Here is a 72,089-nt window from a genome sequence, read left to right as displayed (position 1 = left end):
CACAAAGTCATCAAATCTGATTTTAAACATAAACTAAACCCTAACCTTAACCACACTGCTACCCTTATGCCTAACCATAACCTTAACCACACTGCTAACCTTATGCCTAACCTTAACTTAAGAATAAAAACGAATGTTTGTTGTGTTTTCATGAAATGTTGGAATATATAGTAAAGTCACTTTTGACTTTGCAGCTGTCCCATCTAGTGGAAATCACTCAGCTCTGCTTCCAGGACAAGATTCATCCCAATAAACGTCAACCTGCATAAGACTGTTAACAGCTTGGGATGGCTTTGCCCCATCCAGGTAACATGTCCACTTAAACTTCTATTGATTCCTTAGAATGGTTTTTGCTACTTGTGTGGTCTGTAAACAAGGATAAATGGGTTGATTGACTTTCTTACCAATTGTAGCCAATGTATGTCCAATAAATCTCACAGAAATCTGGGTCATATGTCTTCCTATGTAGGGCGAACTAAGGAAATTACACTGACAGATTTTGAACGCAAGAAGATGAGACCTTTCCTTCCCTTTATAAATCAAATGTTTTCACTTGCCAAGATGCTCCACCGGCTATTAACTGTCAAATAATCCAAATCTAATTGGACTAGTTCTGCTGTACTTTCATAAGGAAACAGAGACCTGCATGAGAAGACTACACTATTTAAGGTACTGTATTTCCACCTGGAATTCATTGGAGGCTGTTTTCTCTTGAAGGCACAGTTCTCTCCCCTGTGAGCTGCTCTGAGCCAAATGTGTTCATCCTGCGTTGGCAGTGCTGGGTGCTGAGAAATGGTGGACAGTCGCCTGGCTAAATCAGGCCTTTCAACGAATCAGGCCTTTCTGCCAGTCTGGGTCAGGGGAGGGTTATAGCCAAAAGCTAAGGTTGACCAAGACACGATCTGATGCAGGGGGTGGTGTTTACATCTGACATGGTTATGGTATGGTAGGTCAAAGGAGGTTACAGATTCATGTTATTTATGCTACTCTTAAAAATACCTGAATATAGTAGAGCTGAAACAGGATCATTTGTCATATCTGTTTTCTTGTATGAAAGTTGTTGTTTTGTAATGCTCATACATATACATGAATGCAAATCACAGCTTAAAGTTTGCTACAAAAAAAGACATAAAGACCTAAATGAAAAAACATTAGTATTCCCCTTCTCCACCTTTCCAGGGACTAATGTGACCCTCCACTTCACTCCCAGTGAGACTCCACGTCTGGTATCCAGCTGTACTGCTAAAGAGCCCAAACCACACTGTTTTAATACTCTGCCATATTTCACAGTAAAGAAACTCTGGGGGCGCTGACCAAAACGGAATGCCTGTTTAGCTTGACGTAAACATACATGTTAATTGATTTTGGGAAAGATGAGTGTACATCGGAATACTTTATTCTACGTACTAAAGGGCACTTCTGCTCTATATCCCATACAGAAAAGGCCATGTTTCCTTTCATCTGAGTTCTCCAGAGCTATACTGTATAGTACAGTACCTGCCATAGAGCGCTTTCCATGAGTGGAAAAACCCTGTGCAGTGTGTGGACGGAGGCCTGCTGTGAGGAGTAGAGCTCAGCCTGTGTGGGTTTGTCCCTGTGGACTGTCTATGTGATCAGGTGCACAGAGGGCTCCCCCCCTACAACACACCACACTGTCTCTCCTGCCAAGTGGCTGTCGCCGCGCAACTAGACTCCCCTTTTTATACTGCATTTCCACAGGTCTCTCTCTCTCTGTGTTGGTGTGTGTGTTTGTGTGGTAGTTTGTACGTGCAGAGGCAGGGAGTGTTTGTGTGAGGCAGGGAGTGTTTGTGTGAGGCAGGGAGTGTTTGTGTGAGGCAGGGAGTGTTTGTGTGAGGCAGGGAGTTTGGACGCCAAAGAGAGTTGACCCACTTCAGACCTTTATTCTATTCACACACAGTAGTTACAGGGTCATCAACGTGCATCTGTAGACCTGCTGTATGAGCACTGTAAGGCAGAAGAACATGAAGACTATGTAAGTTAACCCAGTACTGTTGATAAGAGATGGACTCAAGATTCAACTGGTTTACCTTAATCTGATCATGAAACTAAATTTGCAGTGTGACCTAAGAATAGTGGCATGACATCAGTGAATAAAGGTAATAGTAGGATACCTCCTCCACCACCACCATCTCCACCTCCACCACCATCTCCACCACCACCATCTCCACCTCCACCACCATCTCCACCACCATCATCTCCACCACCACCACCACCACCCCCTTCATCTCCACTACCACCATCTCCACCTCCACCATCTCCACCACCACCACCACCCCTTCACCTCCACCCACATCTTCACCACCACCCCGTTCACCTCCACCACCACCCCTTCACCTCCACCCCCATCTTCACCACCACCCCGTTCACCTCCACCACCATCTCCACTACCACCCCCTTCACCTCCACCCCATCTTCACCACCACCCCCTTCACCTCCATTACCGCCATCTCCACCTCCACCATCCCCACCACCACCACCCCCACCACCCCTTCACCTCCACCCCCATCTTCACCACCACCCCTTCAACTCCACCACCATCTCCACCACCACCCTTTCACCTCCACCCCATCTTCACCACCACCCCCTTCACCTCCACTACCACCATCTCCACCTCCACCATCTCCACCACCACCCCCTTCACCTCCACCCCCATCTTCACCACCACCCCTTCACCTCCACCACCACCCCTTCACCTCCACCCCCATCTTCACCACCACCCCCTTCACCCCCACCACCATCTCCACTACCACCCCTTCACCTCCACCCCATCTTCACCACCACCCCCTTCACCTCCACTACCGCCATCTCCACCTCCACCATCTCCACCTCCACCACCACCCCTTCACCTCCACCCCCATCTTCACCACCACCCCCTTCACCCCCACCACCATCTCCACTACCACCCCTTCACCTCCACCCCATCTTCACCACCACCCCCTTCACCTCCACCACCATCTCCACTACCACCCCTTCACCTCCACCCCATCTTCACCACCACCCCCTTCATCTCCACCCCCATCTTCACCACCACCCCCTTCACCTCCACCACCGTCTCCACCATCACCTCCTTCACCTCCACCCCATCTTCTTCACCACCCCCTTCACCTCCACCACCATCTCCACCACCACCTCCTTCACCTCCACCACCATCTCCACTACCACCCCTTCATCTCCACCCCATCTTCACCACCACCCCCTTCACCTCCACTACCACCATCTCCACCTCCACCATCTCCACCACCACCACCACCACTACCCCCTTCACCACCACCCCCATCTTCACCACCACCCCTTCACCTCCACCACCATCTCCACCACCACCTCCTTCACCTCCACCCCATCTTCTTCACCATCCCCTTCACCTCCACCATCATCTCCACCACCACCTCCTTCACCTCCACCACCATCTCCACTACCACCCCCTTCACCTCCACCCCATCTCCACTACCACCCCTTCACCTCCACCCCATCTTCACCACCACCCCTTCACCTCCACTACCACCATCTCCACCACCACCACCACCACCACCACCACCACCACCACCACCAACACCCCCATCTTCACCACCACCCCCTTCACCTCCACCATCATCTCCACCACCACAACCTACACCACCACCATCGACAACACCTCCACCACCACCAACACCACCTCCACCATCACCATATCCACCACCTCCACCACCATCACCTCCACCACCATCTCCACTACCACCACCACCCCCTTCACCACCATCACCTCCACCACCACCACCACCACCACCTCCATCACAACAGACTATCTATTGATAGAGTATTCAAGGACTGCCTTGTGGATGATATGATGATGCACTCTTAAAAAAAGATGCTATCTAGAAACCTAAAAGGGTTCTTTGTCTGTCCCTATAGGAGAACCCTTCTTGGTTCCAGGCAGAACCCTTTTGGGCTCCACATAGTACCCTTTCCACAGATGGTTCTCCTATGGGGGCAGCCAAAGAACCCTTTTGGAACCCTTTTTTGAAGAGTATACAGTGCATTCATTGGTGAGATAAATAGCCTGTCTAAACTCTTGCATTTGTATTCACATTTCGTTTTAACCAAAGCAGCAGCTACTTTTCCTGAGGTCCAGCGAAATTAAGGCAGTTTATACAATTTAAAAAACATTACAATCACAACACATTGTGTGCCCTACAGTACTAAATCCATGTGTATGTATGTTAATGTGTATATATGTTATTGTGTGTGTGTGTGTGTGTGTGTGTGTGTGTGTGTGTGTGTGTGTGTGTGTGTGTGTGTGTGTGTGTGTGTGTGTGTGTGTGTGTGTGTGTGTGTGTGTGTGTGTGTGTGTGTCTGTGTCAATGTTTGTGTTGCTTCACAGTCTCTGCTGTTCCATAAGGTGTTTTTTAATTTGTTTTTTAATCTAATTTTACTGCTTGCGTCAGTTACTTGATGTGGAATAGAGTTCCATGTAGTCTTGTCTCTATGTAGTACTGTGTGCCTCCCATAGTCTGTTCTGGACATGGGGACTGTGAAGAGACCTCTTGTGGCATGTCTTGTGGGGTATGCATGGGTGTCTGAGCTGTGTGCCAGTAGTTTAGACAGACAGCTCGGTGCATTCAACATGTCACTACCTCTCATAAATAAAAGTAGTGATGAAGTCAATCTCTCCTCCACTTTCAGCCAGGAGAGATTGACATGCATATTATTAATATTAGCTCTCTGTGTACATCCAAGGGCCAGCCGTACTGCCCTGTTCTGAGCCAATTGCAATTTTCCTAAGTCCTTTTTTGTGGCACCTGACCACACGACTGAACAGTAGTCAAGGTGCGACAAAACTAGGGCCTGTAGGACCTGCCTTGTTGATAGTTTTGTTAAGAAGGCAGAGCATCGCTTTATTGTAGACAGACTTGTCCCCATTTTAGCTGCTACTGCATCAACATGTTTTGACCATGACAGTTTACAATCTAGTGTTACTCCAAGCAGTTTAGTCATCTCAACTTGCTCAATTTCCACGTTATTTATTACACAATTTAGTTAAGGTTTAGGGTTTAGTGAGTGTTTTGTTCCAAATACAATGCTTTTAGTTTTAGAAATATTTGTTGAAGAGTAGAAGAGTAAATAAGGAAGAGGTCTGAACACACATCCCTGCCCTGTCTGATTTGTCCTAGTCCCTGCCCTGTCCTAGTTTGGCTCTATTATGTTAACCCGGACAAACAAAAACTGGGACCGAGCCGAAATGCAGATTCCAGCAGCAGTCTTCATCTGATGCTAAACTGTGATGGACAGGTCAGTAATGCTCGTAAACAAAACAAAGATGCACTCAGTGCCCTTAGTGGCATCTCGCCCCCAGAGTGAGAGGTACAGTGCCTTGCGAAAGTATTCGGCCCCCTTGAACTTTGCAACCTTTTGCCACATTTCAGGCTTCAAACATAAAGATATAAAACTGTATTTTTTTGTGAAGAATCAACAACAAGTGGGACACAATCATGAAGTGGAACGACATTTATTGGATATTTCAAACTTTTTTAACAAATGAAAAACTGAAAAATTGGGCGTGCAAAATTATTCAGCCCCCTTAAGTTAATACTTTGTAGCGCCACTTTTTGCTGCGATTACAGCTGTAAGTCGCTTGGGGTATGTCTCTATCAGTTTTGCACATCGAGAGACTGACATTTTTTCCCATTCCTCCTTGCAAAACAGCTCGAGCTCAGTGAGGTTGGATGGAGAGCATTTGTGAACAGCAGTTTTCAGTTCTTTCCACAGATTCTCGATTGGATTCAGGTCTGGACTTTGACTTGGCCATTCTAACACCTGGATATGTTTATTTTTGAACCATTCCATTGTAGATTTTGCTTTATGTTTTGGATCATTGTCTTGTTGGAAGACAAATCTCCGTCCCAGTCTCAGGTCTTTTGCAGACTCCATCAAGTTTTCTTCCAGAATGGTCCTGTATTTGGCTCCATCCATCTTCCCATCAATTTTAAACATCTTCCCTGTCCCTGCTGAATAAAAGCAGGCCCAAACCATGATGCTGCCACCACCATGTTTGACAGTGGGGATGGTGTATTCAGGGTGATGAGCTGTGTTGCTTTTACGCCAAACATAACGTTTTGCATTGTTGCCAAAAAGTTCAATTTTGTTTTCATCTGACCAGAGCACCTTCTTCCACATGTTTGGTGTGTCTCCCAGGTGGCTTGTGGCAAACTTTAAACAACACTTTTTATGGATATCTTTAAGAAATGGCTTTCTTCTTGCCACTCTTCCATAAAGGCCAGATTTGTGCAATATACGACTGATTGTTGTCCTATGGACAGAGTCTCCCACCTCAGCTGTAGATCTCTGCAGTTCATCCAGAGTGATCATGGGCCTCTTGGCTGCATCTCTGATCAGTCTTCTCCTTGTATGAGCTGAAAGTTTAGAGGGACGGCCAGGTCTTGGTAGATTTGCAGTGGTCTGATACTCCTTCCATTTCAATATTATCGCTTGCACAGTGCTCCTTGGGATGTTTAAAGCTTGGGAAATCTTTTTGTATCCAAATCCGGCTTTAAACTTCTTCACAACAGTATCTCGGACCTGCCTGGTGTGTTCCTTGTTCTTCATGATGCTCTCTGCGCTTTTAACGGACCTCTGAGACTATCACAGTGCAGGTGCATTTATACGGAGACTTGATTACACACAGGTGGATTGTATTTATCATCATTAGTCATTTAGGTCAACATTGGATCATTCAGAGATCCTCACTGAACTTCTGGAGAGAGTTTGCTGCACTGTCTTTACAATGGGTAACCACTGACTCAGGGCTCAGTGATGGTGCTGTTGCTGTCGCTTCACCCTCTGCTGTTACTCAGAAATGAAACCATGACCCAAGAAACCACAACAAATCCCAATAGCAAGGTGTCGTCTCCTTCAGTATTGCCTTTGGTTAAATCAGGGAAAGGAAAAACATGAATACACGTGACAGAGTATATTATTATTTATTGTCAGTATTATCTATTATTATCATGCATCATTTGCCCACAATCCTCTAGTCTGTGCTCCATAATAGTGACATTTAGTCCCCCAATGGAATTACCAGCAATATTAAAGGAGCTCATTGTAGTTATAGTGTTTCTCAGTCAAGCTCGAGAACATTATAAAAGTCACCTTCTCAGTACGTTAACTGAGGTGAGAGAAGATGACTGACATCTAACAGTACACACTCGTCCTCTTACTCATGTAATGTTAATTACCGTGGAAACAGAGTCACACCTTTTTTATATATTTTTCGAACTAGACCAATTTGCCGATGGCAGAAGCCTGTTCACTCTGAGCGCTACCTGTGGTCATCTCTCATTAAAAAGTTCCCTGATTGAAATTCAGGCCACGGAAAAAGAGAGGCCCTCTCCCTGGCTATATTTAGGCAGGCTGGTTTCCTGTCATAAATCCATAACACAGAGGAGACTGCTGTCGGTTAGCTAGCCTAGCACTACCTGAGAGAGCAGTAAAAACATCTGGATGGCTGACTGCTCTGCTCTGGCCTGACCAGAGAGAGAGAGGGAAAGAGGTGTTCTCTCTCTTTCTCTCTCGGGCTAAAGACTGGTGTTCTCTCTCTCGCTCTCTCTCTCTCTCTCTCTCTCTCTGGCTAAAGCCTGGTGTTTACTGGCAGGAATATGGATGATTAATATCCTGTTATAACCTAAAAGCTTATTTGTTGGATTCATTCTGAATATCCCCTCAATATGGCATCATGTGAACGGATGATGACTTGGTAAAAAGTCCCACAAAAGAATACATGCCAGAGCAGCACCACTGTTGATTTTGACCTAAATGTGCCATTCACAACCAGATGTTGTGTTGCCATGTTATCAGACTCTGGGAGCTAATTTTCGTCCTGCTTTGATATAGTTGGGCCTTCTCAGAGGGGGGTTGGGTTAGGGAGGGTGAGATGAAATGCCAGTGTGGAAAAAGCCTGATTCTGAAAGAGAGGGAGAGGGGAAGCTGTTTATGCCATGGCTCAGCAGTGCTTAATTGAAGTCACGCAGCAGTAGGTCCTGCCCCACTGGCTTAGTGTTTGAAGTCCTGTGTCTGTGATGCTGTGCTCCCTGCCCTCCCAGGCGCCAGAGAAGCGCTGTCACACCGGCCAACTTTCTTTGATTCCATCTTGGTTTCTGGGGTTTTCAGTCGCCTGGCTGCCAATAGTTGACCCACCCTTATTCTCCACCCTTCTCATACTCTTCCCTCATTCTCTCTCTCTCTTGTTTTCTTTATCCATCCCTCTCTCTCTCTCGCTCTCTCTTTCTCCTCGTCTGTTTCTGTTTGTCTGTTTCATCCCTCTCTCTCTCTCTCTCGCTCTCTCTTTCTCCTCGTCTGTTTCTGTTTGTCTGTTTCATCCCTCTCTCTCTCTCTCGCTCTCTCTGTCTCCTCGTCTGTTTCTGTTTGTCTGTTTCATCCCTCTCTCTCTCTCTCGCTCTCTCTTTCTCCTCGTCTGTTTCTGTTTGTCTGTTTCATCCCTCTCTCTCTCTCTCGCTCTCTCTTTCTCCTCGTCTGTTTCTGTTTGTCTGTTTCATCCCTCTCTCTCTCTCGCTCTCTCTTTCTCCTCGTCTGTTTCTGTTTGTCTGTTTCATCCCTCTCTCTCTCTCTCGCTCTCTCTTTCTCCTCGTCTGTTTCTGTTTGTCTGTTTCATCCCTCTCTCTCTCTCGCTCTCTCTTTCTCCTCGTCTGTTTCTGTTTGTCTGTTTCATCCCTCTCTCTCTCTCTCGCTCTCTCTTTCTCCTCGTCGGTTTCTGTTTACCTGTTTCATCCCTCTCTCTCTCTCTCGCTCTCTCTTTCTCCTCGTCTGTTTCTGTTTGTCTGTTTCATCCCTCTCTCTCTCGCTCTCTCTTTCTCCTCGTCTGTTTCTGTTTGTCTGTTTCATCACTCTCTCTCTCTCTCGCTCTCTCTTTCTCCTCGTCTGTTTCTGTTTGTCTGTTTCATCCCTCTCTCTCCCTCTCTCTCTTTCTCCTCGTCTGTTTCTGTTTGTCTGTTTCATCCCTCTCTCTCTCTCGCTCTCTCTTTCTCCTCGTCTGTTTCTGTTTGTCTGTTTCATCCCTCTCTCTTTCTCGCTCTCTCTTTCTCCTCGTCTGTTTCTGTTTGTCTGTTTCATCCCTCTCTCCTAGTTTTGCCAGTCTTACGTTCTCTTTTTCCCCGTTCCCGTTCCTGCTTGGCTGTGGTAGGATTACAGGCTCCTCTCCCGTTGGCTAACTCTGCTGTCTCTGTGTTTACTACTGTTACTGTGGGATACAGGGGATTTGCCCACTCTTTCCCATGATTAGAAAATGAGACCCATCTTAATGATGATCTTTCATTTTTTAGAAAGGAGTCTTATGGCATTACAAGTCATTTGTATGGTATTTACATGGGGTTTAAATGTGTTCTGTTTGGTGCATATAAGGGTGTAATGACTTGCTCTATTTAGGGTTGTCTTTATGCTACAAATGTAAAGCATCTGGAGAGGTTTCATAACTTGAGAGGGGGGTCATTTGAGATTAATCGTTCCTGACTTGTTCGGGACAATGTTGATGTCCGGGATCATCCTGTCTAGTGACGCTCTTTGTTTTTCCACTTCTTCTGCACACTCCCTGTCACTTGGCATCCAAGCTCAGTCAGAGTGCACTATAATAGTAAGGCCTTGGATGTTTGTGATTCATGAATCAGCTGAAGGAGCTGCTAACCTATTGCACAACAAGTGGGCCTGGTCCAAAATGTCTGGCTGGTCGTGGTTCCAAACGGCATAGTACTAGACAGCTGGTCTGAGTTCTTGCAGGAGTGATTGACATAAAGAGTGTGTCTAGTTTTGAAGAACTGCTCCACATCCTGGCTTCTTGGAACAGGTTCTTGACTTTGCCTGAATCCACATAACCCAGAACCCTGTCTTAAGTAGAACCAGAACAGTGGGAGAGGACAGCCCAAGTGTCTGCTCTGGGTTTGATCTCCACTGTGATGCATTGTGATGGGCTGAGGTGCTTTGCCACGTGCTGTTAGTTTATGCATCCCTCCCGTCAGAACCTTCTGGCTCTGGTCTTTTCACACTGAGGAGCAGGGCTACTGACTGCTGAGTGTGATGGTTCACTCTAACACAGATCACTGTGCTGGCTGGCTGGCTGACTGGACAGATCAATGGACTCACTGCAGTCAGAGTGGGCCCCTGGGAGAAGAGGATATAGCAGTATAGTAGTAATGTCACTTTGCTGAACAGGAGGATCTGTCCTCTCCTCCTGCTGCTGAACAGTAACAATGAAACTTGAGGAGAAGAGGGGACCTAATGAGACCTGTCTCCTGGGCCCTGTTTAAATGAATAGTCTTGTTTAATAGGCTGAGTGAGTGGATGTACTGCTCTCTCTCTGGTCTGAGGGCTTTATCAGTGTAAGACACTCGTCATGTCTTCTCAAAGATGACCTTAGTTCAATGGAGCTTTCTGGAAACTCATCCCAGAACTAGTGTTTCAGTGGAAGTAACACAGTGGATCATGGGATTATCGTCCCCAAATGAGTATTTATTAGTTCACAAGATTGGGGTTTCCGTGTGTGTGTGTGTCTGAGAAAGTGCCTCTGTGAACTGCAAGTTTGTTTACATAAGGGATGCTCGTTATGAAATATTTTCAGTCATTGGTCATTGCTATTTCCCTGAATCCCATCACTGCGGAAATAGTTGAGTTAACTCCTCAACTCTTCTCTCTCCCACTGGAGATAAATCTAGGTCCTCCCAAATAACTTCACCTGGGGGTGAGATGCAGAGCCAAGTCTGGAGCAGCAGGAGGGTACAGGGGGGCCTGACTATCTGTACAGAGCCTGGAAAGGAAAGGAGAGGCAGGCTTTGTGGCTTTGGGTCAGCAAGCTGAAAGACCTAGTTTGTTCTGTGTGGGCTGCCTGATGGTTTGATGTCTCCCTCTCTTTTTCCCAATAGGACGGGTTTGAGGACAGGACTGAAGTGGTGTGGAAAAGCCCAGCTGTAACACATTGGGCAGGCAGACAGTCAGGCTGCAGGGTCGGGGCTGAGGAGCCAGCTGGAAGAGAGAGAGCTGCTCTAAAACGTCTCCCAGCACGCTGAAAAATGGCTTTTCTTCACCAGTCAACAGTCCAGTCATGAAGGAGAAAATCGACATCCATCTAGCAATTCACACCAACACTGACATATGCTGTGACTTGTTTTGAGAATTCTGTTTATACAGTTATGATGACCTACCTTGGTCTCAGTCTCAGTCGTAGTCCCAGCAGCAGTTAGGCTAGTCCAATGCCCCCCTAGCTATACTGTCCTCAGCAGCAGATAGGCTAGTCCAATGCCCCCCCTAGCTATATTGTCCTCAGCAGCAGTTAGGCTAGTCCAATGTCCCCCTAGCTATACTGTCCTCAGCAGCAGTTAGGCTAGTCCAATGCCCCCCTAGCTATACTGTCCTCAGCAGCAGTTAGGCTAGTCCAATGTCCCCCTAGCTATACTGTCCTCAGCAGCAGTTAGGCTAGTCCAGTGCCCCCTAGCTATACTGTCCTCAGCAGCAGTTAGGCTAGTCCAATGCCCCCCTAGCTATACTGTCCTCAGCAGCAGTTAGGCTAGTCCAATGACCCCCTAGCTATACTGTCCTCAGCAGCAGTTAGGCCTAGTCCAATGCCCCCCTAGCTATACTGTCCTCAGCAGCAGTTAGGCTAGTCCAATGCCCCCCTAGCTATATTGTCCTCAGCAGCAGTTAGGCTAGTCCAATGCCCCCCTAGCTATACTGTCCTCAGCAGCAGTTAGGCTAGTCCAATGCCCCCCTAGCTATACTGTCCTCAGCAGCAGTTAGGCTAGTCCAATGACCCCCTAGCTATACTGTCCTCAGCAGCAGTTAGGCCTAGTCCAATGCCCCCCTAGCTATACTGTCCTCAGCAGCAGTTAGGCTAGTCCAATGCCCCTCTAGCTATACTGTCCTCAGCAGCAGATAGGCTAGTCCAATGACCCCCTAGCTATGCTGTCCTCAGCAGCAGTTAGGCTAGTCCAATGCCCCCCTAGCTATACTGTCCTCAGCAGCAGTTAGGCTAGTCCAATGACCCCCTAGCTATGCTGTCCTCAGCAGCAGTTAGGCTAGTCCAATGCCCCCCTAGCTATACTGTCCTCAGCAGCAGATAGGCTAGTCCAATGCCCCCCTAGCTATACTGTCCTCAGCAGCAGATAGGCTAGTCCAATGCCCCCCCTAGCTATACTGTCCTCAGCAGCAGATAGGCTAGTCCAATGCCCCCTTAGCTATACTGTCCTCAGCAGCAGTTAGGCTAGTCCAATGCCCCCCTAGCTATACTGTCCTCAGCAGCAGATAGGCTAGTCCAATGCCCCCCTAGCTATACTGTCCTCAGCAGCAGTTAGGCTAGTCCAATGCCCCCTAGCTATATTGTCCTCAGCAGCAGTTAGGCTAGTCCAATGCCCCCCCTAGCTATGCTGTCCTCAGCAGCAGTTAGGCTAGTCCAATGCCCCCTAGCTATACTGTCCTCAGCAGCAGTTAGGCTAGTCCAATGTCCCCCTAGCTATACTGTCCTCAGCAGCAGTTAGGCTAGTCCAATGCCCCCTAGCTATACTGTCCTCAGCAGCAGTTAGGCTAGTCCAATGTCCCCTAGCTATACTGTCCTCAGCAGCAGTTAGGCTAGTCCAATGCCCCCTAGCTATACTGTCCTCAGCAGCAGTTAGGCTAGTCCAATGTCCCCCTAGCTATACTGTCCTCAGCAGCAGTTAGGCTAGTCCAATGCCCCCCCTAGCTATATTGTCCTCAGCAGCAGTTAGGCTAGTCCAATGCCCCCCCTAGCTATACTGTCCTCAGCAGCAGTTAGGCTAGTCCAATGCCCCCCCTAGCTATATTGTCCTCAGCAGCAGTTAGGCTAGTCCAATGCCCCCCTAGCTATACTGTCCTCAGCAGCAGTTAGGCTAGTCCAATGCCCCCTAGCTATACTGTCCTCAGCAGCAGTTAGGCTAGTCCAATGACCCCCTAGCTATACTGTCCTCAGCAGCAGTTAGGCCTAGTCCAATGCCCCCCTAGCTATACTGTCCTCAGCAGCAGTTAGGCTAGTCCAATGCCCCCCTAGCTATACTGTCCTCAGCAGCAGATAGGCTAGTCCAATGCCCCCCTAGCTATACTGTCCTCAGCAGCAGATAGGCTAGTCCAATGCCCCCCTAGCTATACTGTCCTCAGCAGCAGATAGGCTAGTCCAATGACCCCCTAGCTATGCTGTCCTCAGCAGCAGATAGGCTAGTCCAATGACCCCCTAGCTATGCTGTCCTCAGCAGCAGTTAGGCTAGTCCAATGCCCCCCTAGCTATACTGTCCTCAGCAGCAGTTAGGCTAGTCCAATGACCCCCTAGCTATGCTGTCCTCAGCAGCAGTTAGGCCTAGTCCAATGTCCTCCGTGGCTGCTAGCAACATCAACAAACTAATGGTTTATTATTGAAATGAATCATACAGAGTTATAGTGGCCGACTAGAGCACAGGCGTAACACATACATATTCTCTCGCTGAAATGTAAACTCCATGGAAACCTCCACCCTCTGTGAGAAAATGGCTGTTTCATGTTTCCTATTACAGCATATTGCGTAACAAGCACTGATAGACATCAAATGGAACAAATATTATATAATCTTGTATAAGTGTGAAATACACAGTCTTACAGGGTTTAATGTCATCCCCAGGTAGGCATACAGGGTGGCATTGTGTGAGCGGCTGACTTTGGCCCTGCCGCACATGGAGAGAGATTACCCATCAGCCATTAAGCGCCTCAATAATAACTTTTGTGTGTGTGTGTGTGTGTGTGTGTGTGTGTGTGTGTGTGTGTGTGTGTGTGTGTGTGTGTGTGTAAAACAGGTAAATGGGTATTTTGAATGAGGGGTTAACTACCAATAAAGATCTGCTTAGATTATAACCCCTGTAGTAATGGGTGCTGTTGTCCCCAGAGAGAAGTAAACGATACTCAGTGCTCTATTTCTGTATTGATTTTGTATTTTGGGTTAGAAAATAAACAGGCGGGCTGGGGACGGTTAGGGAGCGGGCCTTTCATTCTACTATTCCCCTCCCTCGACTCTTCATCATCACCCATCTGACCAGGCCACTGATCCCATTAACTTTAACTGACATCCAGGGCCGGTTGTAGCCAAGACTTATGCCATGTTAATGATATCTGAGTGAGAGTGACAAACAAAATCAGTGGAGGCCCCATGGAGGTCAGGGCTCCTGGGCACATGCCCGGTTGGTATTTGGCCATGATTACTACAAGTTTAGATAGCTAGCTAGACTATTTTACCAATCTAAAAATTGTTAGCTGACATGGTTATGAGTGACTCTCAGTGACTGATGAACAAGAGAAAAACTGCTGATGCACAGCCAAATTTCAAAATGGGACCTTGTGTATCTACTATTCTAACTCTCAACAGAAAAAATACAGTGGGTATAGAGTCACCACCACCTTTCAAAACATTAATCTTTTTTTGCCTTTTTCCAGCTCTATTTACACACAGTAACCCACAATATCCAAGTGAACCTCTGAAAATGAATTAAAAGTAAAACAGTAAAATACCGTATTTGGATAAGTGAACACTCCCCCCTAGAATTTCAATTGCAAACTTGCTGAGGTATAACCAGCCCCCTTCCAGATCACAAATCAAGCTAATTGGCTTCCATCTGTGATCAATTGTAGTGACTTTAACTGGATCAGAATAAAAGCAGTTATTCATAGAGGACTCCACTGCTTAGCAGTGCAATTCAAAGTAAAGAATCCACTATGGGCGGAAAGGTACTTTCAAAAGATCTACAAGATAAAGATTTCAAAGGCTTTGTCCCTCGGAGTTAAGACCATTATTAAGAATTGGAAGGCGTATGGCACCACCCAGACCCTGCAGAGATCAGGCCGTCCCTCCAAACTGGATGACCGGGCAAGGAGGAGACTGATCGGAGAGGATACCAAGAAGCCAATGGCGACTTTGAAGGAGATTCAGGCCTTCATGGCAAAGACTGGTCAATGTGTGCATGTGATCACAAGTGCTCCACAAATCTGGCCTCTATGGGAGTGTGGCAAGAAAATAACTACTCCTCAAAAAAAGCCATATCAAGTCTCGTTTGAGCTTTGCCAAAAAGCACATTGTAGATTCCGAGGCCAAGTGGCAAAAGGTGCTGTGGTCAGATGAGACCAAAATGTAACTTTTTAGCCAGAACGACAAATGATATGTCTGGTGAAAACCCAATACATCTTTCCACCCAAAGAACACCATGTCTACAGTAAAGCACGGTGGTGGCAGCATCCTGTTGTGGGGATGTTTCTCTTCAGCAGGGACTGGAGCACAGCGGACAGTGCAAAATACCGACAGATTATTGAGGAGAACCTGCAGCCCTCTGCCAGGAAGTTGAAAATAGGAAGATGGTTCGCGTTTCAACATGACAATGACCCAAAGCATACGGCCAAAGCAACGGTACAGTGGCTGAAGCACAAGAAGATGAATGTCCTTGAGTGGCCTAGTCAGAGCCCCGACTTAAATCCCATCAATAATCTGTGGAATGACTTGAAGAGTGTAGTCCATGAGTGGCCACCATGCAATTTGACTGAGCTTGAACAATTCTGCAAGGAAGAATGGGCAAATATTGAACAGTCGAGGTGTGTAAAGTTAGTAGAGACATATTCAAAGAGACTCATGGTTGTAATTCAAGCAAAAGGTGGTTCCACCATGTTCACTTATCCAGACAGGGTATTTGACTGTTTTACTTGTAATACATTTTCAGTATTTTTATTTTTCATTTTTTTTTCTCACTTGGATATTGTGGGTTACTGTGTGTACATTTCAGGCTCTAAGGCAACAAAAGGTGAACATTTTGAAAGGTGGTGGTGACTTTCTAAACCCAATGGGCGGCAGGGTAGCCTAGTGGTTAGAGCGTTAGACTAGTAACCGGAAGGTTGCAAGTTCAATCCCCCGAGCTGACAAGGTACAAATCTGTCGTTCTGCCCCTGAACAGGTAGTTAACCCACTGTTCCTAGGCAGTCATTGAAAATAAGAATTTGTTCTTAAATGACTTGACTAGTTAAATAAAGGTGTAATGTATATAATGTTTTGGTTGGGGTGCACCTAGTGGCCAGGGGCCCTTAGCAAACATTTAAGATGCTTATGTTTAAGATCCTAAGCGACTGATTAAGATGCAGATGCTGGAATCTGACCTGAAGCCCCACTCCAGCTAGAGAGAGGTCAGCCTTTATAATATAGACATGCAATACACATAGCACTCAGACATACATTACATACCAACCTGGAAAGCATAGTTTATGGATTACTTAACCATGTACCTTGGGGTCAATAGGTGTCCCTACTTCACACAGACATGCATACTTTCTCATGTACAGAGAGATATGAGAGATATGAAAATAACTCCAAAAACACCACTTCAAGTCTGGGCGAGGGAAGAGAAAGTCTAATACCCCATGAAATATCTGACCCTGGACAGTCAGTGAGTTACCTTGGATAACCTGCCAAGAGTTGGTAATCTCAGAAGGTTTGCCTCAAGTGCTCAAAGGGGAAGTGGAACAGTCAGATTTTCTGAACAGGCTAAGTGCTCCCTCTGCAGTTACATTACATATCCTACACTCACAGTCATCACTGAATTATCAGTATGTAGCCTGTTACAAAGTATCACTTCACACATTAGGCCTACACCCTTACAGAATGAAACCTAACATATATCCAAAGCAAGAGACACTACACATTTAGCAGGCTCTACAAATTTATTTTTCATTTATTTCCTTAAAAAAAAAATATGAGTAATAACTTTAAAATGTTTAACAGTACCAACATCTGCATGGACAATGATCCTGAATATAAAAAACATGAAATTGTTCTTACTTCACCACTGCGACATCACTGTCTTTAATTAACATGCCAACACAACATAACTCACTCACCCAACCATGATCTAATAAAGATAACATACTATTGAGCTGTGGTCTTTATTGATTTTATGATTTTAATTGTCAGTGAATGGTTAACTTAAAGAACAATTCCTGATCAATTATTAATTGTGTGCATCATATTCCCTGTGTGTAATGTGCATTGTGCAAAGGTGGATAAGGGAGAGGACTGGCTGGTTGAGTCAAAGTCCATTTTTGGGTTAGTAGTATCCATGTAACAGCCTCTACTTCATGTTGTGTTCATATAGTAGTACGGCCTGGATGCACCAACACCAGGTCAGGTGTGTGCAACTCATTTTGCCCCAGGAGCCGCATTCGGTCTTCAATGAGGCTCGGAGGGCTGCACTGAAAATGTGTTGTATTTCCTCGAAGTGGTTATTTAAAAAAAACATTTTACTCAAACCAAACGCGGATTAGATGTGTGTGTGTGTGTGTGTGTGTGTGTGTGTGTGTGTGCGCGTGCATGTTTAGACCACACAGCTTTTTTCTCCTCTGTATAGTAGCTGCTGCTGCTTGGTCTGCTTCTCAGAGGCAGGTGTGGACAGGAGCCATGGGCATGCTGTGGGCAGACTCTATGGGCATGTCTGCCCCCTCTCCATGTCTGTACACCTCAGTGCCAGTCTGTGTGGGCACCAGAGGCACCACTGGCAGAGCTGTTGGAGAGAGACAGGCATCAGACTGGCATTACACACACTGGCTTTTACTACAGGTCCGTAACAGTACTCTTTCAGGACGTTAAGTTACCATTGGTGAGCTAATCCCCTAAAAAGACACTAAGGTAGTAATTATAGGAATATTAATGATGGGAGACAGACATCAACATCCCTCAGGTGAGGTCAGAGCTGTAGGGACTGAGCCTGAAGACCAGGGCTGGTGAGAGGGCCCAGGTTCCTGTAAAGCGAGGCTGGGTTAGAGGGCCTGAAACAAGGGGAGCAGTCTGGGCCATGTGCCCCCTGTGGGGCCAGGCTGGCTCTGTGAGGGTGATAAAACACTGGGGACAGTGAGATCATTGTGTGTTATTCCTCTGTTTGACAGCGTGGGAGCATTACTCAGGTAGTCCTTTCCCACAGCTACTGTGGAGCACCATGAGGCTGGCGAGACAGACTTTTACTTAGGAGCACCATGCTGCTTGGTGTTGTGAGGAGATCTCAGTGAAGCAAACCTGTTGACTCAGTCTGGACACAGGTAGGAAACCAGCGTCTGAGGTTTCACGCACCTGCTGCACAGCTAAGTACAGGTGTGTGTGTGTGTGTGTATATAAAGGTGTCATGCAAGGTGACTATGATGTATTTGTTTGCTCTAGCTAGCTAATACATACTAGTACACAACATATATTTGCTTGTCCATAGACGCATTTTGGGGTACTCACAGCTAGGAACAGGTAGGATGACTGATGTGAAGTTGCTAGGCAACCCGACATGGCCTCCGAATAGGTCCTGAGACAAGGTGTGATCTTGGGGTTGGGGGAACGCCATTACATTTGAGTTAGGACCTGAGGAGGACCAGAGAAGAGAATAGCTGTATACTACTACACTGATCCAGTTACCATAAGAGCTCAAAGGTTACCCTCATTACGAATACTCTCAAGTCAGTAATGAGAGTTCACAATGAAGCAGTATGATAACAACATAAGAGAAGACACAATGCACAGTGGACAGATTAGATTGTGGGAATTGAAAGTTGACCTATTTTAGGTTTGAATTGTTATTGACCTCTGTTGTTGATCTGTAAGGCAACCCAGTGAGATTTAGTGGTATTCAGTTTGAGGGTTTTTACTGTAAGTATCTCCCCTCTGGAGTGTACCGTGCCCTGTGCGTTGTCTCAGGCCCCCAGTGGCCCCCTCCCCCAGCAGCATCTCCTGCAGCAGGCTGTCCACGCTGGGCTCCCCCAGGAGCCTGGCCAGCTGCAGGGTCTCCACCATCTGCCAGGCCACACTCTGCAGGGGGGTCAGCATCAGCAGCAGCTCTCCAAAACGCCCCCGCTGTTCACAGGTGGCCTCGTCCAGCAGCACCTGGGCCTGGAAACGCAGCCGACGCACTGTCTGAGGGGCCTCCAGCCCTGGGCAGTCTGAGAGACAGGGGGAGAGAGGTAGGGTTAATACTACACAGAGAGAGAGAGTCATCAATCTATACACAATACTCCATAATGACAAAGCAAAACAGGTTGAAGTCGGAAGTTTAAATACACTTCGGTTGGAGTCATTAAAACTTGTTTTTCAACCACTCCAAAAATTTCTTGTCAACAATCTACAGTTTTGGCAAGTCGGTTAGGACATCTACTTTGTACATGACACAAGTAATTTGTGCAGTTGCAAACTGTAGTCTGGCTTTTTTATGGCGGTTTTGGAGCAGTGGCTTCTTTCCTTGCTGAGCGGCCTATCAGGTTGTCGATATAGGACTCGTTTTACTGTGGATATAGATACTTTTGTACCCGTTTCCTCCAGGATCTTCATAAGGTCCTTTGCTGTTGTTCTGGGATTGATTTGCACTTTTCGCACCAAAGTACATTCATCTCTAGGAGACAGAACACGTCTCCTTCCTGAGCGGTATGAAGGCTGCGTGGTCCCATGGTGTTTATACTTGCGTGGTATTGTTTGTACAGATGAACGTGGTACCTTCAGGCATTTGAAAATTACTCTCAAGGATGGACCAGACTTGTGGAGATCTATAATTTTCTTCTGAGGCCTTGACTGATTTCTTTTGATTTTCCCATGATGTCAAGCAAAGAGGCACAGTTTGAAGGTAGGCCTTGAAATATATCCACATGTACACCTAATTCACTGTTTAAAGGCAGTCAACTTCGTGTATGTAAACTTGACACACTGGAATTGTGATACAGTGAAATATAAGTGAAATAATTTGTCTGTAAACAGTTGTTGGGTAAATTACAAAGTAGATGTCCTAACAGACTTGCCAAAACTATAGTTTGTTAACAAGAAATTTGTGGAGTGGTTGAAAAAGGAGTTTTAATGACTCCGACCTAAGTGTATGTAAACTTCCGACTTCAACTGTAGATAGATACTAATGGTAATGGCAATCAATAATCATTGAACAGCAGCATAATGGTAGTAATAAATCGAATCAATACTAATTTTAGCAGCAGCGTAGGTTTCAGGGGGAGCAGTAGTTGTTAGCCATTTAACAGTCTTATGGCCATGGGATGGAAGCTGTTTAGGAGTCTTTTGGTTTGAGCCTTGATGCAAAGGTATCGTCTGACGGACACGAGCATTGAGAACAGTCCATGTCTCGGGTGGCTGTAGTCTTTGGCAATTTTTCAGGCCTTTCTCAGAGACCGTGTGGCATGTACTGTCACACCCTTATCTGTTTCACCTGTCTTTGTGCTTGTCTCCACTCCCCGCCCAGGTGTCGTCCATCTTCCTCATTATCCCCAGTGTATTTATACCCGTGTTATCTGTTTGTCTGTTGCCAGTTTATTTTGTTCGTCAAGCCAACCAACGTTTTTCCCCCTGCTCCTGTCTGTTTCTAGTTCCTGTTTTTCTAGTTTGACCATTCTGCCTGCCCTGACCCTGACTGCCGTTTCTGGACCTTGTCACACCACCCTGAATTATTGACCTCTGCCTTCCCTGACCCCGAGACTGCCTGCCATTCTGTACCTTTTGGACTCTGATCTGGATTACTGATCTCTGCCTGCCCTTGACCTGTCGTTTTGCCTGCCCCCTGTTCTAGTTCTTGAGGGAGAGGTTGTAATCCTAGCACCACACTTCCAGGTCTCTGACCTCCTCCCTGTAGTCCGTCTCATGGCTGTTCGTGATCAGGCCTACCACCGTCGTGTCATCGGACAAACTTGACGATGGAGTTGGAGTCGTGCGTGGCCACGCAATCATGGGAGAACAGGGAGTATAAGCACACACCGCTGGTGGGCCCATGTGTTGAGGGTCTGCATGGCGGGTTAAGTAACAGTGGTCTGGGACTTCAAGTGGCGAAGGAGACGTGTTGATAGAAGTTGAGCATCACCTGTCTTAGTGATGCGGAATTAAAATCACTGGCAACAAGAAAAGCAGCCTCCGGGTGCATTGTTTTTTGCTTGTTTATAGTCTTGTACAGTTTGTCAAGTGCCAGCTTGATGTTGTTGTTGTCCTGAGGTGGAATATACCCGGAGTGTACAAAACATTAAAAACCTGCTCTTTCCATGACATAGACTGACCAGGTGAATCCAGGTGGAACCTATGGTCCCCTATTGATGTCACTTGTTAAATCCACTTCCATCAGTGCAACTCAATAGTAGGAAGGTGTTCTTAATGTTTTGTACACTTAGTGTATTCAGCAGTCATGATAACAGTTGTAGGTACACAAAGAGCCCAGGGCAGATGAATCGAAGTTGAAGTCAGAATTGAGGTTATTAACTATCGATCTGATGTCCAAAAGATTCCGTTGATCATAGGAAAATGATAAACGCCAAAAGAATCACAAAATAGAAAAGTTGGGTCAGAGCACGTAAGACAGCAGCCATACAGTACGGCGCCATCTTTACATAGAGTACATGAGAGACACATACATGTACAGTATGCTTATACTGAGAGACAGAGTGAAGCCACTGTGCGATTAACAATTCCTATAACACAGCCCTGAGACAGAGAGAATGGGAGATAAAGAGAGACAAATCCTCAAGCTGCGGCCCTATGAGAATAGAGAGAGATGGGATTGCTGTGGGGACATTATACAATATACTTCTTTACTAATTCCAGGACAGCGGAGTCAATCACCACCTTCCAGAGACACCTGAAACCCCACCTCTTTCAGGAATACCTAGGATAGGATAAAGTAATCCTTCTCACCCCCCCCCCCCTTAAAAGATTTAGATGCACTATTGTAAAGTGGCTGTTCCACTGGATGTCTTAAGGTGTACGCACCAATTTGTAAGTCGCTCTGGATAAGAGCGTCTGCTAAATGACTTAAATGTAAAATGTAAATGTAAATGTAATTGAAATGCATTATGTGTAATAAACTAAACTGAAATTATTAGAGAAAGGTTAGGTAAAGGTAGTAGGGCAGGGTCACACAGGACAGAGCTGAGCACACATGCGGTGTGTTTATTTCTGTAGGTAGTCAGTCATCTGTGTCAGACTTGGCCTGATGCTGCTGTGTACTGCTGTGCCAGTTTGGCCAGTCAGTCTGTCAGACCGGTGGCCTGGCTCTGCTGCTGTAATCACCACCTCAGGCCAGCAGGCTGTAAAGTCCAGCAGCCAGTCACCTCTCCCTGCCAAAACCTCGCCCAGATATGAATAGTTTCTTCCCAGAACACGATGAAACCAGACCGCCAGGCCAAGACAAACCAAGAGGGGGCCAAGGACAGAGCACAGAGAGAGCAGAGACAGTCCCAGGAGAGAACAACTGTGAAATAAAAAGATTCCTGGCGAAAGTCTCTTCCTTTGTCTGAGGACAGAGGAGAGGTGGGAAGAGGTAAGGAGGGGCAAGGGGGTGGCTGGTGGTGACCAAAGGACTGACTGACCAGGACTGAAGAAGACTATGGTTTTAAGGCAGGCAAACTCGCTGTCGGTGATGTCCAGCTCTCTCAGAGGCTTGACCAGCTCCTCCAGGATCCGGGCAGCCACCCTGGACACCTCCACCTCAGGACCGCTCACTGGGATCACAAAGTAATTACCTGCAAACACAATCCACATATGAAATACTTATAATATAAGTTAAGTAAAACTGTAAGTATAACTTTATACATTAGGTAAGTCTGCTTCCTTTATCAATATACACATATGGTAAAAGCAGCATAGCTTGTCGACATTACTAGTATCAAACATTGGGCAAATTATGTTTTCATTATATAACAAAGATGAGAGCACATCCCAGACTCAGCTGAGATCTACATATTTTACCCAGAAGGATAATGTCATTGTAAGGCAGGGAGCGTCGAGCCACCCCTAGGATGAGGTGTTCAGCAGAGTGGGCTCGTAACAGGGATACCTGCACACAGACAAGACACAGCACAGAGACAACACACAGCAGCCATTACACAGACAGCCCTCCCTGCAACGTGAGTATTCCAACAGCTAGTGATCCAAAACCCAACACAAAGACAGCTGGGCTGAATGTGACCGCCTGCTTAGACAGGTGCAGCTCACATGTTCATACAGACACATTAAGTAGGATAACATCCAAAGTTCCATACCCTGTCGTCAACGGGGAGGCTGCAGAACTCGGGGATGCGCTTGGCCCACTGCACCAGCAGGAGGAGCTGCTGCTTCATGGACTCACACACGTCCCCCACGAGCGCGATCTTCTTGGTGTTGATGTCACAGCTCATAGGGGAGGTCAGGGCTGGAAACTGAGAGTGGCACACAATAATGAGAGGTTCCATATTGGCCCTAGGTGTCAGTGTAATGTGAGAATGAAGAGAGGGTTGGAGGAGATGGATGGGGCAGGGTGCAGGGGTTAGATGATGGGTGCTTGGACAATCGTGAAGGGCAGAGCAAGCAGAGGCAGGTAGGGTATTGGGTGGGGGAAAGTTCACTTCAGAGAATGGTGGTAATAGAGAATATAAGGGTGTAAGATGAGAAATGGATTTTGGATGTGTGTTGTTGGTGGGTCTCTCTCTGGAACGATGCTGTTGGATGGTGATGAGAGCCCCTTCAGCACACAACTCACATTGAAGGAGACATTGCATGAAAACTTGACCCAAATGGAAAACAGCCTGGCCAAATTTTGTGGTTCATTTGTCAATCATCCAATTAATTTCTGCCGCATTCCTTTCGCATACAAAGAGGATATCTGGTTGTTATTATGTATTTGAAGCCAATTGAACGCTGGCACACAAGCCAAGCCCAGGCACTGCCATTACATAGGACTGCTGTGATCAGATGTGAGTCTCTCTGGGCAATTTGGCAATTTCTAAGAAGTAACTGAATCCAGTCTGCAGCTTGAATCTCCAGGGGACCTTAATGGCCGGCTGTCTAAAGTGCAGCCTGTATCCTCTCCATCTCTAGCCCTGCCACTGCTGTGTTTCTGAGAAACAGATAAGGGGCTCTACTCTGGGCTGTATGGGAAATGGAAGCCTCTGGAGCACTCTGTGGCTGTGAATAGGGAGAGGTTTTATAGTGACAGTCTCTTACCTGATGCATGCTGGCCTCTGCCTGTAACAGTACACTGATTGACAGAGTGCCCAACCCCTGTCCCTCTCCTCTGCGGCTGATGCGGTCCCGCTCGTTCTGCACAGCTGGAAATAAAAGAATAGGAGGGAGGGAGAGTCCCAGGATTTCTTGTGTTCACTGTTTTACTTGTACAAAGTATACTCAATGGAAGGGTAATGTTGTAATTATAGCATACACCTACACTGAACAAAAATCTAAATGCAACACGTAAGGTGTTGTTCCTATGTTTCATGAGCTGAAATATAAGATCCCAGGAAGTTCACACAAAAGCTTATTTCTCTCAAATATTGTGCACAAATTTGTTTACATCCCTGTTAGTGAGCATTTCTCCTTTGCCAAGATAATCCATTCACCTGACAGGTGTGGCATATCAAGAAGCTGATTAAACAGCATAATCGATTCATTACACAGGTGCACCTTGTGCTGAGGACAATAAAAGGCCACTTTAAAATGTGCAGTTTTATCACACAACACAATGTCACAGACGTCTCAAGTTGAGGAAGCGTGCAATTGGCATGCTGACTGCAGGAATGTCCACCAGAGCTGTTGGCAGAGAATTTAATGTTAATTTCTCTACCAACATTGTTTTAGAGAATTTGGTAGTACGTTCAACTGGCCTCACAACCGCAGACAACATGTATGGTGTCATGTGGGCGAGCGGTTTGCTGATGTCAACATTGTGAGTCCCCTATGATGGCGGTGGGGTTATGGTACGGACAGGCATAAGGTAGAATTCCATTTTATCGATGGCAATTTGAATGCACAGAGATAACGTGACAAGATCCTGAGGCCAATTGTGAGGCAATGTTTTTTGTTGGTATCTGTGACCAACAGATGCATACATGTATACCCAGGCATGTGAAATCCATAAATTAGGGCCTAATTAATTTATTTCAATTGACTACTTCCTTATATGCACTGTAACTCAGTAAAATCTTTGAAATTGTTGCATATTGCGTTAATAATTTTTGTTATACATTTAATTTTGAAACTCCTCTGTATTGAGACTATTTCAGTGCAAATTCAATTTCCAAATTCCCCATTGTATGAAAAGTAACATCTCTAATTTTGATTCTGCCAACATATTAAACCTGACTATGTAATTAGGCAAAGGAAGGCATGACAGGAGGCTGACAGTACAGGGCCTGATGATTGGGATTGTGTCTGACAGAGGAGACTCTCATAGTGACCTCTGTGCCTGTATCATTACAATGGATGACCTCAGCCTGATTTCAGTCTGCTCCACAAAGTCAGACAACAAGCCCCAGTCTGAGAGCAATCAGTCACCACAGCTGACCTCTCAGCAGCCAATCAGGACCCTATTAATCAAACTGGAGCTGCAGAGACAGAGAGAGACCTCTGCCTTGGAGACATGACCATGGGTGATTATGTCACAAATTAGTCCTCCACGGAGCATACGTGAAGTGATAGATTGAAAGTGGCTGTGGACATTCAGCAAGGAGAATAGGAGGAGTACAAATAATGATTGTCAAAAATGGTTTGTTAGAATTTGTTGTCCGGATTAATGTACAATTGAAAAACATTAAACCAAAGGCTTATACAAATTTTCAAAATGGCATGTTCTGATATTTTCTGGCAAAGCTTTGCTGTTTCTTAAATGCTAATTGATTGGTCTGCAAAATGAATATGGCAAATGTTTGAATCTTTCTCCCTGACTATCACTAAGGGGGCTCAGCTCAGCTTCAGTTTCTCTCTTACGTAAGATTCCTCTGGAATGAGGGCTCAGCAAAGAGAAGTATCTCTCTTGAAAAAGCCAGAGCAAATATTTGCCCATGCTCAGCCATGTTAATTATTCATGTGAGGAGCCATTCATGGATCCTCTAATCCAGTCTCTCTCTCTCCTGGTTATCTGCCGCAGCCAGTGGAAGATAAGGTCTACAGTGCACACTGCAAACAGCCACTCACTCAGTATTGCTCAAGAGAGCGGCATGTTGATCTTGTTGCATTTCCCTCACAGAGGCGAATACACTCTTAGAAAAAAGGGTTCCAAAAGGGTTCTTCAAAAGGAGAACCCTTTTGGGTTCCAAGAAGAGGGTTCTACCGGGGACCAAAAAGTGTTCTTCAAAGAGTTCTCCTATGGGATAGCCAAAGAACCCTTAAGTTCAAGATACCCCTGCACATCGACTCTGTACTGTTACCCCGTGTATTTATTCTACGTGTTATTAGCTTTCTAATATTCTGTTGTTTATGAAGCATGTGACAAATAAAATTTGGAATAGCACCTTGTAGACTATACCCCACTCACTACCCCTGCTTGAGCCTCCACTACCCACCCCCATCTGGCGTGCCTGCCAACCCCAATTCCCCCCTTGGCATTGGACATGGTTATGTAATGTGGGTAAATATTGTGATTTGTCAACTTGCATGTATGCTTATGGCTTTAAAAACAAAATGCTGTGTGTGTGTGTGTGTGTGTGTGCTGGTAGGCTTTAAAAATATATACTTTTAATTAATAATGTGGCAATTTATTGTGTAATTACTTTGTAGTGTGGTGCCATACAGTATGTAAAATCTATGTCATGATTGAACAAAAAAACTCGCTCACCTTCCTTTCTCATGCCTGCTCGGAAACATTTCCGAAGCCTGCAGTAACGGCATTGGTTCCTCTTGTCTTTGTCCACAACACATTGCCTGCTGAACCTGCCGACCACACACACACACACACTTCAATACAACAGTTGTAAGATTCTGTAACGCACAATCAGACACAAGTCTCACACTATGGGCTTCTGTAATTGTGATGGCGTCAGATCAGTGCTGTACAATTTCTGTGTTGTGGGCATACACATGTTCAGACAGGCTCCTAACACTTAGTTCCAGACATATAACCACCTTTCAATGAAACCTGCGAAATGACAACTCCTATAGTCTATACAGTGTGGTAAAATCGACTTCTCACATGTAAGAGAGGAAAACTCATCACACCATTGACTTGGAGTCTTCAACCACTGTATTAAGGTTATTTTCTCTTTGTCTGAACAAAACCCAGAGACTATGACACAGAAGTTGGCTTTCTATTCTTGGCCAATTCAACTCTCATACTTTTCACTTCACAATGGATGTGGTTGAGAACTGTACCACCAGAAAAAGTAATCAGTTATTGAGATGGGGGTTGAACACTGTAAAAGAAAGTACTTTACCAGAATTTCAGCTTTAAAAAAATGACCAGCTGCCCTAGTCGTTGGCAGTAAATTTGTCTCTGTGTTGTCATGTGGGTTGGAGGTGGACAATAGTGAGCATAATAATAATTCCAATGACCTGCAGTTCTAACAGAACCTTGGTGGTATCTCAAATGCAGTCTTCTGAGAATCCGTAGGCGAGCGAGTAAACTCCCACTACCATCTGTTCTTCTTGCTAACGTGCAATCAATGGGAAATAAAATTGATGACCTATGATTAAGATTATCCTAACAACGGGACATCAAAAACGGTAACATCTTATGATTCACCAAGACGTGGCTGAACGATGATACGGACAATATAGTGGTAGAAGGATTTTTCATGCATCGGCAGAACAGAGACGCTACCTCTGGTAAGACGAGGGGTGGGGGTGTGTGTCTTTGTTAATAACAGCTGGTGCGCAATGTCTAATATTAAAGTAGTCTCGAGGTATTTCTCACCTGAGGTAGAGTACCTTATGATAAGCTGTAGACCACACTATCTACCAGGAGAGTTCTCATCTGTGTTATTCGTAGCCGTCTATTTACCACCACAGAACGAAGCTGGCACTAAGACCGCTCTCAACCAAGTGAAAAAGGAAGAAGAAAATGCTCACCCAGAAGCGGCACTCCAAGTGACCGGGGACTTTAATGCAGGCAAGCTTAAATCAGTTACCATTTTTTTTACCAGCATGTCGCATGCGCAACCAGAGAAAGAAATTCCTAGACCACCTTTATGCCACACACAGAGATGCATACAAAGCTCTCCCCCGCCCTCCATTTGGCAAATCTGACCATAATTCTATCCTCCTGAGTCCTGCTTACAAGCAAAAGCAGGAAGTACCAGTGACTCAATCAATACGGAAGTGGTCAGATGATGTGGATGCTACACTAGAGGACTATTTTGCTAGCACAGCCTGGAATATGTTCTGGGATTCATCCAATGGCATTGAGGAGTACACCACCTCAGTCATCTGCTTCATCAATAAGTGCATCGACGACTTCATCCCCACAGTGACTGTACGTACATATCCCAACCAGAAGCCATGGATTACAGGCAACATCTGCATCGAGTTAAAGGCTAGAGTTGCCGCTTTCAAGGAGCAGGACTCTAACCCGGACGCTTATAATAAATCCCGCTATGCCCTCAGACAAGCAAAGTGTCAATACAGGATTAAGACTGAATCCTACTACACCGGCTCTGACGCTCGTCGGATGTGGCAGGGCTTGAAAACTATTACGGATGACAAAGGAAAACCCAGGCGTGAGCTGCCCAGTGAAGCAGACGAGCGAAATGCCTTTTATGCTCGCTTCGAGGCAAGCAACATTGAAGCTTACACGAGAGCAGGACGTGTACTCAAAGCATGTGTGGACCAACTGTCAGGTGTCTTCACTGAAATTTTCAACCTCTCCCTGACAGAGTCTGTAATACCTACATGTTTCAAGCAGACCACCGTAGTCCCTGTGCCCAAGGAAGTGAAGGTAACCTGCCGAAATGATGACCACCCCACCAGCGTGTCCAGAGATGCAACCACTCTTATCATCACTCAGTGCCTGGGCTTACCTCCACTGTACCCACACCACACCCCTGTCTGCACATTATGCCCTGAATCTATTCTACCACGGCCAGAAATCTGCTCCTTTTATTCTCTGTCCCCAACGCACTAGACGACCAGTTTTGATAGCCTTTAGCCGTACCCTCATCCTACTCCTCCTCTGTTCCTCAGGTGATGTGGCGGTTAACCCAGGCCCTGCATGTTCCCAGGCACTCTCATTTGTTGACTTCTGTAATCGGAAAATCCTTGGTTTCATGCATGTTAACATCAGAAGCCTCCTCCCTAAGTTTGTTTTACTCACTGCTTTAGCACACTCCGCCAACCCTGATGTCCTTACCGTGTCTGAATCCTGGCTTAGGTAGGCCACCAACAATTCTGAGATTTCCATAACCAACTACAACATTTTCTGTCAAGATAGAACTGCCAAAAGGGGAGGAGTTGCAATCTACTGCAGAGATAGCTTGCAAAGTTGTCATACTTTCCAGGTCTATGCCCAAACAGTTTGAGCTTCTAATTTTAAAATGAATCTCTCCAGAAATATGTCTCTCACTGTTGCAGCCTGTTATAGACACCCCTCAGCTCCCAGCTGTGCCCTGGACACCATATGTGAATTGTTTGCCCCTCATCCATCTTCAGACTTCGTTCTGTTAGGTGACCTAAACTGGGATATGCTTAACACCCCAGCACTACCACAATCTAAACAAGATGCCCTCAATCTCACACAAATTATCAAGGAACCCACCAGGTACCACCCTAAATCCGTAAACATGGGCACCCTCATAGATATTATCCTGACCAACTTGCCCTCCAAATACACCTCTGCTGTTTTCAATCTGGATCTCAGCAATCACTGCCTCATTGCCTGCATCCGCTATGGGTCCGCTGTCAAAACGACCACCCCTCATCACTGTCAAACGCCCCCTAAAACACTTCTGCGAGCAGGCCTTTCTAATCGACCTGGCCCGGGTATCCTGGAAGGATATTGACCTCATCCCGTCAGTCGAGGATGCCTGGTCATTCTTTAAAACTACCATCATCATCTTAAATTAGCATGCCCCTTTCAAAAAATGTAGAACTAAGAACAGATATAGCCCTTGGTTCACTACAGACCTGACTGCTCTTGACCAGCACAAAAACATCCTGTGGCGGACTGCAATAGCATCGAATAGTCCCCACGATATGCAACTGTTCAGGAACCAACACACAGTCAGGCTAGCTTATTCAAACAGAAATTTGCATTACTTACCATTTCGAATCCCACCGTACTTTCTCCGCTGTGCAATCCGGTTTTCGAGCTGGTCACGGGTGCACCTCAGCCACGCTCAAGGTACTAAACGATATCATAACCACCATCGATAAAAGACTGTACTGTGCAGCAGTCTTCGTCGACCTGGCCAAGGCTTTCGACTCTGTCAATCACAGTATTCTTATCGGCAGATTCAATAGCCTTGGTTTCTCAAATGACTGCCTCGCCTGGTTCACCAACTACTTCGCAGACAGAGTTCAGTGTGTCAAATCGGAGGGCTTATTGTTCGGCCTTCTGGCAGTCTCTATGTGGGTACCACAGGGTTCAATTCTCGGGCCGACTTTTCTCTGTATATATCAACGATGTTGCTCTGCTGCGGGTGATTCCCTGATCCACCTCTACACAGACGACACCATTCTGTATACATCTGGCCCTTCTTTGGACACTAACCTCCAAACGAGCTTCAATGCCATGCAACACTCCTTCTGTGGCCTCCAACTGCTCTAAAACGCTAGTGAAACCAGATGCATGCTTTTCAACCGTTCGCTGCGCGCACCTGCCCGTCCGACTAGCATCACTACTCTGGACGGTTCTGACATAGAATGTGGACAACTACAAATACCTAGGTGTAGACTGTAAACTCTCCTTCCAGACACATATCAAACATCTCCAATCCATTTCGCAACAAAGCATCCTTCACTCACGCCGCCAAACTTATCCTAGTAAAACTGGCTATCCTACCGATCCTCGACTTCGGCGATGTCATCTACAAAATAGCTTCCAATACTCTACTCAGCAAACTGGATGTTGTCTATCACAGTGCCATCCGTTTTGTTACCAAATCCCCTTATACCACCCACCACTGCGACCTGTATGCTTTAGTCGGCTGGCCCTCGCTACATATTCGTCGCCAGACCCACTGGCTCCAGGTCATCTATAAGTCTATGCTAGGTAACGCTCCGCCTTATCTCAGCTCACTGGTCATGATAACATCCACCCATAGCACGCGCTCCAGCAGGTATATCTCACTGGTCATCCCCAAAGCCAACACCTACTTTGGCCTCCTTTCCTTCCAATTCTCTACTGCCAATGACTGGAACAAATGGCAAAAATTGCAGAAATTGGAGACTTATATTTCCCTTACTAATTTTAAAAATAGCCCACCCATAGCCCACCCAATCTACCTACCTCATCCCCATATTGTTTTTATTTACTTTTCTGCTCTTTTGCACACCAGTATCACTACTTGCCCATCATCATCTGCTCATCTATCACTCCAGTTTTAGTCTGCTAAATTGTAATTACTTCGCTACTATGGCCTATTTATTGCATTACCTCACGCCATTTGCACACTGTATATAGACTCTTTTCTCTACTGTGTTATTGACTGTACACTTGTTTATTCCACATGTAACTGTGGTATTGTTTGTGTCGCACTGCTTTGCTTTATCTTGGCCAGGTCTCAGTTGTAAATGAGAACTTGTTCTCAACTAGCCTACCTGGTTAAATAAAGGTGAAATATGTATATGTTTAAAACACTGTGGCACTCATGTCGGTAGCCATGAAGTGCTTTTAAAGGCTGGTCATGGCTCACAACAGCATCCTCCCGGACACCCTAGACCCACTCCAATTCGCATACCGCCCCAACAGATACACAGATGACGCAATCTCAATCACACTCCACACTGCACTTTCTCACCTGGACAAAAGGAACACCTATGTGAGAATGTAGTTCATTGACTACAGCTCAGCGTTCAACAACATAGTGCCCGTGAAGCTCATCACCTACCTCAGGACCCTGGGACTAAACACCTCCCTCTGCAACTGGATCCTGGACTTCCTGACAGGCCACCCCCAAGTGGTAAGAGTAGGCAACAACACATCTGCCACGCTGATCCTTAACACTGGGGCCCCTCAGGGGTGTGTACTTAGTCCCCTCTTGTATTCCCTGTTCACCCACAACTGCGTGGCTAAACACGACTCTAACACCATCATTAAGTTTGCTGACGACAACAGTGGTAAGTCTGATCACCGACAACGACGGCCTATAGGAAGGAGGTCAGAGAACTGGCAGTGTGGTGCCAGGACAACAACCTCTCCCTCAATGTGAGCAAGACAAAGGAGCTGATCGTGGACTACAGGAAAAGGCAGGCCGAACAGGCCCCCATTAACGTCGACCGGGCTGTATCACCAACGAACTATCATGGTCCAAACATACCAAGACAGTCATGAAGCGGGCACAACAAAACCTTTTCCCCCTCAGGAGAGTGAAAAGATTTGGCATGGGTCCCCAGATCCTCAAAAGGTTCTACAGCTGCACCATCGATAGCATCCTGACCGGTTGCATCACCGTCTGGTATGGCAACTTCTCGGCATCTGACCGTAAGGCACTACAGAGGGTAGTGCGAACGGCCCAGAACTCCACTGGGGCCAAGCTTTCTGCCGTTCAGGACCTATACAATAAGCGGTGTCAGGGGAAAGCCCATAAAATTGTCAGGGACTCCAGTCACCCAAGTTATGGACTGTTTTCTCTGCTACCGCACGGCAAGCGGTACCGGAGCACCAAGTCTAGGACCAAAAGGCTCCTCAACAGCTTCTACCCCCAAGCCATAAGACTGCTGAACAATTAATAAAATCGCCACTGGACAATTTACATTGACCACCCTCCCTTTTGGACACTGCTGCTACTCGCTGTTTATTATCTGTGCATAGTCACTTCACCCCCACCTACATGTACAGATTACCTCAATTAACCTGTACCCCCGCACACTGACTCGATGCCGGTGCCCCCTGTATATAGCCCCGTAATTGTTATTCTTAGTGTTACTTTTTATTTGAGTCTACTTGGTAAATATTTTCTTAACTCTTCTTGAACTGCACTCTTGGTTAAGGGCTTGTATGTAAGCATTTCACGGTAAAGTCTACACTTGCTGTATTCGGTGCATGTGACAAATAAAGTTTGATTTGAAAGGACACCCTATTTCCCCATTTAGTCTCAGGTCAAAAGTAGCGCATTAAATGGGGATCCAGCCTGGTCTCAGACTAGACGTAACAGAGTAATTGTAAATCCGGGACACTGAAATTAGTATGATACAGTATGTTACATTTGGTATGCTTACATAAGACAGATGGTTACTTAAAGTAGGGTGGTTGGTCGAGGTGTATGGGTGGGTGTATAACGCAAACGACTAGAAACCAATAGATTGCGAGTTTGAGTCTCATCACAGACAACTTTATCATTTGAGCTAATTAGCAACTGTAACTACTTACTACTTTTTAGCTACTTTGCAACTACTTAGCATGTTAGTGAACCCTTCCCGTAACCCTTTCTGCTAACATTCCCCCTAACCTTCATCCTTTTAGCTAACCCTTCCCCTAAACCTAGCCCTTTAACCTAGTCCTAAACTTAACCACCAAGTTGTAATTGGCCCGTGCAACCCAAGGCTTGATATCAGCATAAACAGAAACCCTCTTAAACCTAACCACCAACCCCTAGCTTATGCTAACGTTAGCCACCTAGCCACCATAACATCTCATATATTTAGCAAATTCGTAACATATTGCACGTTTTGCAAATTCGTAACATGTAATATGAATTGTAATTCGTAACATATAATACTAAATGGGTGATGGACATCCACAAATGAATACATACAGTTGAAGTTGGAAGTTTACATACACTTAGGTTGGAGTCATTAAAACTCGTTTTTCAACCACTCCACAAATTTCTTGTTAACAAACTATAGTTTTGGCAAGTCGGTTAGGACATCTACTTTGTGCATGACACAAGTAATTTTTCCAACAACTGTTTACAGACAGATTATTTCACTGTATCACAATTCCAGTGGGTCAGATGTTTACATACACTAAGATAACTGTACCATTAAACATTTTGGAAAATTCCAGAAAAGGATGTCATGGCTTTAGAAGCTCCTGAAAGGCTAATTGACATAATTTGAATCAATTGGAGGTGTACCTGTGGATGTATTTCAAGGCTTACCTTCTAGCAGTAGACCTCCATAAATCTGGTTCATCCTTGGGAGCAATTTCCAAATGCCTGAAGGTACCACGTTCATCTGTCCAAACAATAGTACGCAAGTATAAACACCATGGGACCACGCAACTGTCATACCGCTTAGGAAGGAGACGCGTTCTGTCTCCAAGAAATGAACATACTTTGGTGCGAAAAGTGAAAATCAATCCCAGAACAACAGCAAAGGACCTTGTGAAGATGCTGGAGGAAACAGGTACAAACGTATCTATATCCACAGTAAAACATGAAATGCCGCTCAGCAAGGAAGAAGCCACTGCTCCAAAACTGCCATAAAAAAGCCAGACTACAGTTTGCAACTGCACATGGGGACAAAGATCGTATTTTTTGGAGAAATGTCCTCTGGTCTGATGAAACAAAAATAGAACTGTTTGGCCATAATGACCATTGTTATGTTTGGAGGAAAAAGGGGGAGGCTTGCAAGCCGGAGAACACCAACCATGAAGCACGGGGGTGGCAGCATCATGTTGTGGGGGTGCTTTGCTGCAGGAGGGACTTGTGCACTTCACAAAATAGATGGCATCATGAGGGCGGAAAATTATGTGGATATATTGAAGCAACATCTCAAGACATCAGTCAGGAAGTTAAAGCTTGGTCGCAAATGGGTCTTCCAAATGGACAATGACCCCAAGCATACTTCCAAAGTTATGGCAAAATGGCTTAAAGACAAAGTCAAGGTATTGGAGTGGCCATCAGAAAGCCCTGACCTCAATCCCATAGACAATTTGTGGGCAGAACTGAAAATGCATGTGAGCAAGGAGGCCTACAAACCTGACTCAGTTACACCAGCTCTGTCAGGAGGAAAGGGACAAAATTCACCCAACTTATTGTGGAAAGCTTGTTGAAGGCTACTCGAAACGTTTGACCCAAGTTAAACAATTTAAAAGCAATGCTACCAAATACTAATTTAGTGTATGCAAACTTCTGACCCACTGGGAATGTCAGAAATAAAAGCTGAAATAAATCATTCTCTCTATTATTCTGACATGTCACATTCTTAAAATAAAGTGGTGATCCTAACTAACCTAAGACAGGACATTTTTACTAGGATTAAAATGTCAGGAATTGTGAAAAACTGAGTTTAAATATATTTGGCTAAGGTGTATGTATGTAAACTTCCAACTTCAACTGTACCATAGGAACCGAACCGTAACATATCATATTAAATGGAGTGCTGCGGATTTATTTACAGAATAATACGAAATGCTCTGAGAACAGGTTGGATCAGATAAAAAAAATATAAAAAATATTTAAAAACAAAATAGGGCAATATATTGTGAATAGGGTGTCATTTGAGATGTAGTCCTCTTTTTCAGTGACTTGTGAGGTGATGAGTCTCACCTGCAGGTGTAGGCGTGGTTCTTCCTGACGCTCCTCCTGAAGAAGCCCTTGCAGCCGTCACAGCTGGAAGCACCGTAGTGTTTACCTGTGGCCCTGTCTGCACATATGGAACACACGCTCCCATTGGTCTGTGGCAGCAGAGGGGCAGGCTCCGGCATCATCAACTCTGTCAGTCAATCACAAGAAAATGATTGAGATTCATACACTACAGCACACTGGAGGTCTGGTGTGTAGCTACTGCATGTGTTCAATTCACTCTTGACACTTGGGGAGAGACATGCGAGGATATATATTACTGATGACCTCAGGCTAACATTAGAAAGCTTTGGAGATGCACAATGGAATAGGGTCTTGTAGGACACTGTTCTACTTTTACAGAGCGCCCCCCCATTGCTGATGAATAAGTAAACATCTCTGAGCCTTGCTAATAAGCCCCAACAGTGTCTGCAGAGAGCGGATCACTCAGCTGAGAGATTGTCAACACTGTGACAGCAGATAAGCACGATTACAGAGCGAATAATTAATCAACGCCATCATCAGCTAAGGTGATTAATGAATCCCTGTTCATTCCACCTCTGAAGGGTAATAACCTTGTGCTGCACATAAAAACACAACTTTCAAAGGCAGAAATGTGTTGATTGTGAGCTTATAGGGCTGTAAGAACAATGGCAGATTTGTGTTGTTCCCCAGGTCTGATGAGGTTTGGAGGGGGTAATAAAAGCAGGGTTATAGGTAGAGATATCACTGCTGTATGTTACTGCCAGACTCACAGGCCCTCAGAGGACCACTGCTGCTTATTACTCAGAGGAAGAGGAAACTCTCCATTTAATTAAAGCAGATTCAGGTCAGTGGCAAAGACAAGTCCACTGGCTAATTTTACACTGGGAGCTCAATTTTAATTCAATCTCCCTCAGTGTTGCTCTAAATTGTGTCCTGTCAGTGTTCGATCGCTGCAGGATTTTCTCTCTTAAAACCACTGACCGTCAACTATACTTTGTTGGTGTAGTGTTTGTGCAGTCACAGGGACAATGCCTCCAGGCTGTAATGGATTTCAATTGCACACTTAGAGTTGGGAGACTGAGCAGCCAGGGATAACAATTTAACATGGAGAATGCTTTCTGTGGTCAAAGATCAGTTCGATTGAATTAAGAGATTAGAATACATCTGCCAAACAGCTATCTGCCTTGGAGAGCAGTCTGCTGGTAAAGCATCTCCTTAAAAGTGCCAAAGAAAGGACCTGATTCAGCAGAACAGACTCCTAATGATGATAATGATACATTCAAATGAGATTATAAGGGAAAGCAGAAGAGGGAGGTCTTTAGATCACGCTCAGTATTGCCGGGAGTAATGACCGTTGTATTCACAGCATTTTGTGGAATGAGAGCTGATGTCATTGTATCCATGCCATGAGAAAATGGTCTTACAAATTCCTGTGTGCATGAGAGCTACAGTGGCAAGAAAAAAATATGTGAATCCTTTGGAATTACCTGGATTTCTGCATAAATTAGTCATACAATTTGATCTGATCTTCATCTTAGGTCACAACAATAGACAAACAGTGTGCTTAAACTAATAACACACAAGTTATTGTATTTTTCTTGTCTATATTGAATACATAATTTAACATGCACAGTGTAGGGTGGGAAAAGTATGTGAAACCCTAGGCTAATGACTTCTCCAAAAGCTCATTTAAGTCAGGAGTCAGCTAAACTGGAGTACAAACAAAGAGATGAGATTGGAGATGATGGTTAAAGCTGCCCTACCCTAAAAAAAAAAAAAACTCAAATTTGAGTTTGCTATTCACAAAAAGCATTGCCTGATGTGAACCATGCCTTGAACAAAAGAGATCTCAGAAGACCTAAGATTAAGAATTGTTGACTTGCATAAAGCTGGAAAGGGTTACAAAAGTATCTCTAAAAGCCTTGATGTTCATCAGTCCACGGTAAGACAAATTGTCTGTAAATGGAGCAAGTTCAGCACTGTTGCTACTCTCCCTAGGAGTGGCCGTCCTGCAAAGATGACTGCAAGAGCACAGTGCAGAATGCTCAATGAGGTTAAGAATCCTGGTGTCACCTAAAGACTTACAGAAATCTCTGGAACGTGCTAACGTCTCTGTTGACTTGTCCATGATACGTAATTCACTAAACAAGAATGTTGTTCATGGGAGGACACTTCGGAAGAAGCCACTGCTGTCCAAATACAACATTGCTGCACGTCGGAAGTTCGCAAAATAACACCTGGATTTTCCACAGCCCTTCTGGCAAAATATTCTGTGGACAGATTAAGCTAAAGTTGAGTTGTTTGGAAGGAACACACAACACTGTGTGGAGAAAAAAAAAGGCACATCACACCAACATCAAAACCGCATCCCAACTGTAAAGTATGGTGGAGGGAGCATCATGGTTTGGGGCTGCTTTGCTGCCTCAGGGCCTGGACAGCTTGCTATCATCGACGGAAAAATGAATTCCCAAGTTTTCAGAATACAAGGCTGTCTGTCTGCCAATTGAAGCTCAACAGAAGTTGGGTGATGCAACAGGACAACGACCCAAAACACAGAAGTAAATCAACAATAGAATGGCTTCAACAGAAGAAAATATGCCTTCTGGAGTGGCCCAGTCAGAGTCCTGACCTCAACCCGATTTAAAATGCTGTGGCAAGACCTCGAGTGGTTCACACCAGACATCCTAAGAATATTGCTGAACTGAAAGTTTTGTAAAGATGAATGGTCCAAAATTTCTCCAGACCATTGTGCAGGTCTGATCCGCAACTACAGAAAATTTTTGGTTGAGTTCATTGCTGCCAAAGGAGGGTCAACCAGTTATTAAATCCAAGGGTTCACATACTTTTCCCACTCTGCACTGTGAATGTTTACACGGTGTATTCAATAAAGACATGAAAACGTATAATTGTTTGTGTGTTATTAGTTTAAGCAGACTGTGTTTGTCTATTGTTGTGTCTCAGATCAAATGTAATGACCAATCTATGCAGAAATCCAGGTAATTCCAAAGGGTTCACATACTTTTTCTTGCCACAGTACATTGTAAAGTGCTGAGAGTACTTTTTAAAACCATGTTCTTCCAAGGGCACTGTGTCTTATGCAAGCCCCCCCCCCCATCTGAATGGAAAGAACAGGTTTTAAAAAGTTACCAAGATCTACTCATGAATTTGAACCTATAAAAATGAATGGATATTCAATTTTTTAATTATTTGAATGTCCTTTGAATATCATATAAACCCCCTCAAATGTCAGACCAGTGTTTTGGTAATGTTGTGCACCAGTCTATGAGTGAAAGACAGACAGGTAAAGGTGTCATTATACCAGACGTACCTGTCTCTACAGGAAACACCCTAAGGTTGTCAAACTCCAGCATGGTGTAGGAAGGATCAAGGGTGGTGCTGTAGTCTGTGGAGTCCAGATGCAGCACATTCCCTGACAGCTTCATGGTTCTGGTCACTGCTTCAGGAGGCCACACTAGGCCCAAATAAAAGTCTGATTTATATGAGCAAAGGAACCAGAACAGGCTGCTGCACGACCTTCCTCTTCAGTTCACCACTCTGTTCCAAAATTACCCACTATTTCAGCGCAATCACTTAATTCCTCTGTGTCTTCCTGATTGTCTAGCTCAGGTAAATCAATGTGTTGTCATTCTGTGTGACGCTGCTATTCCTCCACTCGTCACAGGCCTCCAAAGTCCTGGTTCCTGTCCTGATGTTTTCCTTGGCCCAGTGAATCATGTGTACCTTTTAGATTCTTCCTTTTCTCATCCCAGTATTCCTGGCAGGCAATTCTTACTCAGGTTGTATAACAGAACAAGTTATCCAGTATGTATTTAGCTGGTAGCTAATGTTCCAGATCAGTGTGACAGATCCCAAACGGCCTTCTAAAGGAGGGAAATAGAGAGACACTGAGATTTGGCCCACTGTTTGTTTGCGACTCTCTTATCAGAGTAGAGTATAATAAAGGTGAGGGTTCAGATGTAGGCAGGTAAACATGACTCACTGGGAAGAGAAAAAAAACAGCCAAAACAGTCAAGGAGCTACCTTATCTTAATCACTTTTACAGCTGAGGAAAAAAGGACAGCAAAAACTAAAGTATATGACCAGATCAAAGGTCATCATTACAGTGTGTTATCAGTTACTGCAGGTCAGTTGAAAATTCAAGGTATTTCAGTACCGCTGATCAATGTTTGATATTTGTAATTTCAGTAGAGTTCTATGGACAAAAGATGCCCGATTCTCAAGTTTGAGTATTATTGTAACTGGATGGGAGAGTGCCATATTTCACCACTGGGGGCAGAGTTTGCTAGTTCAACCGGTCTGCACTCTACTCTGTTTTACAACGGGGAGGGGCTTCTTTCTTCACCTTTGCCCATGTGGGGAGCATGCCATCAGCTGCTTGGAGGTATTGATCAGAGGTAGAGTGATAACGTGTTTGCAAATAAAACTATACCTCCCCTGGCCCCTTCATACAGATAGTGAGTGAATGCACTGTAGATAACCTCTCTGACTTGTCTACATAAACCACAGGTTCAAAGCAGTGGAGTGTCATCTATGTCAAGCTACAATATAGTGAAATTAGCATCTTCACAAAGACACTTTGTGGTCTATCTACTGTTCTAGTAATGGAGTAACAATAATATAAAGCACCATATTAACAATCATATCATATTGTTTTTAGATTAGGAAAAAAATGCCTATTGAGTTCATAATGTGAAACAAAGCAGTGAACAGTAAAGTCCAACATGTATTTTTCAGTTTGCATCCCAAAATGGACAGAGATCTCATATTAATGTCCTTCATTTTTAATAGAGTAAATTCCCAGACATCTATAAAAATGGCCGTCTGGGTTGAAGAACTAAAAAAATAAAAAATAATATGAGCCAAATCCTGTGTGTGCAAGAAATCAATAGTATGTATTATATTAGAACTGAACAATAAATCAATAGTCTGTCTTCTATTATAACTGAACAATGAGCATGCTAATGTTAACATTACTTCCACATCAGTAGAGGCTGCTGAGGGAGAATGGCTCATAATAATAGCTGGAATGGAGTAAATCAAATGCTATCAACCACATGGAAACCACATTGTTGATGTGTTTGATAGTATTCCATTGACTCCATTCCAGACATTATTATGAGCCATCCTTCCCTCAGCAGCCTCCACTGCTCCACATGGCAGAGACGATATGATGATGACAAGTTTATACAGTTTACAGTGCATTCAATACACTAGCAAACTTCTCAGCTCCCCCACTGACATATCATAGTCATACTGGGGCCATTTTACCCTTCCTGGGCTGGGACACTTCCTAGCCATCTGCAGAGGAGTCAGATGTGCGGATCCACAGAATATTCTGGACCATCAGTATGTGAGACACTGTGTTTAGGCTAAAGTATAGGAGAGAGTGAGGAGTTTCAAAAGAATGAAAGACAGAAATGTGAACGTGGCCATATGATTTTTACAAATTATAACAAATTATATGTCAGACCACATATGAGCTTTATCCAGGAGCGATATCCATCATGCTTTGGTGTAATGGGATTTCCTGGGTGAGCAGCTCTCCTTCCCTGAATGTCACGCTAGGCCGCAGGTCAGACCTCCCCTGGCAGTGGCTCGCTCTCTCTCATGCTGCAGCTTTGTTAAGGTGATTGATAGCTCATAAAAACCTGTCAGTCACGGCAGGATGAAGGCAGAATGGTCCTTGGTGCCCTGTAAAATTATATCAGATCCAGATTAAAAATTATACTTCAATTTAGATTATCTTGCTAAAGCATTGTAGTGTTCACAACTTGTATTACACAAAACAAATCACACCCCTTGACTTTTCCCACAATTTGTTGTGTTACAGCCTGAATTTAAAATGGATCAAATGTAGGTTATTTTTCACAATAGCCGATCATGTCAAAGTGTAATTATGACTTTCAAAATGTTTACTAATGTATAAAACATTTAAATCTGAAATGTTTTGAGTCAATAAAATGAAACAAAAATAGAACTGTTTGGCCATAATGACCATCGTTATGTTTGGAGGAAAAAAGGGGGAGGCTTGCAAGCCGAAGAACATCATCCCAACCGTGAAGCACGGGGATGGCAGCATCATGTTGTGGGGGTGCTTTGCTGCAGGAGGGACTTGTGCACTTCACAAAATAGATGGCATCATGAGAAGAAAAATTATGTGGATATATTAAAGCAACATCTCAAGACATCAGTTAAAGCTTGGTCACAAATGAGTCTTCCAAATGGACAATGACTCCAAGCATGCTTCCAAAGTTATGGAAAAATGGCTTAAGGACAACAAAGTCAAGGTATTGGAGTGGCCATCAAAAAGCCCTGACCTCAATCCTATAGAAAATGTGTGGGCAGAACTGAAAAAGCATGTGCGAGCAAAGAGGCCTACAAACCTGACTCAGTTACACCAGCTCTGTCAGGAGGAATGGGCCAGAATTCACCAAACTTAGTGGGAATTTTGTGGAAGGCTACCCGAAATGTTTGACCCAAGTTAAACAATTTAAAAGGCAATGCTACCAAATACTAATTGAGTGTATGTAAACTTCTGACCCACTGGGAATGTGATGAAAGAAATAAAAGCTGAAATAAATCTATTATTCTGACATTTCACATTCTTAAAATAAAGTGGTGATCCTAGCTGACTTAAGACAGGACATTTTTACTAGGATTACATTTCAGGAATTGTGGAAAAACTGAGTGTAAATGTATTTGGCTAAGGTGCATGTAAACTTCTAACTTCCGACTGTATATATACAGTATAGTTGAAGTCGGAAGTTTACATACACCTTAGCCAAATACATTTAAACTCAGTTTCACAATTTCTGACATTTAATCCAAGTAAAAATGTCCTGTCTTCGGTCAGTTAGGATCACCACTTTATTTTAAGAATGTGAAATGTCAGAATAATAGTAGAGAGGGTTTTAATTTATTTGTACTATTTTCTACATTGTAGAATAATAGTGAAGACATCAAAACTATGAAATAACACATATCGAATCATGTAGTCACCAAAAAAAAGTGTTAAACAAATCAAAATATATTTTTTATTCTTCAAAGTAGCCACCCTTTGCCTTGATGACAGTTTTGCACACTCTTGGCATTCTCTCAACCAGCTTCATAAGGTAGTCACCTGGAATGCATTTCAATTAAGAGGTGTGCCTTGTTAAAAGTTCATTTGTGGAATTTCTTTCCTTCTTAATGCATTTGAGCAAATCAGTTGTGTTGTGACAAGGTCGGGGTGGTATTCAGAATATAGCCCTATTTGGTAAAATACCAAATCCATATTACGGCAAGAATAGGTCAAATAAGCAAAGAGAAACGACAGTCCATTATTTTAAGACATGAAGGTCAGTCAATTCCGAAAATTTCAAGAACTTTTAATGTTTCTTCAATTGGAGTCACAAAAACCATCAAGCGCTATGATGAAACTGGCTCACATGAGGACCGCCACAGGAAAGGAAGACCCCGAGTTACCTCTGCTGCAGAGGATAAGTTCATTAGAGTTACCAGACTCAGAAATTTCAGCCCAAATAAACGCTTCAGAGTTCAAGTAACAGACCCATTTCAACATGAACTGTTCAGAGGAGACTGCATGAATCAGGCCTTCATGGTCGAATTGCTGCAAAGGAACCACTACTAAAGGACACCAATAAGAAGAAGAGACTTGCTTGGGCCAAGAAACACAAGCAATGGACATTAGACTGGTGGAAATCTGTCCTTTGGTCTGATGAGTCCAAATGTTTTATTTTTGGTTCCAACCGCCATGTCTTTGCGTGACGCAGAGTAGATGAACAGATGATCTCCGCATGTGTGGTTCCCACTGTGAAGCATGGAGGAGGAGGTGTGATTGTGCTTTGCTGGTGAACTGTCAGTGATTTATTCAGAATTCATGGTACACTTACCCAGCATGGCTACCACAGCATTCTGCAGCGATACACCATCCCATCTGGTTTGCACTTAGTGGGACATTTGTTTTTCAACAGGACAATGACCCAAAACACACCTCCAGGCTGTTTAAGGGATATTTGACCAAGGAGAGTGATGGAGTGCTGCATCAGATGACCTGGCCTCTACAATCACCTGACCTCAACCCAATTGAGATGGTTTGGGATGAGTTGGACCGCAGAGTGAAGTAAAAACAGCAAAAACGTGCTCACTATATGTGTGAACTCATTCAAGACTTTTTTCGAAAAGCATTCCAGGTGAAGCTGGTTGAGAGAATGCCAAGAGTGTGCAAAGCTGTCATCAAGGCAAAGTGTGGCTACTTTGAAGAATCCAAAATAATGTTAACAATTTGTTGGTTACTACATGATTCCATAGATTTGATGTATTCACTATTGTTCTACAATGTAGAAAATTGTAAAAATAAAGAAAACCCTTAAATGAGTAGGTGTCCAACCTTTTGACTGGTACTGTATGTATGTATGTATGTATGTATACATACACACACACACATATACAAAAGTATGTGGACACCCCTTCAAATTTGTGGATTCTGCAATTTCAGCCTCACCCGTTGCTGACAGGTGTATAAAATCGAGCACACAACCATGCAATCTCCAGAGACAAATATTGGCAGTAGAATGGCCTTACTGAAGAGCTCAGTGACTTTCAACGTGGCAAAGTCGTAGGATGCCACCTTTCCAACAAGTTAGTTCGTCAAATATCTGTCCTGCTACAGCTGCCCCAGTCAACTGTAAGTTGTGAAGTGGAAACGTGAAGTGGAAACGTTTAGGAGCAACAACGATTCAGCCGTGAAGTGGCAGGTCACACAAGCCCACAGAACGGGACGGTAAAAATGGTCTGTCAGCACAATAACTGTTCGTCGGGAGCTCTGTGAAATGGGTTCCATGGCTGAGCAGCCACATACAATCCTAAGATCACCATGCGCAATGCCAAGCATCGGATGGCTTTGTGTAAAGCTCGCCACCACTGGACTCCGGAGCAACGTGTTCTCTGGAGTGATGAATCACGCTTCACCATCTGGCTGTTCGATGGACAAATCTGGGTTTGGAAGATGCCAGTAAAACGCATGGTTCGGGCTAGGCCTCTTAGTTCCAGTGAAGGGAATTTTAACACGACAGCATACAATTGCATTCTAGACAATTCTGTGGCAACAGTTTGGGGAAGCTCCTTTCCTGTTTCAGCATGACAATACTCCCGTGCAAAAAGCGAGGTCCATACAGAAATGGTTTGGCAAGATCGGTGTGGAAGATCTTGACTGGCCTGCAGAGAGCTCTGACCTAAACCCCATTTAACACCTTGGAATGCAAACTGCGAGCCAGGCCCAACATCAGTGCCCGACCTCACTAATGCTCTTGTGGCTGAATGGAAGAAAATCCCAGCAGAAACGTTCCAACACCTAGTGGAAAGCCTTCCCAGAGGAGTGGAGGCTGTTATAGCAGCAAAGGGGGGACCAATTCCATATTAATGCCCATGATTTCAGATTGAGATGTTCGACGAGCAGATGCCCATCTACTTTTGGTCATGTAGTGTGTGTGTGTGTATATATATATATATATGGCAGGGTAGCCTAGTTGTTAGAGTGTTGGACTAGTAACCGAAAGGTTGCAAGTTCAAATCGCCGAGCTGACCAGGTACAAATCTGTCGTTCTGCCCCTGAACAGGCAGTTAACCCACTGTTCCTAGGCAGTCATTGAAAATAAGAATTTGTTCTTAAATGACTTTACTAGTTAAATAAAAGATATATATATATATATATACATACACACACACACACACACACACACACACACACATACAGTTAATTCGGGAATTATTCAGACCCCTTGACTTTTTCCACATTTTGTTAAGTTACAGCCTTATTCTACAATTGATTAAATATTTTTCCCATCAATCTACACACAGTACCACATAATAAAAAATTGGTTTGTAGAAATTTTTGCAAATGTATACAAAATAAAAAAACAGAAATACCTCATTTACATGAGTATTCAGACTCTTTGCTATGAGATGTTACCATTGATCATCCTTGAGATGTTTCTACAACTTGGAGTCCACCTGTGGTAAATTCAATTGATTAGGAAATTTGGAAAGGCACACACCTGGCTTGATAAGGTTCCACAGTTGACAGTGCATGTCAGAGCAAAAACCAATGTCATGCCCTGACCTTGGAGATCCTTTTTATGTCTCTATTTTGGTTTGGTCAGGGCATGAGTTGGGTTGGGCATTTCTATGATTTTATCTCTATGTTTTGGCCGTGTATGGTTCTCAATCAGGGACAGCTGTCTATCGTTGTCTCTGATTGGGAACCATACTTAGGTGCCTTTTTTCCCCACCTGTCTTGGTGTGAAGTTTACTTTCTTTTATGGCACTTTGCCTTTGATCTTCACGGTTTGTTTTTGAATTGTTTATTGTTTTGATGGCGTCATTTTGATCATTAAAAGATATTGTACGCTCACCACGCTGCACATTGGTCCTCTCATTCAAACATCCGTGACAACCAAGCCATGAGGTCGAAGGAACTGTCCTTAGAGCTCCGAGACAGGATTGTGTTGAGGCACAGATCTCGGGAAGGTTAACAAAAAATATCTCTGCAGCATGGAAGGTCCCCAAGAACACAGTGGCCTCCATCATTCTTAAAATGGAAGAAGTTTGGAACCACCTAGATTCTTCCTAGAGCTAGCTGCCCAGCCAAACGGAGCAGTAGGAGGAGAAGAGCCCTGGTCAGGGAGGTGACCAAGAAGCCGATAGTCACTCTAACAGAGCTCCAGAGTTCCTCTGTGGAGATGGGAGAACCTTCCAGAAGGACAACCACCTCTGCAGCTCTCCACCAATCAGGCTTTTATGGTAGAGAGGCCAGACGGAAGCCACTCCTCAGCAAAAGGCACATAGGTGCCTTTTGGCAAACTGTCATGTAAGGACTCTCAGACCATGAGAAACAAGATTCTCTGGTCTGAAGAAACCAAGAGTGAACTTTTTGTCTGGAATGCCAAGCGTCAAGTCTGGAGGAAACCTGGCACCATCCTTCACCTACAGTGAAGCATAGTGGTGGCAGCATCATGCTGTGGGGATGTTTTTCAGCGGAAGGGACTTGGAGACTCGTCAGGATCGAGGGACAGATGAACAAAGCAAAATACAGAGAGATCCTTAGTGAAAACCTGCTCCAGAGTGCTCATGACCTCAGACTGGGGCGAAGGTTCACCTTCCAACAGGACAATGACCCTAAGCACACAGCCAAGACAACGCAGGATCGGCTTCGGGACAAGTGTCAATGTCATTGAGTGGCCCAGCCAGAGCCCGGAGCCGAACATCTCTGGAAAGACCGAACATCTCTGGAGAGACCTGAAAATAGCTGTGCAGCAAAGCTCCCCATCCAACCTGACAGAGCTTGAGAGGATCTGCTGAGAAGAATGGGAGACACTCCCCAAATACAGGTGTGCCAAGCTTGTAGCATCATACCCAAGAAGACAAGGCTGTAATCGCTGCTAAAGGTGCTTCAACCATGCACTGAGTAAAGGGTCTGAATATTTATGTAAATGTAATATTTTATTTTTTATACATTTGCAAAAATGTATAAAAATGTGTTTTTGATTTGTCATTATGTGGTAGTGTGTAGTTTGAGGGGGGAAAACAATTGAATCAATTTTATAATAAGGCTGTAACCTAAAAAAAATGTGGAAAAAGTCAAGGGGTCTGAATACTTTCTGAACGCACTGTATGTATGTGTGTGTAATCCCACTGGGCATCGTCTACTCCACGTTGGTAATTTCATTGAAATGACGTGTAAACAACATTTGTTCAACAAGTGTGTGTACACAGTGGGATGTTATCGATAGTAGGCCTGGATAGAAAATCAGTAGCTACATTTGTTTGGATCCATCACAACAACCCAATGTCACAAACAGAAATGTTTTACTATAAAGAGAATGAATGCAGTTTAAGATTTGTTATTGGAACTCAACGTTATGGTCCGATGGAGCGCAGGAGACTAAAAAAGGCTGATCCTCACTCTGACCAGCAGGGAGAGACAGAGTACAGAGTATCAGTCAAGACTCAGCTCTAGAGAGGCCACAGACACAGGCTGAATCTAAAGCTGAATCACACTGACACTCACTGTCTCACACACTTTTGGTTGAGGCTTTATACAGCACGGAGAACTATGTCTAAGAGAAAGCGTCTTTACGTGAAGACCAAAGTGACTTAGGATCCTTGTTCAACATACTCCCGTTATATTAGAGAGAATTAGTTATTGCGGACTGTGCTGATCTATGAGGTGAAACTCTTGTCAAAATCTTTGAATTTACTCTCTACAGGTGTGTTGGAGGTAGTTCTGCCTATCCGTCTATCTGGAGAGAGGTCTGATTGATGATAGGCAGCAACATTTCAGGCCTGTGATTTGGGAGGGTAAAGTGTGGAGAGCAGCAGAATTGGTCTTGGCCACAACTCTGCACAGTCAGTCACACTGTTGAAGGGTAATGCAGGTTGGACTATTAAGCTAACATAAATAAATAATGGCACCGGCACCTCTTAAGTGAGTGGGAGTCGGAAACTTTTAGCAGTGCATTTCTAATTTCCTTGTCAGGGTGAGTCAAATTAAATCAACTTTTGATCTGAATCATTTACTTGGATGGCTGGCTAAGATGTACAATAAAACACACACGCACAGGCACAGCAGGGCACTTGGCTGGAAAGTGTACCTACATCTCCTGGGTGAGGCAGGGTCAGAGGACTCTAAATCAATGAGGTCTCTCGCTCTCCAGCTGGCCTTAGCTACTAGACCCCCCCCCCCCCCCCCCGGGCTGTTACAGTCAAATCTGTGTCTGGACTGTGACCGGGTGAGAATTCAAAGGACCGGCAAGATAGACAAACACATCAGCCATGTAATACGTTCAGAATTACTGAATTTGAAATGTAAAACATTTAGACATTCATTTCTACCATATTTTTAAACCATGCAAGGGCTAATATTATATTTCTTTGCACACAGCAACATTCCTGCTGAAGCCCTCTAATAGGAGCAGAATAACTGGACTATATGAGAGATGGGAGCAGGTGCAGGTACTGAGGTAGGGACTTCGGTATTCATAAGCACTGTGACATTCCCTGGCCATTCATTACAACTAGGGGAAAAAAATACAACTGTCCTCCAGCCCCAATCACTCATGTTGCCCCCCTCTAATCCACTCCACAACTTTCACTCGTCACTGTGACCTCTGTTCCCTGAGCAATGCCCGGTCTGACCTGCACTAGCCTAAATAATTAATGTTATTCTTGAATTACAATGGAGGTATTCCTGTACTTATTACCCCATAGCAGAGAGAGGGGCCATGCAGCAGGCCAGGTATGACTGGTTCAAATGGCAGCTATGTTGATGCATTCTGAAGACAAATTTCAATGGGGCGTGATGGTAGGATTTCAGTGGTCTGTCCAGCTAAAGGTTGAGATGTTTGTCTAAGTGAACCTGCCTGTACTGATAAGAACCCATCCCCCCATCTGAATACCAACCCCATGCAGAAATACCCCAAGACCAGCATGTTCCCCATTAGAAAAAAATGAAAGTACAGTCTTTGTAGTTTTATTCCAAAAAGGGGGGGGTGAAATAAAAAAGCAGCAAAAATGGGTTATAAAAGCATGGCAGGCATATGATTTAGTGAGGCAATAAAAATGAAAAGGTGGCCATTCATCATAGCGGCTAGCTCACCGGGAGAGGGGCTGTCACAGACACGCCAAGTCCGGGAGCCGGTTCCGACAGAGCCTCCAATCACCCCCAAAACCTGCTTGGCCCGATGGCTTTTCCAGATGAGTACAGATGGACGGAGGATGGAGAGCACTGGGTCCCTGGCCCTGTTCACCATCACCACTGTGCTGAGAGAGGAGAGGAGGCAGGGAGAGGGGCAGATGTAATGCATTGTGATGAACAGAATATAACCAAATAACAAGGAACAACGCCAGCAGTGGGAGAATGGGGGAAAGGCCCTCTGCTGGCAAGATCAGAGCTGTACCTCCTGATTAAACCCGGGATAGGGTTGGAGCCTGGAGTGTTTTGGTGCTCTAAACATTTGAATGAGGGCTTCTGAGAGGACAGAATATATGTATTATTTAGATTAACCTGTCTCACTCTAATCCAGTAAACCTACCAATGTAAACTACTGTGCACATGGGCGAAAATACAGAAGTGTGGCCTAATACATGTTCAATAATGGATCTCCTTACAAGTGAATTCCCCAAAAATATTTGATTGAAATTAAACCTGAGAATGTATTGTCAGGTCTAGCGCTTCTATCAGAGTATAATCAACCACATTTGGAAAACCTTCTTACCTGGTTTCTCCCTTGATCATTCTTAACATCAGGCCTATCTAAAATTCTAACGACAGAGGCATTGTGCAATCTATCGATAATTAACAAGATAATTAACACATGACTCAACGATTCTCTTTAGCTCCACAACATCCATGTAAAATTACTACTGAACAATCAACAGCACCTGGAGCGTTTATCAAACGCGCGCGCGCGCGCACGCACCTTCCTTTTAATTTTTCCCGCGCTTAGGCATTGCCTTGCGCTGTAATCACCTGACCGCAATAAAATGAATTCAGTAGTGATGGGCATTCGAGTCTTTTCAGTGAACTCGCTCATTTTGCTCCGTTCAGCGAAAAGAGACATTCATTTAGCTCCCAAAACGGCTCTTCGTTCAGTAGTTATCTAAAGTTTACAATTGCCTGTCTTTATGTCAAATCGTGACATGTGAGTTAAAATATTTTTTTTTACCTGAACAAATTATTAGATGACTTAAAAAAATAAAAATCGAAAAAAATGAATGTACTGCAAAAATGTGTGTGAACCAAAAAAAGGCTCGCTCCTCACTATCTATTGTTCCTGCAGTGAGGATTTACAATCTTCATTGAATTATTTGTATTATTTCATCTGTCTGACTCTGGAGCTCAAAAAGCAGTTGTTGGCTATGCAAGTCAGGGGGGCAAATTAATTCTCTTTCACAGATGCGATTCGGTTCCCGACGTTCACCAAAAAGGGCCGGTCAAAAGAGCCGCTGGTTCGCTATCATTCAGTAACAACATGGTGATGAAAGTAGGCTAGATAGCTCTCTACATTTATTAACCATTACATTTGTTAACCATGACAAAGACATGTTAGACATTCATTAAACGGTATGTAGACTGTATTTTCAGAAAAAAATACAGTATTTTCTGCTGGGCGATTTGTACCTTGTCTGCTGGACAGATTTGTACCTTGTCAGCTCGGGGTTAGAGCGTTGGACTAGTAACCGAAAGGTTGCAAGTTCGAATCCCCGAGCTGACAAGGTACAAATCTGTCGTTCTGCCCCTGAACAGGCAGTTAACCCACTGTTCCTAGGCCGTCATTGAAAATAATAATTTGTTCTTAACTGACTTGCCTAGTAAAATAAAGGTAAAATAAAATAAATAAAAAAAATGGTGTTTGCTAAAACTATTTAATTATGAGGGGCTACTTATCATTCACATGTAGGCTAATGCATATATTAATGTTACATTGTTGTGGTTATAACCACAGGCTGGTAAATATATTCACCTAAAACAAGTTGCAGTATATGTCTCATGAAAGGAAGCAAAACATCTTGGTAGGCCTAGTGGAGTGTCTGTGTCCATGCCTGGGTGCCATCTCTCTCAGTCAACTCTAGCCAATCTCAGTCTAGGATTAAAATCCTGGTGAACATTCTGTGCATAATTTGTTACACAACCTGGACTCAGGGGTAGACATAACATAGTACATGCAAATCCGATACACTCCAATTAGAACGATATGTATTAGTTCCGTATTGTATGTATTCATTTGTGGATGTCTATCCTCCATTTCTTATGATATTTTACAAATAACAATGTGTATGATATGTTAGGAATTGCAATTCATACAATATGTCACAAATATGCAAAATGTATGATATGTTACGAATTCCAATTTGTTGTGGCTAACGTTAGCTAGGTGGCTGGGTGGGTAATGCTAACTTTAGCAAGGTGCCTAATGTTAGCAAGGCTAGGAGTTAGGGTTAAGGTTAGGGCTAAGGTTAAAATGTTAGGGTTAGGGGAAGGGTTAGCTAACATGCTAAGTAGTAGCAAAGAAGCAAAATATTTGTTAGTAGTTGCAAAGTTGCTAATAGTTAAAATGCTAAAGTTGTCCGTGATGAGATTCTAACACGTAACCGTCGGATTGCTAAACGTTCGCGTTATATGCCCACCTGCCCCCACCTCACCCCGACCACCCACCCTACCTACCTTCTGTCTTATGTAATTATACCAAACGTAACATATCATACTAATTTGAGTGTCCCAGATTTATGTTTACTATATTACATCTAGTCTATGAGACCAGGCTGCATTACAATAATATTTGTTGCCAGTTTCATGAGTTAGAAAGCTGGGCCATAAGTCCAGCATTGTTAGTTCTTTGTAAGACAGATGGACATACAATTTGCATGAAATACATAGGCATCTTGATGTGATAGTGCCATGGTAGTAAATAGTTCATCCCCAGTTATCAAACACTCATGCAAGTTTCTTCATGAGAGAGGGTAGAGAGAGGAGCAACAATCTCCATACATAAATCCATTGTTCCCCCAAATAGGCCTACCTCCAACCAAAGCACAGTATGCTCTCATGTTGACTGGTTCTGTTAGAGTGATTATACCCATATGTAATATGTTTTAAAGTTGCAGGGTCATGGTGTCACAGACATATCTAAAATAGGTATGTGAGTGCTGTTCATTAAGTCCTATAAACTTGAGTTCACTACATGAGGGCGGAACAGACTGCTGGCAGCACAAGGTCATGAATGTTTCCAGTGGAGAGATTCCCTCACTCCTCTCTGTCTGTCGGAAGTGGTAAAGTAGGTCTTTCTGCGGTCTCCTGAAGATGCTTTCATATGCCACTCTGCGTGTTTTTACCATATCTTTTGTTAAGCCCACAGGAAATCCAATATCCTAAACACTATTGTTTGTCTTCTGTGTTCTATCTTCATTATCTTGTGCTAATAACTTTAATTTGGCCTCCTTTTATTCATTCTGCCATGTTTACTTACTGAGGAGCCCTTAAAAGAAGTTATCGGAAAAAATGTGGTTTGAATGAACACACACATCTAATTTTTAAGTTTCCTCTGCCTTTCCTGTGAAAATGTGCAACACCTTTGTGAGAGCTGTGTGTCCACAACTGATAATAAAAGGGAAAACATATGCTGACTTCTCTGAAGAATGATAAAAACAACTCCCTCAATACAAAGCCCTCTGTGAGCCAGCCCTTTTAATTAAAACCACTTGTTCCAAAACTTGTACTTAATGTTTCCCATTAGTCATGTTTGAGGGATTACAGACAGCTCCAATGAAAGTCAAGGATTAAATGGAAAACGCAGATGTGCGAACAATGCAGCTTGTTTTATTGCCATCACAGTCCTTTAGTAATTATGAAAAATTAGCTAGGATTGACAAGGTTTCCTAATTCCTTCCGTAATTAAAGATGACTTGTCTCTGGAAAAAAAGAGGGTTACCTAGGTCACGGACAAGGGGCGTTAGGATTAAAACAGTATCCTTTGTAAAAAGAAAAAGCTTCAGTTTCCTCCTTTTCCATTCTCATTATCTGCAAAGTCAAGTTTTTCTTTCTTTTTTTCCCTTTATGATTCACTTTCATCCATTAGATTTCATGTTTTCTTCCAGTACTGTGTCTTCAGTGTTAATTAATGGTGACATTTACTTCCCCGATACCCACCCATATGACCCATCAGTTATGAAACAATGTAAGTAGAAACAGAGTTATCATGAAATGTCAACCTTTATGAAAAGGCGCCATGATCACACACACAGTAAAAGACGATCTGTATTAAACATGGCCGTGGCTGTTCTTAACTGACATATTCAGTGGGATGTTTACCATTTTGCCTTAATTCAAGTCAACAGGCAGAGGGACATAAAAGGGAGAAGTGCTAAGCAACAGTTTAATTACATCATCTGGCCAGTGAATCACTTTAATGTGGGCAGCATGCTTACGAGGGCTCACTATCAGGTTTAGCATTCTTTGCTAGGTCTGTGTGCATTGTGGATTGTTAGTGTGACCCATGACACTTGACCTCTCGGCGATTCCCCAATTCGTGCATCCCTCCTTGGTTCTTCCCCAAATCTTTGAAGACAGAGGTGAGGGCAAGCAGAATTGCTTCTACCCCCTCCCTCATTACCACGTACCCTCATCTGGAGCATTGCGTCCACACATGCTGAACTTGGCAGAGGATCAGTGAATCTGAGAGTCATGCCTGTACATTAATTAGGCTGTCCACGTACACATGGCTATGCTAGGTATATGTCTTTAATTATGTAGCCCGTCTTTGACCTTTTCGGAGATACTTCTTTTTACAAGTAGTTTAGATGAAGTCCCGCTGAGATTCATAAAATACACATAAAGTGATGCATCAGCAGTGTGATTCAGCATTTAAAATGCAGAGAGGTATAATTCAACATAAACAGGGAGAAAAACACTAATCTCAGGTGCTTGCCGCTGAGAGCAAATGGAAGAAGTGAGAGATGGAACAGTAATTCATTTTCATACTGATCCCAGTGCCAGAGAAGGGGAAAAGCAATGACCAGTAATGGGCTGGTTGTAGCCCTACTATGATTATTAAGAGCTGTTACTGATAACACATATGAGGTATATCACTGCATTGACAGCTATAATCAACTCTCCCTCTCTGTTTGTGCATTAACATCCTCCCGTTCCCCCACACTCAAGTGGAAGCTGATTTGTAGACAAGGAAGAGAACAGAAAATAAAAAAATATATATATTTTATTCCTTGCAAGGGGTTCGGAACAAGGAATGAAAGTAATTATTTTTGCTTTTCAAGATTTAGTCATATTTATGGGGCATTACTGTACGAGCGGGCTGTTTAATGTTATTTGCAGAAAGCACACATTGTTCGCATCAAGAATAGGAAAGCTGAAGGCACAGCCATCTGAGCCGTGACCTCACGGCTGCAGCGCTCATCTCCACGGAGCAAATGGGGTTCAACGTTTGTGCAAGCTACACACAATTAATAATGGAACCAGGTTTCAAAACTGACAACTGTTTGGACCGCCATTTGTCCTGGATCCTTTTGTGTGAGGGAGCCTGAGGCACCAGAACACCCCCTGGCCAGGGGGCCCAGATTTGAGGCAATAACCCAATCCATCCATGTTGTGCTGAGGTAGAGGAGAGGAGACAGAATAGACCTCTCTCACCCACTTATGTTGCATTGCATCTGATAGGAGAGGCTGGCTCTGTGCAGATCAGTGGGCATATTAGAGGTCAAGTTCAGGTACTATATTTTTCTTCATAATCATATCTAACAGCAGGAGTGTTTACAGAGTCTGCCTGTTGAGTATGTTTGTGGTTAATATTCTACTGTATGTCCATATTATCTGTGTATAACTGTGTTTCCATTTGTGTTGTTTGCTGCTGAGAGCCAGACAGTCAGTTGGTATCTCTAGTGGTATTCAGATGAGGTTGAATGGTGAGGAATGAGGAGTAGATTTTTAATTCTATTCTAAACAATATCATGTTATATTAGGTCTCACGGTGTAGAATGGTGTGCTGGAAAATCTGGGGTCCTTTGCAGCCCTGACTTGAGTGCAAAGAGTAACTGCTGACTCCTGGGACCCACTTACTACTAAGATGTGCTTTTATCCCGCCTGGCCAAATGTGAATTAAATAAATAGGATGGAAAATGGCTGCTCTCTGGGCTGTACCCTTGGTCCCCAGCTCTTTGTTAAAACCATATCTCTGCTGCTCCATTGCCCCTAGCTACATTAAATCCCATTAAATTCACGTCATTAAAGGAGCCCTCACTGCTCCTCGCAGCAGCCCTAATGCTGGGCCTCTCAAGGACAGAGCGGTAATGAGGGTGGACTGGATTTAACCTTGAAAAGTACAGGTTTTCATTTCCAAATCAATAACGTATGGTTCAAAACCGCCACTAGATCCAGGCTATAATTTTCAAGCATTAATTGTGAGGATTATGTTTTTCCTGCAGTGAGAAGATATTTTACTTTAAGCTGCAGTGTACATATTGCATTTAGCTTTTTAGTTTTTTCTCTCTTTCTCTCACAAGATAGGAATTGACAGCTTGCACATTTTCTATATCAGTGAGTCCATGTGCATGTGTACAGTTTGCTATGCAGGTGGGATAGCTTAGGGAGATTGGATTTCAAAGAGCCATTATACTGTGTGTAAACAATTAGGTGATCTGTGCAATTTTCTAAAGTGAAGCCAAACAGAGGCAGTGTTGGCTTCAAGTTCTTTTTCTCCTCCATGTGAGATTGCAGTCTAGTGTCGTCATTCACACTAAAGAGGTTAAATTCTGAAATATCCATCAGAGCCATTTGATTCAGACTCAGACTGTCACCTGCTGTGAAAAAGTGGGAAATTGTGAATTATGAATTAACATTTGCATGATGGCAGGGGGAAAAGAAAGAATACCTGAGAAAAGAGAGAAATGGTTCCTGTCTCTCTCCTCATGGCTTTAGCTCATATAACCCTCTCCATAGTGGGGGCCGTCTCCTCGTGTGATCCTATGGAAAGCATTAATTTGTCCTGGGGTGATAATTTCTGCTCGACATGTTCATAATGTGAAATATTGGATCTCGTCCTGAGATGGAGGCTGGGGGCTGGGTGATCACGGCAGCTTAATTTTTTAATCAAATCCCCCTCTTAAATGAGGCTTTATTAAATTACACAGCTCACACTGTGGGAGTACTGTAGGGCGCAGGCAGTGCCAGCACTGTGTGAAAAGAGCTTCGCGGGATAATTAAATAAAATGTAAAAAACCCTCAGCCAGCGTAAGGTGAGGAGATTGGGAAGGAGGGAAACCCAACGGCCATCTTTACATGCTCAGCCTCTGTTTCATTCTCTCTAATTTGGGTCCTGGGGAATGGGCCATGTAGAATGAGTAAAAATGGGAGGGGGAGAGATTGTCTGCAAGATGTATCTGGCTGTAAAGGGAGACACACACATATGCTCACTTAGGTTCTCATACGCAAACACACAACACCTACAATACAAAACAATTGGTACTGGAGTTTTATGTTCCGATGCTACTGTGATAATTGTGCCCAAAGGCAGAGAATCCCTTCACATCAAAAAATATTCTGAAATATTATTTGTATGAAAATAATGTAGTATAGACATTTGAACTGTCCACTTTCTGGACCTGGTCCCCCTCCCCTACTCCTCTGTGTCGGGTATGTACAGAGCATTCGGAAAGTATTCAAACTTTTTCTACATTTTGTTACCTTACAGCCTTATTGTAAAATGTATTACATCGTTTTTTTCTCCTCAATCAACACCCCATAATGACAAGGCAAAAACAGATTTGTAGAAATTAAAAAATATATATAAAAAATATTACATTTACATAAGAATTCAGACCCTTTATTCAGTACATGGTTGAAGCACCTTTGGCAGCAATTTCAACCTTGAGTCTTCTTGGGTTTGACGCTACAACCTTGGCACACCTGTATTTGGGGAGTTTCTCCCATTCTTCTCTGCAGATCCTCTCAAGCTCTGTCAGATTGGGTGGGGAGGGTCGCTGCACAGCTATTTTCAGGTCCCTCCAGAGATGTTCGATCGTGTTCAAGTGTGGGTTCAGGCTGGGCCACTCAAGGACATTCAGAGACTTGTCCTGAAGCCACTCCTGCGTTGTCTTGGCTGTGTGCTTTGGGTCGTTGTCCTATTGGAAGGTGAACCTTTGCCCCAGTCTGAGGTCCTGAGCGCTCTGGAGGCAGTTTTCATCAAGGATCTCTCTGTACTTTTCTCCGTTCATCTTTCCCTCAGTGCGTATTAGTCTCCGAATCCCTGCCACTGAAAAACATCCCCACAGCATGATGCTGCACCCACCATGCTTCACCGTAGGGATAGTATTGGCCAGGTGATGAGCGGTGTCTGGTTTCCTCCAGACGTGGTGCTTGGCATTGAGGCCAAAGAATTCAAATCTTAGATTCATCAGATCAGAGAATCTTGTTTCTCATGCCCAAGTGGGCTGTCATGTGCCTTTTACTGAGAAGATGCTTCCGTCTGGCCACTCTACAAAAAGGCCTGATTGGTGGAGTGCTGCAGAGATGGTTGTCCTTCTGGAAGGTTCTCCCATCTCCTCAGAGGAAGTCTGGAGCTCTGTCAGAATGACCATCAGGGTCTTGGTCACCACCCTGATCAAGATCCTTCTCCCCCGATTGCTCAGTTTGGCCGGTCGGCCATCAATAGGAAGAGTTCTTGGTGTTTCCAAACCTCTTCCATTTATTAATTATGGAGGCCACTGTGTTCTTGGGGACCTTCAATGCTGCAGAAATGTTCTGGTACCCTTCCCCAGACCTATGCCTCGACACAATCCTGTCTCGGAGCTCTACGGAGAATTCCTTCGACTTCGTGGCTTTAAATTTGCAAAATGTCTAAAAAACTATTTTTGCTTTAACATTATGGAGTGTTGTGTGTAGATTGATTAGGAAAAAGTTTTACCTAATCGATTTTAGAATAAGGCTGTTACGAAACAAAATGTGGAAAAGCGAAGGGGTCTGAATACTTTCTGAATGCACTGTATCTTAGAGCACCTCATGTTGTAAGTTATCCTAACCCCTGACCCTGCCATTGAGAGGCCAGGTGAGCAGTAGAATTATAACTCTTACTTCAGTATGGGCATGTTTCCTCTGCCCAGTCCAGAGGGAGTAACTGTGCTGAGAGCATGCGGAGGACTTGTCTGATCTTCTTCCTGTGTTAAGTGAAGCGACACAGGGGAACCCAAGAGCAGACTCAGATGAGGAAACAGGGATGAATGAACCAAAATATTTATTGTTACACAGGGAGATTACATTTACATTTAAGTCATTTAGCAGACGCTCTTATCCAGAGCGACTTACAAATTGGTGCGTTCACCTTAAGACATCCAGTGGAACAGCCACTTTACAATAGTGCATCTAAATCTTTTAAGGGGGGTGAGAAGGATTACTTTATCCTATCCTAGGTATTCCTTAAAGAGGTGGGGTTTCAGGTGTCTCCGGAAGGTGGTGATTGACTCCGCTGTCCTGGCGTCGTGAGGGAGTTTGTTCCACCATTGGGGGGCCAGAGCAGCGAACAGTTTTGACTGGGCTGAGCGGGAACTGTACTTCCTCAGTGGTAGGGAGGCGAGCAGGCCAGAGGTGGATGAACGCAGTGCCCTTGTTTGGGTGTAGGGCCTGATCAGAGCCTGGAGGTACTGAGGTGCCGTTCCCCTCACAGCCTGGAGATGTGGAGTGCAGATCCGGGGAAGCTCGGATGAGTTGCAGAAAAAACAGATGTGGAGACTGAGGTAGGAGTCAGCTGAGTGGAACAGGGTAAACAGGTCCTGAGGGGAATCCAAGGTAGTTGTGGTGAGTAAAATTCAGAGCAAGGTAGTTGGGTGGTGAGATGTGGAATGGGAGACAGGAGCCAGAGACAGAGCGGTAAACTGCAATGAGAGGATAAACGATGTCAGGCAGGGAAACAGGCAGAGCAGAGTAACAGGATCTTGAATAATCATAAATGTCTAGAATCATGAACTGACTGAGCAGAGATTACAATCTGGCAGAGTGGAAGTGGCAGGACTGTGTATTTTGTAGAGGTCTTGATTATGGAATGAGTTGCAGCTGGTAGGGATCTGCTCTGACTCCAGCACACCTGTCTCCAACCACACAGAGTGGGAGAGGGAGACAGAGAGTGTACAGGGGGAGTAACTGCAGGTCAAGAAAACAACGGATGAACACCGGAGGGCGTAGCAGGAACAGATGTGACAGTACCCCCCTTCTACGGACGCCACCTGGTGCACGACCCAGCTTGTCTGGGTGTGAGGTATGAAAATCCTGTAAGAGGGATTGATCCAGAATGTGACGACGGGGCACCCAGCAGCTCTCTTCAGGCCGTATCCCTCCCAGTCCACCAGATGCTGCCAACCGCGCCCCTGACGGCGCACATCCAAAAGCCGCCGGATGGTACAGGCAGGATGGTCGTCGATGAGCCGAGGGGGTGGAGCAGCTGCAGGAGGGGACAGGGGACTGGAGCAGACTGGTTTAATTAAGGATACATGGAAGGTGGGGTTCATTTTGAAAGAGTCTGGGAGTTTTAGATGAACAGCAGAGGGGTTTATGACACGATCAATCTCAAAGGGGAGAATGAATCAGGGAGCTAGTTTTTTGGAAACCACTTTCAGGGGCAAGTCCTTAGATGAAAGCCATACCTTTTAGCCTGGAGTGTAGACTAGGGCTGAAGCATGGCGACTGTTAGCTTGGGATTGGGTCCTGGCGGAGGTATGAAGAGCAGCCCGGGCCCTCATCCAGGAACGAAGACAACGGCACATGTGGTCCTGGACTGAGGGCACCGCTACTTCGATCTCTTGGGCAGGGATCAAGCGAGGTTAAGTGTACAGGGGGAGTAACTGCAGGTCAAGAAGACAGGTAATGGTAATCAAATGGCTACCCGGACTATTTGCATTGTGTGCCACCCCCAAACCCTATTTTTACGCTGCTGCTACTCTCTGTTTATCACATATGCATAGTCACTTTAACTAAACATTCATGTACATAATACCTCAATTGGGTCGACCAACCAGTGCTCCCGCACATTGGCTAACCGGGCTATCTGCATTGTGTCCCGCCACCCGCCAACCCCTCTTTTACTCTACTGCTACTCTCTGTTCATCATATATGCATAGTCACTTTAACCACATCTACATTTACATACTACCTCAATCAGCCTGATTAACTGGTGTCTGTATGTAGCCTCGCTACTTTTATAGCCTTGCTACTGTATATAGCCTGTCTTTTTACTGTTTTTTAACATTTCTTGACTTACCTATTGTTCACCTAATACATTTTTTGCACTATTGGTTAGAGCCTGTAAGTAAGCATTTCACTGTAAGGTCTACACCTGTTGTATTCCGCGCACGTGACAAATAAACTTTGATTTGATTTGCTTTGAGGTTGGTAACCCAGAGCACACTCAAAGGGAGACACACCTGATGAGGTGTTGTGGGCATATTCCACCCAGGGTAGCTGGGCACTTCAGGGGGAAGGGTTAGCCGAAGTCACAGAGCGTATTGCAATTTCCAACTCCCGGTTGGCCCGCTCGGTCTGGCCGTTGGTCTGGGGTTGATATCCAGATGAAAGGCTAACATTAATACCCAGAGCTGTGCTCGATGGCTCTCCATACCTGGGATGTAAACTGGGGTCCTCTATCAGAATCAATGTCACTAGGGATGCCATGCAGCTGCAAAACATGGGATACCAGCAGGCCCGCAGTCTCCCGGGAGGAAGGAAGCTTGGAGAGGGGAATGAAGTGAGCCACTTTGGAAAATTGGTAATAATAATAGTGAGGATGACTGAGTTACCATTTGATGGGGGAAGGCCAGTGACGAAGTCCAAAACTATGTGTGACCAGGGACGACTGGGTATGGGAAGAGGACGAAGCAGACTAGATCTAGGTTTGGTGGAGGTTTTGTTCCGTGCACAGACTGAGCAGGCTGAGATGAATTCCCGAGCGTCTTTCTCCATGGTGGGCCACCAAAATAGCTGACGCAGGAAGGCGACAGTCCGGTTCATGCCAGGGTGACAGGTAGAGGTGAGTAGAATGGGCCCATTGAAGATCAGAGCGAACTGGATCTGGCACAAACAGCCTTACAAGGACCGTTTCTAGGATCAGGCTGGTTCAGCTGAGCCTGACGAACACAGGACTCAATCTCCCAGAAGACAGCAGCAACGATGCAGGAGGATGGCATAATGGTTTCTGGCTCGGAACTTGTGTTGTCTGCGGTGAACAGACGGGAAAGGGCGTCAGGCTTGGTATTCTTAGATCCGGGGTGATAAGTGAGTGTGAAGTTGAATCTTCCAAAAAACAATGCCCACGTGGCCTGCCGAGAGTTCAGATGTTTGGCGGTCTGGATGTAGGCTAGATTTTGTGATCTGTCCACACAATGAAGGGAATGACCAAATCTTCTAACCAGTGACGCCACTCCTCAAGAGCCAGCTTAACAGCCAGGAGTTCCCGGTTACCTATGCCAATTTCTCTCTGCAGGTGAGAGCTTGCGGGACAAGAAGGCACAAGGATGGAGCTTCTGATTCGAGGGAGAATGTTGAGACAGGACTGCACCTACCCCGGTGTCGGAAGCGTACACCTCGAGGACGAACTGGAGTTCTGGGTCTGGCTGGGTAAGAATTGGAGCAGAAGTGAAGTGGTAAATGCTAACTGCCCCAGGGGACCAGTGGAATGGAGGTGAGAGGAGCTGCCAAACGACTGTAATCACGGATGAATCGTCTATAAAAATTGGAAAACCCCAGGAAACACTGTAACTGCTTCAGAGTCACGGGCATAGGCCACTTTGTGACTGCCCTAACCTTGGCAGGGTCCATTCGTAGATGTCCTTGAGCAATAATGTAACCCAAGAAGGACGCAGAGGAAACATAAAACTCACATTTCTCAGTCTTAACAAATAGCTTATTCTCCAACAGCTTTCGGAGAACTTGGTGGACGTGTTGCTTGTGAGCCTCAAGGTCCTTCGAAAAAACAAGAATGTCATCCCCATAGACAAAAACAAAACAATGACAATGACATCCCTCAGGACATCATTAACCAGGCTCTGGAAAACAGCAGGGTCGTTAGTGAGACCAAAAGGCATGACCAAATACTTGAAATGCCCAAGCGGTGTGTTGAACGCTGTTTTCCACTCATCCCCTTCTCTAATGTGGACAAGGTGGTAGGCATTCCGGAGGTCAAGTTTAGTAAACACAGTGGCACCATGGAGAGGGGCAAAAGCAGCACTGATGAGTGGCAAGGAATACTTGATCCTGACAGTGATACTATTCAACCCACGGAAGTCTATGCATGGCCTTAGTGACCCATCCTTCTTGACAAAGAAATGTCCGACAGCCCGGGATATGCCCGACAGCCAGGAAGTCCTGGATGTATTCTTCCATGGCCTCTTGCTCGGGGAAAGAGAGGTTATACAACCTGCTACTAGGGAGAGGAGCTCCAGGCTGAAGCTCGATAGCACATTTGTACGGTCGATGAGGCGGCAGAGATGGGGTCTGGTGCTTACTGAATAAAGGAGCTAGACCGTGATATTCTGGAGGAACAGAAGACAGTTCTGGGGGTTCTGGAATGGACTGAGGTGCAGACAAGGCAGGAGGAAGGCCAGAATGTAGACAATTAGAATGACAAAATGTACTCCAAGTAGTTACCCTTCCGGTGGACCAGTCAATCTGTGGGTTGTGTAGCTTTAACCATGGATGACACTGAACCAGAGGTGAGTGAGAACAGTCGATTATGTGGAAACTGATCTTTTCTTGGTGATTTCCAGAGAGACGCAGGATAACAGGAACAGTTCTCTCCGAAACACAGAAGAGTAGCTTTCCATTGAGAGCGTTGGCATCCAGAGGTGAATCGAGTGAAAGTGTCCAGGCCCAACTGATTAATGACCCCTCGGTCCAGAAAGCTCTCGTTGGCTCCTGAATCGATGAGAGCAGGCAGAGGAAAAAGACTGGCTTTGCCACACAAGGTTGGCCTTAAGCAGGGTTCTGGGAGATGAGGGACAGGTGATTTGGCTCAACAGTATATCCTCCACTACTGCTGAGCCCCCTCTTTTGTTGGACACGGGGAACAAGTAGAGACCAGGTGACCAACCTGGCCACAATATAGAGAGCAGATGTTATGGGACATGCAACACTACCTCACCTCTCCCTCCGACGCTCACGGAGACGGTTGTCAATGAGGATAGTGAGAGAAATTAGTTTGTCCTGTCCATTGGGCTCCTCTCTGGACACCAACTCATCTTTGAGGGTCTCAGTGAGTGCGTTCCGGAATGCTCCTTGAAGGGCCTCGTCATTCCAGCCGTTCTCTGCGGCGAGGATGCGGAACTCACATGCCATTTCAGATACACTCTGGGAGCCTTGACGAAGGGACAGAAGTCGTTCAGCGGCATCCTTTCCACAGACCGGGTGGTCGAAGACCTTCCTCATCTCATCTGTGAATCTACCGTAGGAGAAGCAGATAGGTGACTGACTCTCCCAAACCGCAGTGGCCCAGGAAAGCGCTGCTCCACAAAGGCAGCCAATCAAACAACAAATCTTGGCTTGTTCACTACCATAAGAGTAGAGCTGTTGCTCAAATACTAGTGAACATTGCACAAGAAAGGCTCTGCACGCACCAAGATTACCATCATAGCGCTCAGGAGTTGGAAGAAAAGTCTCCCGGGGCGGAGAAGAGGGACTTGAGACTGGTTGTGAACTCCGGGCGGAGGTTCAGACCTGTAGGTCAGACAGGCTCCATGAAAACTCCTTGATGTTCTCCAGCAGGGCTTTCAGGGCTTGGTCATGTTGCTTAAGAAGGGCCCCTTGACCAACAAGAGTTTGGTGAAGTGTAGTGGAGTCTGCTGGGTTCATCTCTAAGCTAGATCATACTGTTAAGCGGAGCGACACAGGGGGAACCCAAGAGCAGACTCAGATGAGGAAACAGGGATGAATGAACCAAAATATTTATTGTTACACAGGGAGATGTGGAGTGCAGATCCAGGGAAGCTCGGATGAGTTGCAGAAAAAACAGATGTGGAGACTGAGGTTGGAGTCAGCAGAGTGATACAGGGTAAACAGGTCCTGAGGGGAATCCAAGGTAGTGGTGGTGAGTGGTGAGTAAAAAGAGCAAGGTAGTTGGGTGGGCAGTATGTTCTATGTTTTTCTATTTCTATGTGTTTGGCTGGGTGTGGTTCTCAATCAGAGGCAGCTGTCTATCGTTGTCTCTGATTGAGAACCATACTTAGGTACCCTTTCCCCCACCTGTTTTGTGGGAAGTTAACTTTGTCTTTGTTCAGGGCACATAGCCCAAAGCTTCACGGTTTGATTTTATTCTTTGTTTTGTCAGCGTCATTTTTAATAAAGAGAAAATGTACGCTTACCATGCTGCACCTTGGTCCAGTCCTTCAGCCAGCCGTGACAGGTGGTGTGATGTGGAATGTGAGACAGGAGCCAGAGACAGAACGGTAAACTGCAATGAGAGGATAAATGATGTCAGGCAGGGGAACAGGACACCAAAATATAGAAAGTCGCACACTCCATGTATAATCTCCCAACAATTTAATGGGTATTTACCAACGTTTCGGCATTAGTGTGCCTTCCTCAGGGTAATGTCATGAATACTTGAACCAGGTTATGTAGACACACAGTGCAATTAGTGTAACCAATGACAGTGGTGAGGGGTGGGTCATAGTGATTAAGTTATTTCAAATGAATTAGTGAAACTGTTAAAAAATAGTATATGGCATATTCAATACATTATGCTATTGTTATCATATAGAAACATAATGGAAGATTGTACATCATATTAGTGTCAACATACATTGTTTCATTCAATTTCACATAATTCGTATTTAATTTTTGTTACATATAATATTGGTTCAACCTTAATATATGAGCATCATCAACAGGGGGAACATATTAGGTGTACGCTAATAAGCTGTAAAAATAATTTTTCAATTTATAAGATTTATTCATAAAGGAACATTTGTTCATAAGAAGGGCCTGAGATCAAAGTCAATATTCAGACAACTAGGGTCAATGTTTTTAGATAGGATATTCAGTAAGCCTCTCTTTGTAGTAGTAGGATCTCGTTGTTACCTCCTCTCCTTGGTAGAACAACATGCTCAATGCCTGTGTATTTGAGGGAGGAGATGGGATGGTTAGCTTTAACAAAGTGAGCTGCTACTCGATAGTCAATGTTCTTACACCTGATTTTGCTGCGGTGTTCAGCTATGCGTTGTTTTAATTTTCTTTTCGTTTGTCCTACATAGGCTTTTCCACATGAACAGGTGATGAGATAGATGACTCCCTTGGTCTTGCATGAGAGTTTACTCCCTTGGTCTTGCATGAGATGATACCCCTAACAGGGATCTTTCGACCTGTATGTGGGTGTCTGAAGAAATATGTTTTTATGGTGCTATTACACTGTGCGCATGAGCCACATTTGTAGTTCCCATTTGGGATAGGTGTCAAGAGTGTCTGAGTGGGCTCAGGGAGCATGTCAGATCTCACCAAACTTGTAACGGCTGTTGGATGGAGTGGAGGACCAAGGTGCAGCGTGGTACGTGTTCATCTTTATTATTTGAACTGAACATTGATTAACCAAAAATCGAGAACGAAACAGTTCTGTCTGGTGCAGAAAGACACAGAAAACAACTACCCCCACCACACAGGTGGGAAAAGGCTACCTAAGTATGGTTCTCAATCAGAGACAACGATAGACAGCTGCCTCTGATTGAGAACCACACCCGGCCAAACACACAGAAATAGAAAACATAGAACCCACAACATAGAATGCCCACCCCAACTCATGCTCTGACCAAACCAAAATAGAGACATAAAAGGATCTCTAAGGTCAGGGCGTGACAAAACTATCTCTAATACTGTGACCATGCTTATAGACCAGCAGTGGGGGTTCCTTGAAGAGGTGTGCGATTGTTTTGTCTGATTGCAGAATATGCCCATGCTTTTTCAGGATTGCTTTCATTTTCTCCGAACCCTTGGTCTACAAAAGATGGTTGCGTTGTTTTTCTTCATTGGTTGAGTTTTTAGTAATTACGCTCTTGGTTTTTTCATCATTGCCGCATCAAGAGTTTTGTCCTTGTAGCCTCACATTTTTGAATGTATCTGTCTTTTTTTTTGTTGCATTGCTGTCAAAATCTGACTGGTGGCCACAGATTCGTTTAACCCTGCATAACTGGCTATATGGTAGACCATTCTTGAGGGGAAGGGGATGCATACTATCCGCACATAGCAAGGTATTGTGATCTGTGGGCTTTGTGTATAAGCCTGTGTGTAATGCATCATTCTCTTTGATAATTCAGAAGTTCAGGTAGTTTATTTTTCTCTCATCAGTCTGCATGGTGAATTTGAGGCATTCAGAGCACCTGTTTAGTAGAGTTTGGAATTAATTTAGTTCCTGCTGACTTCCTTCCCAGAGCACAAAGACATCATCTATGTATGTATCTCTTCCATAGATGTATTTTAGAAAGTAAGGGGTGTGTCTCTGTTTTAAAAAGAAATGATTCTTCAAATTGTCCCACATACAGGTTTGCATAGTTGGGGGAGAAAGGGGAGCCCATGACTACACCCCGAATTTGAAGGAAAAAGTCTGACTCAAAGACAAAGTAGTTATGGGATAATACCAGTTCAGTAAGTTGTAAGATGCAATCATTGGATGGAGCAAGGGTAGAGTTTTTCTGCTGAACAAAGTGTTGCAGTGCCTGCAAGCCTCCAGTGTGTGGGATGTTAGTGTACAAGCTCTCCACATCAAAAGTGGCCAGCAGGGTGCCCTCTGGTATCCTTCCTAAGCCTGCCATCAATGAGATCACGTGACTAGTGTCTTTGACATAAGATGGGAGATTTTCAATCATCGGTTTAATATGGTAATCCACAAATTTAGAAATGTTGGATGTCACAGAGTTGATTGCTGCTACTATGGGTCTACCTGGAGGAGACACTTGTTTGTGTAATTTAGCGACTGTATAGTGCTTCTACACCTGTATTGCTTGCTGTTTGGGGTTTTAGACAGGGTTTCTGTACAGCACTTTGAGATATCAGCTGATGTAAGAAGGGCTATATAAATACATTTGATTTGATTTATAAAAAGTTGATATCTTGGGAAATTTCGAAATTCAACTTCTTGTTTAGTGATTTGTCCTGATTCCAAACAGCTTTCCACTGTGGATGAGATATTATGCTGGAAATCCAGGGTAGGGTCACAATTCCGTTTGCGATAGAAGTCACCTTTAGATAGTTTTCGGCAACATTCATTCACATAGTCACATTTGTTTTGTATACAAATTCCTCCTCCTTTGTCATATCTGACTTTGAGTCCTTAAGAGCCATTCTTTCGTCTCTACTCAGGTTATCATAGGATTTATTTTTCTGTTTGTCTTTCAGTAAGTCACCTACATCATTTTCAACAATCCTATAGAAGGTTTCTTCAGGCACAGCAGCGTAACAGGATCTTGAATAATCATAAATGGCTAGAATCATGAACTGACTGAGCAGAGATTACAATCTGGCAGAGTGGAAGGGGCAGGACTGAGTATTTCTAGAGGTCTTGGTTATGGAACGAGTTGCAGCTGGTAGGGATCTGCTCTGACTCCAGCACACCTGTCTCCATCCACACAATCACACAGAGAGGGAGAGAGAGAGAGTGTACAGGGGGAGTAACTGCAGGTCAAGAAGACACCGGATGAACACCAGAGGGTGTAGCAGGAGCAGATGTGACAACCTGCATGATAGGCAAAGCAGCCAGAATCCTCACTTGTGACTGCATATTCTCCTTTAATAGGATTTTAATTTGGGGACGTATCCCTGGGAGCATTGCTGACATTTATGGTGTTGTTATTGCTGGAACCCAATGTTCCTTTTAATCAGGGGAGAAGGTGTCATTTGGCATGTTCCCTGTATGTGAAAGGCTTAATTGAGCATGTTAAGTGGCTAATTGGAGCAGTGATATATTACCGTTGTTGGGAAAATCTCAACAGGGTCACATTTGTCTTCTTTGGCAGAAAGTGAGATTGCAACTTACAGTACTTGGACAGGACTCATTCTTTTTCTGTCACAGGATTGAGGATTTGCATTTCCTTGTTCTGTGTGAAATCTCCCTCACTGGTTGGTTCCCATTGAGGTAGAGGTCTACTCTGGACTGATTTATTTTTCTGCTCCAGCGTGGTCCCGCTGGCTTTGTGTCCAACTCCCTCCCGCTCACGCAACTGATGCAATAACTGTTCCCATACCCAACTGCAGCCCAGCAATGTTGTTTTAGGCGTATGTGAAGCAGCTTGCTTGCTAGCCATGGCCCCAACAATTTTGCTCCCCATAGGTAATATCAAAAAAATAATATATATTTTTTTTTACCAGAGATTCTCACATTCTCCATTATATTAGGCTATCTATATTACTGGGCTATATCAGCCAATAGGTTAGACATTGTTTGAAGAGAGCGGAGTTGGAGAGAGAGCGGACACTTGCATTTTCTCTTGACATAATGACATTAATAGCCTACCTTTTAGGGTCGGGACGATTTTCTGACAGCAACAAATATGGGTGATCAATATTTATTTCTAGGCAATGTAATAAACTATAGTATAATTGTATTTAGGAAGTTAATTTCCTTTGAAAGATAACTGCCCCATGCTTCTCCTCCAGCGGTGCTACGGCCTACTTTATTTCATTGAGACCGCACCCGCAGCTGATCTCACAGGTATGGCTGAACTTGATGCAGCAAGAATGAGAGTGGACATTTAGACTTTCTCTTGAGCTACGTTTTGAATATAGGATATAGCTATACCTTTTAGGAGCGGGATGATTTGCAGGCAGAGACAAATAAATGAGTAATCAATAATATCAGCATGGTATGTGCACGTTGCACTTTTCCTTTTCAATAGTTATTTATAGTCTCTTAAAATGTTCCAAGTTGTGCAGGGGGCTATTGCACCAATCTGTCTCATTTACATGTTTGGAACCCAGCCACGTGTTTTAAATTCATTCTCGGAGATGAAACTGATATATACTTCAATGCATTGCAGAAACATATCTCAGAGGCCCTTTGGTTTTAGTGGTAGGCATCACATGCTCCCAACCTGAATATTGAATGTGAACCATGGAACCACTCTTTCTATTTAATGCACTCTGGGCTGCTGTGACCATGAACACTTCCAATAGAGGGGCTCTCTGTTAGAGGACTCTGGGCTACTTTGTTTGAGAGGCGGCCAGGGTGGTGATGGAGCTGGTTGGTTTGTTTGGTTGGAGACGTTGGTGGCTTTGAGGTGCTTGAGATATCTCATTAGGACAGCTTAGAGGTCCCCATCCCCACACTGGAGCCATTTTAGTGTTCCCCCTCTGATCAGAGCTGACAGCAGAAGAGACTGGGCCTTTGGGTCACTGCGGATTCACAACTCCCCCAAACACAACCTCAGGCAGGGCCACAGACTCTGTGTCTGATGGAGAAACAATTACTTGGGTAGGAAAGACAACATTATCTTTTGTGCAGTTTGTGAATGAGTGATAGTTAGGGTGTATAACCTGTGGAGGAATGAGAGCCAAATGAGGGTTGCTGGGATAGGGCTCCCTGAGGGGTGGTTTGGCTGGGGCTGGGCTGGGGCTGTGGTGGAGTCTTGTTTGAATTAGTTTACGGGCAGTGAAATGAAAGCTCCCTGCTGAGATGTGAAGGGCCCAAGCAGCCTGAAGGCCCTTTCATACTATCTCTTCCTGAAAGGCATATTTATACCTTCCAGACTAGTAATTAATCACTCCTGTTTTTTTCTGAGGGGTGGTATTGGCGAGAGGGGAGGGAGGGAAGAAGGAGAGGGTGGTAAGTGTGTTTCACAGATCTCTGTCCTGCCAAAAGCCACACAGCATAACCACAATTAAAACATTGATTCGATTTATTGCAATGAGGCACGAGATGCTGGTTTCTCAATTCCAGCCCAGTGTTTATCTTAAATGAGAGGGATGTCTCGTCATCCTTGGTTTCGTAAGACGTTGCAAGCTTATTCAGGAAACTCTGAAAAACAAGAAGGATTTTGTCTGTCACAAACTTTCCCTCTGTTTCAAGATGCAGACTGAGGATGGTAAAGAAGTTGGCCCTGCATAATATCTGGTGCTCAGCTTACTGTGGTGTGGAGTGTGTTTCTGAATAAGTATTAGATTGTATATTTTTCATGGTCATCGGTATGTTATTAAACTTGTGCCTCAGTGTATTGATTCCACCCCTTCTATTGTACTAAGAATTCTTGAAAACGTGGCTCTCCAACTATTCAATATACAAGCAGCTTTTTAAACAACAAGTGAAGATGTTTTTGATTTTTGGCAATGAAGTTGAGATATGCCTGTTGGAGAGTTGTAGACACATTTACAATCCCGTTTGATAAAAATATTGGTCATGGTCAGTGGATGCAGTGCACTGTACGGTTAAGAGTTCTTTGATCTCTATGGCACCCATCTTGACTGCTCCCTGAGGACCGGACATCATATGGTTGTTGTAGTAAATGACTATGTGACCACAGTGTGCATTTTCAACTGTAATCCTCCTAAGATTCACTTGTGTCGGTTTTAGACATGTTTAATTACATTGTGTACAATTTAGGACTATCCCACTGTTATGGGTTGGCTTAAATGTCACATTTAAACTAGAAAACAACTGCCATAGGCCTATATGGTCTGCTGCTTTACTTAGCCTAAATACCAGCTCAAGTATTTTTCCAAAGATCTATTTAAGCATGACTTCTTTTAGGAGTAGCCTACTGTTTTGGAGTAGAGTTACACTATTTGTTAGTTTCAGTTTTTGATCGTAGCATTCGTGCAGCCTACGGTTTGTTTCATAGTTGTCTTGGGGCAAGATGTTTCCTGAATGAACATGAACGGTTGAAGACATTGAGCGTGTTAGGCTATATCAGGCAGTATTAAAGGGCTCCTAAAGGAACCTGTTATGTTTACTTTTACATAGATATATTGTGTGCCGTGTGCACTGTGTGCACCCTGCAGTGTAATCCTCTTAAGCTTCTCATCCAGACTGGCCAGACTGTGTGGCACATCTGTAGTAAGGCCACTGTGAAGGTCCAATGGACGAATGACAAAGCACAGGAAACACTTGTCATGCCACTGAATGAGTAGGAATGGAAAAGACACAGTTTCAATGTCTTTCTATAACTTGATGTTTAATGCCAGTCAAAGTTATTACAGCATCTACATTGTGCGAATAGCAAACACAAAGCATTTTTGATTGGCGTTCAGTCAGTCCATAGCTCTGTCAGCTGCTGCTCTGTAGTTACAGGCATGGACCCGGTATGACGTGGGTCTGTAAAAGAGTTCCGGATCATTTTATGTCTCTCTGTCTATCAAACTTTGAAATGTTCCGATTTTTACCCCACTGGCACAGTCCTTTAATTAGATTATACCAGAGGAATAACCGCAGTTCAGATGCCAATTTGTGTCCCAGACTGTGTAAAATGTGCTGTTCCGCTGGCTGGCAAAACAGAGCAGGTGAGAGCAGACAAGGTCCTGAGGCAGAGAGCCGTGAGTCGACTTCTTCAGTAATCCCTTTTTTCTCTCGCTCTCTCCTTCGTGTTCAGAGCTGAGCCTCCAACATGAGAGGATAAACACATTATTAAAGTGCCCTGCAATCACAGACTAACACAGAGGGAGTATGACTTTTCAAGGAGATAGTAGGTGTAGAATAGCTTTTAATATACATTGAGCAGGTTTATGCACTTTGTATATGATTGTGGCGGTGAGAATGTGTGCAGGCGGTGAGAATGTGTGGATATTGACACTGACGTGGGGCTCTGACAGTGTGTTAACTCAGTCACTCATTACACAGCTCTCAGACTGAGCAGGAAGTTAAACACTACGAATCCACCAGAGGGTCTAGAGACGGGCACTAAATGATAGCAACAAAGTATTTCAAATACAAACTGGTTGCCAAATGTGGACGTGTGCCAGGAAAAATGATAATTGTCATGAAAAATAAACTCCAAATATCATTATTACAGCGAGCCATGTTGCTTCCAATAACAATCAAACTTTTTATTTAGTCTGTTACAAATCTATAATTTACATTGAAAATAAGGGCTTGTGTTTGAAGAGCACAGCCAAGGAAAGCAGTGGAAGTGGACAGCTGTAGGTAATTAGAGTAGGC

At 44.4% G+C, this 72,089-nt stretch overlaps 1 protein-coding gene and 1 long non-coding RNA gene across 3 annotated transcripts; both read right to left on the bottom strand.

Moving 5' to 3' along the window:
* Nucleotides 1-17,288: 17,288 nt before the first annotated feature.
* Nucleotides 17,289-39,332, bottom strand: LOC115112250 (hepatocyte nuclear factor 4-beta-like). 2 transcript variants are annotated; one of them, XM_029639179.2, is made up of 10 exons: nt 38,726-39,332; nt 35,398-35,563; nt 26,592-26,686; nt 23,987-24,090; nt 23,047-23,202; nt 22,754-22,841; nt 22,375-22,527; nt 18,682-18,972; nt 18,275-18,397; nt 17,289-17,558 (listed from the first exon to the last, which is right to left on the bottom strand). In XM_029639179.2, exons 1-10 carry the CDS (start codon nt 38,838-38,840, stop codon nt 17,431-17,433), a joined length of 1,419 nt encoding a protein of 472 aa, XP_029495039.1. In that variant the 5' UTR covers nt 38,841-39,332; the 3' UTR covers nt 17,289-17,430. The 2 variants fall into 2 exon arrangements, with proteins under 2 accessions (XP_029495039.1, XP_029495040.1); XM_029639180.2 differs by having other exon boundaries at nt 18,709-18,972.
* An 841-nt stretch (nt 39,333-40,173) lies between these two features.
* Nucleotides 40,174-49,839, bottom strand: LOC115111118 (uncharacterized). The gene is made up of 3 exons (XR_003860772.2): nt 49,692-49,839; nt 49,073-49,236; nt 40,174-41,109 (listed from the first exon to the last, which is right to left on the bottom strand). It is a non-coding gene; the product is annotated as an uncharacterized LOC115111118 (long non-coding RNA).
* Nucleotides 49,840-72,089: the final 22,250 nt, after the last annotated feature.

Source organism: Oncorhynchus nerka, linkage group LG27, assembly GCF_034236695.1.
Source record: "Oncorhynchus nerka isolate Pitt River linkage group LG27, Oner_Uvic_2.0, whole genome shotgun sequence".
Lineage (NCBI taxonomy): Eukaryota > Metazoa > Chordata > Actinopteri > Salmoniformes > Salmonidae > Oncorhynchus > Oncorhynchus nerka.
The sequence above is the reverse complement of the archived record's forward strand: the minus strand, read 5'-3'. Positions and strand labels throughout refer to the sequence as shown.

Coding starts and splice junctions, on each gene's coding strand:
- LOC115112250 (XM_029639179.2), bottom strand. CDS start 38,840: ATGAAGCTGTCAGGGAATGTGCTGCATCTGGACTCCACAGACTACAGC. Junction 23,203..23,986: donor CAGAGGCCAGCATGCATCAG/GTAAGAGACTGT, acceptor TGCCACTCTCAG/TTTCCAGCCCTGACCTCCCC. Junction 18,973..22,374: donor CATAGTCTTCTTCAGTCCTG/GTCAGTCAGTCC, acceptor CCTGTCTCTCAG/ACTGCCCAGGGCTGGAGGCC.